Source organism: Acomys minous (genome assembly GCF_964271855.1).
Source record: "Acomys minous genome assembly, chromosome: 3".
In the NCBI taxonomy this organism is placed as follows: Eukaryota; Metazoa; Chordata; class Mammalia; order Rodentia; family Muridae; genus Acomys; species Acomys minous.
In genome coordinates, this window is record NC_140485.1 from 76785066 (window position 1) to 76855422 (window position 70357).

Here is a 70357-nt window from a genome sequence, read left to right on the forward strand (position 1 = left end):
AGGCAACCCACACTTCCCACCTCCTGATCCCAGACAGTGACAACTGTCCTCTGCTGGGGTCAGAATGCTCCTATTCAGTTTTGGCAGCTGTCTCTCAAACCACGCTGAAGGGACCCAGAATCTGATCTCTGACCCTTTCACATCTGCCCCACTACCATCTCACATCTGGATTATGGCAGTAGCCCCTCACTTGCCCATTGGTTTCAAGGCTCCCCTCAGTGCGAGCTTCTCCCTTCTCCCAACGTCAAGAGCAGATTACTTCTCCCAGCTCTCACTTCTTCAATGGCTCCCATCTCAGAACAAGTCAGTATCTTTGGAATGTTCTAGAAAGTCTAAATCGTTCAGACTTCCTTGGCTTCTTACAATACCTTTTAGGAGGTAAGCAAGGGAGCAGGGTGTAATGAATGCTTGTGGTTTTGGTCGCTATGACAAAAGTAATTTAAGGGCAGAAGGGTTTATTTGGCTCACCACAGTTAGAGCGTACAGTCCTTCACAATGGGGGGAACACGGGGACAGGAGCCGGCGGTGGTGTGTCATGGTGCACCCACAGTCAGGAACTGCGAGAGCGAAGTGAGCATCTGCACCCAGGCATTCCAGTGCACGGAGCAGTGCCAACCACACTAAGACTGAGCTTCCCACCTGAGTTAACTCAGTCTAAGATAGGCCTCCTAGGCCATTAAAGTCCCTGCCAGGTTGACACTCAACATGAAATAACCAGCAAGGAAGGGTTACTGCATTTCACTGATGAAAAAACGGAGTCCAGGGTACCATGGAGGTCACATGCCAGCCTCGTCCTACCCACCAATCCTGACACTGGAGCCTGAACGGCATCTTCTGGTGTGTCTAATCAGACAGGGCTGTGCATCTTATTCCCTCCACAAAGTGCTGGCTCTGGGCCCTTTGGTGGCATCTAGCCAGGTGTTGAAATAAGCCTGTGGACGCTGTGCACTTGGCCGGAGTAGGTCGCTGGATTCCACCCCTTTTTAGGCCAGATCTGAGCACTGTGTGGTCCTGCTTGGGGCTGCTGAGTCGCTATCAGAGGAATTAAAACCCCCCAGGGCCCGGAACAGGTCAACCCTAGGGCAGCCTGCTGGGGCCCTGCCTCCACTGACTCACTGAGTGATCCTGGGCAAGTCACTTCTCCATTCAGAGCTGTGCCATTTCCAGATAACCCCCGAGCTTTCTTAGGAACGAGTTGATGGAGCACAGGCTCACGCTGTGAGTTCAACAAATCATCTGTAGACCACTTTAAAATAGAAAGATGGCTCAGGAGAGGCAACATGTCATAGGACATCAGAGACACACTGTTCATAGCCCTGGAGCAGCAGGACGGATCGGCTGAGGATGAGCGGACGGAACACAGGGGGTAATTCCCAACAACCTGTGCTTGGACCCAAACACCAACCAGAGCCGATACTGAGGCAGTATGAGTTTAAGTCAGCTGGTCTCTGGGGGGTGGGGGGTGGAGGAACGGGACATTTAATCATTTATAAGGTTATTTTGGATGTCGCAACAAATTAAGGAATTAAGGGCTGTAGTCATATTTGGAGCCCAAGAAGCAGGGATCCTGGGTCTCCCAAAATGTCCGGAATGGTCCTCCTCCCACAGATTTCACTCCATTTCTGTCACTGCTCTCAAACGCCCACCGCAAATCTAAATAGGTCAGGCTTTTGTCCACAGCAGAGCCAAAGGGCTTTGCAGGAAGTCACAGAAAGACTCTGAGGCTCGGGAACAGGTTGTAACTAACAGGGAAGAAGGACAGTGACTCAGTTTCTGAATCATTTTCTCACTCCACACAGCCTGTCTGGTCAAGAGGCTGAAGCATCTCCAACCGCAGTTATGGGAAAGAGGTCCTGAGTGTGGCTGTATTTACCACACACAGCAAAAACCAACTGCAAGGGTTGAACGCAGAGAGGTTTAGCATCAAGTACAGATGTTCGCCCTTGGCTTGCCCTGGTCGCTAGATAGAAGGTGGATTTTTGTGACTCTTCCCCATTCCTTAATAAGGAATGTGGTCAGATGACGTTGGCTTGACTCTGCAGGCAGGGGGCGTCTGAGCTGGGGGCGCACTCTCTCACTGTGACAGCAAGTTGTCACTGTGCTCTGGGGGCCCCTTGCTGACTCTCTCCAGCTGACAGGCGGCCACACGCGTTCTCCTTTTCCAGCTATAGTTCCTCCTTTTCCTCTTGTCACATACAAATGAGCGCAGGCCGTTATGTCCCTGCCTGACAGCAGGCTTTATTTTCGTTCCCAGCTGAACCGCTCCCCCCCCCACCGGCTGTTTCATCTTCCCGTGCGTCCTGGGTCTTAGGGTCACTACGCTGCTCACATCCTCAGAATCTGAAGTGACTCATTATGGGTGGCCTTGAGTCTGACACTTTTCTTATGCCTTCCTGGGTGGTTGTTCCCAAGACTATATTGAAACACATTATTTTATTATTGGTAACTTCCCTTCTATTCTTTATATGATAGACTAGTCATTGCACTGAGGTGTGTGTGTGTGTGTGTGTGTGTGTGTGTGTGTGTGTGTAATGTGTGTTACTACCCATGAGTTTCTTTTTTTTTTTTAAGATTTATTTATTATTATGTATACAGTGCTCTGCCTGCATGTACAGCTACATGCTAGAAGAAGAGGGCATCAGATTACATTATAGATGGTTATGAGCCACCATGTGGTTGCTGGGAACTGAACTCAGGACCTTTGGAAGAGCAGCCGGTGCTCTTAACCTCTGAGCCATCTCTCCAGCCCCACCCATGAGTTTCATTTCCAAAAATTTAAATGAAGAGTAACACAAAACACTTGATATAAATAAAAGGCTTAGGTAACTACACTTGCTGGTTCAAGCTTGGCACTAGAAACAGGAAGATCATAAATTCAAGGTCATCTTCAGCTACATAGGAAACATGAGGCCATCCTGGGCTACATGAGACCCTATCTCAAACCCAAACAAAAGCAAAAGTAAAGGCTCACCTAGAAACTGTTCACATATGTTTGAGCCATAACAGCCCTGAGTGGGAAACAGTGCCACACCCATCAGGGCTGAAGAGATGTGGTCCCTGAAGTGAGGCACACTGTGGACTCTCTATAGCAAGGAAGATGAGCCAGGCATGCCTGCTCACAGTGACACAGATGGAAGGCTCTCGCTCAAACCTGGAAAGGAGTGGAAGATCTAGACAGGAAGCTATTTCCACCTACACAAAGCCCTAAGCAGCCTGGTTAGTTCTGAACTGTCAAACATTAGGGAGTGCCTGCCTGCCTTTGCGGTCAGTGACCCAGTGAAAGCAAGAGGAGAAGTACCGGAAGGTGCTGGGGGCCCACTTCCTGATCTGATTTGTCAGGGTGTAAACTCACCAGGCTGTTTACTTGTGGCCACTTCCTTGTATGTATGCCAGCATTAAAGCTTTCCAGAGAAGGAGAAAGCAGAATGGGGTGTGTGTGTGTGTGTGTGTGTGTGTGTGTGTGTGTGTTAATGATAGATAGATAGATAGATAGATAGATAGATAGATAGATAGATTTACAGATAGACTATTGATACAGGTTTGCTCCTCAGGGTAGACCAGCAGGCTGGAGTCAAGAAGGAAGTTATGGCTCAGTCAAGTCAGTCTATGAGCAAGGACCTCCTTTCCTCTCAAGTAATTGAATGGAGGCCCATTGGCTATACTCAGAGGCTATTGATTTAAATGTTAGGTGTTTGTCTTGTCTGAAAAAAAAAACCCAGTAACAACAGAAAAAAGACATTTATAGAAAAGTCTAGGAGCATACCCAGTCAAATAACAGGGTATTACGACCTAGTCAATTGAACACTTAAAATGGACTAGCACAATGCTAATCTTTAATGAAACAGTCATTAAGGGGTGGGGAACTTCCTGCTGACAGGTTCGAGAACAGCTAACACGAGCAATGCTTCCAAAAGGCCTTTCTAGAGTGATGGTCACTGCAGAGCAGTGTCCACTGAGTAAGCAGGACTGTGAGAAGTGGACCAGAGGAGACTACATGCCCGTGAGCCCCCATCCTCTGCTCGCCAGTGTAACCTGGAGACATTTGGCTACTTTAGTTTTCAAACTTGGCCATCAGGGCCTGTACCCCAAGCCAGGTTGGACCACTTGTGTTCAACAAGCCAACTCAAATAGCCAAGCTGTGGGCTAGGGAGACGGCTTAGCAGTTACGAGCACTTGTTCTTATAGAGGACCTGGGCTTGATTGCTAGCATCCCTGCGGCAGCTCCCTACCCTCTGTAACTGCAGCCTCGGGGGATCTGACACCCTCTTCTGACCTCCGAGGACACCACGAACGTACATACATACATACATGCAGACAAAACACTCATATATGTAAAATAATAAAATAAATAAATCTAAAAAAGATTTTTTAAAAAAGAGCCAAACAGTAGCGGGAAGCAGAAGAGAGATATACTCAGTGCGCCCACATGAGAAGGGGTCTGGGTCTTCCCAGAGACCTACAGTTTGGGGGTTCTGAAGTGAAGGTAAGAAGGTTATGAGGAGAGGGCCAAGGCTGTGCACGTGTAAAACCATCCAGTCAAGGTGTGGTCCCGCTCGCCTCTGACCATGTCTGGATCCAGTCTCATGTTGTTAGAGCCTTGTGCAATCTCTTTTCAGAGTTAAGCCTCCCTCTGGCTGGTGCTTTTTCTTGTCCCAGCAGAAGAGTCCTGGGGAACCCATCTCTCCAGGGTCCATTGTTTCAACCACCCAATAGTCCACAAGTGTCTGTTTTAGGATATGTTCGTGTCTTCAAAGCCTGTACCATTTCTTTTGTTTTTAAGATTGATTTATTTATTATGTATACAGTGCTCTGCCTCCATGACAGAAGAGGGCATTAGCTCACATTATAGATGGTTGTGAGTCACCATGTGGGTGCTGGGAGTTGAACTCAGGACCTCTGGAAAAGCAGTCCTTGCTCTTAACCTCTGAGCCATCTCTCCAGCCCACTGTACCATTTCTAAAAGGCATATCTTCACAGTGACCTGGGTGAGGGTGGAAGGGGGCACAGTGTGGCACCCCTGGAATTCCAGCACTTGGGAGCCTGAGGCAGGAGGATTGCTAGCTCATAGCCAGCAGGGGCTACACACCCAGTCTCAAAGGGCAAAACTCAAACAAGCATAGCAAAAACATCTCTGTTTGCAGGTGCCGTAAGCTTATATAGGGAAACCGGTAAGGGGTCAGCGGAACATCATTAGAACTAATGAGCCACTTTGATAAGGTTCGGGAGCACAAGATCAATGCACAGAATCAATGCTACTTCTACACACTGGCAGCGAATGGCCTGAAATGAAATTAAGAAAGCAATTTCAGTCCCAATAGCTAGAAGAATAAAACAGTCAGGAACAATTTTGATGAAAGTCCACGGCTTATGTAACAGACACCTTAGAGCCTCACCGAAACCAGGAAGAGCCCTGGAAAGGGAGAGGGGGGTCATAGGTCAGAAGGTTCACTAGCAAGATGGTAGCACTCCCCAAAACCATCACCAGGTGAGGAACACAAATGAGAACAAAGCATAATGGCACATGCATTACTCTGGGTGGTAATTTAAAAAATGAAGATGCAAAACTAGATTTGGGGATATAGAGAAGCCAGGGAAGTACCTACTGTGCAAATATGACGTCCCAAGTTCAACCCCTGAGACCAACATGGAGGCAGGGAAGAACTCATCTTGGAAGGTGTGCTCTGATTGCCACGTGGCTGTCACGGCACACGAGTGTCCCACCTCCCTACACACCATCTAGCTAAATAAATAACTAAATAAATGATATGATATATGCATATATATTTTTTAATTCTGGGTACAGTGGCTTGTACCTTTAATCCTAGCACTGGGAAGAAGATAGGTGAATCCCTGGGGCCAGCCTAGGCTATTCAGCAAGCTCCAAGCCAGCCAACAAAATACTCTGTTCTCAGAAAACCAAAATGGATGGCTCCTGATGATAGCACCCTCAGTTGATCTCTGGCCTCTGTACACACGCATACCTACCCAAACAGTGCACCCCCAAAAGCACCCACCTGCATGCACCCACACATACACATACATATACACAAAGTAATATAATAAAATGTCAAATTTCAAGGCTACACAGAGAAACCCTGTCTCGAAAAACAAAAACAAAAACAAAAATGTCAAATTTAATGCTAAAAAGTTCCAGCTGGAGCCGGGCGGGTGTGGTGGCACATGCCTTTAATCCCAGCACTCAGGAGGCAGAGGCAGGAGGATTGCTGTGAGTTCAATGCCAGCTTGGTCTACAAAAGGGAGTCCAGGACAGCCAAGGCTACACAGAGAAAGCCTGTCTTGAAAATCCAAAACAAACAAAAAAACAAAAAAATTCCGGCTGGCTTCCCCCTACACCCCACCATTTTTTTTTAACCATAAGTGACATGGCCTGAGATTTCATACAGGATTGCAAGGGATCTCATACAGGATAGTGAGAGTGAGCTGTTTTCTTCTGAAATGGGATCAACACGCAAGATGACTTAGTAGGTAAAGACACTCGCTGCCAAGCCTGATGACCCGAGTTTGAGCTCCAAAGACCCTCATGATAGAACTGAGTCTAGTAAGTTGTCTTCTGTCTTCCATATACGTGGCATGACTCATGTGCATGTGTGCGTGCACACACACACGTGCACACATACAAAGAAACGAAGGAAGGAAGGAAGGAAAGAAGGAAGGCAGCTTAGCTGGGCACCACCATGCTGTTGACAACCCAGCAGCTTAGGCACCATGTCTGGGAATGTGTGTGCCTTGGTTTTAATCTAGGGATCAGAAGTGTTGCTGGAACCACAAACCACTTCTCAGCCCAGGAGCTGATGACCTAGCTATGAAAAGCTTCAAGGCCTCCACACCCATGGGCATGAGGGAGTCTCGCTACCTCTCTTTGTCCTTAAACGTCACACAAGATCACCCTGTTCTTTTTCTGTTCATTTTCTGAGACAGGGTCTTAGTACGAGCTTTGATTGGCCTCGAGCTTGGCGCAGTCCTTCAGACTGCCTTGGAAGTGCTGGGATTTGTGTGCCTATTCTACACAAGTGCATTCCAAGATTTAATGTGTGTGTGTGTGTGTGTGTGTGTGTGTGTGTGTGTGTGTGTGTGAGCGTGTGTGTGCTCTCTCTCTGCCTCTGTTTCTCTCAGTGTCTCTCTATCTCTCTCACGCATTCATCCACTCATCCGATTGCTTGTGCACCCTCGCATGACATAGATGAGGACATCAGATTCCCTGGAACTGGAGTCCCAAGCAGTTGGGAGCCATCAGACAAGGTTTCTGGGAACCGAGCCCACGTCCTCTGAAAGAGCGGGAGGTACTCTTAATTGCTGAGCTACCTCTCCCGGCCCTGCCCCGGCCTCCAGGCCCCTGGAGTGCATTTTAATAGGCATTACCTAGTTGATCTCCAACCCTTAGCTGCAAAGGAGTCTGGGAAATGCCATCTTTCTCCTTCCAGACTCTGCATACCAGGAGGAGGTTGAAATGGAGTTTGAATGAGCCACCCTACAATAGAAGCTCACAGTTACAGAGAGGCCCCTATTTGTAGTAATGAAAATTTAAGTGTACAAGGGGATGAACAGAACAACCAGTCTATCTATGGCGGCATGAAATTGAAGACCACCGATACACACACCGCAGAAATGCAAATGGCCTGAAAAGCATTCCAGAGACTAAAAGGAGGCAGGTGGCAACTGCATTTGTGTGGCAACTTCCACAAGAGTAGGCACCATGTCCTTCTCCACCACCCATCACGTACTTGGCACAGGGGAGGCTCTCAAAATATAGATCTTAAATGATGGGAATGCGATGTGTACATAGCTGTGCAAGTTCACAGTTGCCTGGATATAACAGAGCAAAGCTGGAGAGATACAACAGAAGTCAACAGTTGCTCTCTGCTGGTGATTTCCAGAGTGACTTTCACTCTCCTCGCTTGGCTCTGTGAACTTTGTAAATGTCAAACAGTGAGAAGGCAGCAGTATCAATTAGAGAGAGCACAGATGTTCTGGACGGGCCTCAGAGGGAAAGCAACTGAGCTCATTGCTCTAGTTTCTCATAGGGCTGGCCAAACTGGGCCCACAGTGGATGCTGCTCCCTGCGGTATGCGGCTCATTGGGCCTTGGTGTGTGTGCAGTGGGTGGGGGGGGGGGGAGAGAGCGGGAAAGGGGGGGGCAGTTTCCTCAGTCTTTCTCTGAGAGCCTCAGGGCAACTGAGCTTCTCGTGGGATCCAAACTCTTTCACAGTGCTTCTGTCACTCATAAGTTTCGCTGAGTACCAGAGCCTGGGGCCCTTTGAAGGAGCCATCTTAAGTACTGCGAAGGTCGGCTCGGGTCACACTCAGGGTCTGTGAGGACAGGATCTATGACTCAGCCCAGCTGCTCCATGCACCCATCAGGGCCCAGGGCCATTGCTGTGCCAGCTGCCAAACCAGGCCTGATGTCAAATCTCTCAGCTGTACCTAGAAACAGAGGATTTCAGGAGATGGAAGGGTGGGGAAGCCTTCCCATCCTTGGGGCTGCCTTAGATGTTATGAGGAGACCCTCACGGGGGTGTGCTTATGTCACTGTGTTGGGATGGAGAGTCTTATAATCTTCTGTCACCCAGAACACACTAGGTGTGATGAAGCAAGTTATGTGCCTCAGTTTCCCCACCTTTGACAACGGCCAGCTGGTAGGCAAGACTTCTGGTGACAGCTGCCTCTTCCTTCTTGATACCTTTGTAAGTTGGGAGGAAGCCAAGAGTGCCCAACTGTTGTGGCACTATTACACTCATCAGGAAGGCAGGAAGCTGAGGCTTCAGAGAGGTAACATCACTGCCAAGGTCACACACCCGGAAAAGAAATGTATACAAAGAGGATCATTGTCCCCACCAAGGTCTTCTGAGAATCCAGGGCAGGACCAAAGAGACGAGATGGGAAATGGTGTTATCCAAGGCCCAGGCCAGCCTCATCTCAACCTCTGCTCCCTCTCCCGACAGACTAGGTAGGAGCTGCTGCCTTGGGCCCAGGGCAGGTGACATCACAGAATCCAACTCTAAGGGCCCACAGCTAATGATGTCACTGCCATCGTCCCCAAACTCCGGCCCAAACATGCCACTCCTGTTGCTTTGAAATAGTTGGCTCTTTGTACATGAACCCCAAGCCTATGGCCCACTCATCCCTCCATGGGTCCTAAAACTTCCACCATGTGTTTCTCCACGTCTCCTCGCCCCTCTGGCTTGGTTTTGTGTATACACCCATGTTTCTTTGTTGGAAATACTATGCTTTGCCATGTCTGCCCACCTCGTCCTGCAACACTCAGATCATCACCTCCTCCGTGGAGCCTGTCCTGCTCTCCCAGACAGCCCCCTTGGTATCAACATCACCTCTGCCTCTAGGTTTTTAGGGGTCTTGAACAATGGGAGCTATCATTTGCTGCTCTGCGGTGTGGCATGGTAGCAGCGAACTTGTCCGACATCACAGCTCACCCTGAGTTCTAAGGCTAGCACCAGAAAAGAATGCAGAGGAGGGGGAAGAAGAAGGGGAGGAGGGGGAAGAAGAAGGGGAGGAGGGGGAGAGGGTGGGGAGAGAGACGGGAGATTGAACTAACTGCTTCCGAGGTTGTGACCTCATGAGATCTGTCTCCTGTCTGCCTTCCCACAGCTGTGACTGGCCTGCGCCCTCCAAAGCTGTCAGTCAGTTCTACTGAAGAGGACGGCGAAAGTGAGGCTTGCTCTGAGGCCACACAGCACCTCACACATGAGGCCAGATCTCCACTGTGGAGTTCCCGCTCTCTAAGCTTCCCGCAGCCGAGGCACAAAGTTGGGGAAGTGCGTCTGTTTGTCCTGCCCAGACAGAGGGAAGAACCAACATAAAAGCGATGAAAAGCGATTCTGCTGGAGCTGAGGGAGGAGGGACAGGGCTGGGAGGGGGAGTCCAAGAGCAGTGACCAGGTCGTGCAGGTCCTGGAAATATGGGGCAGAGCAAACAGACATCTACGCACCTGAGCCTGGCACCAATAGCAGACCACCGTGTGATGTCACAAAGCCCAAAGTGGTACGACCTTATTAGCTTATTAGCTTTCTTACAGAGCACAGGTTACAAGAATGTGTGTGACCTCCGAGCACTTGCATCACTGCAAAGTCCCACCCCCCCATCATGGATAATGACCTCATACACATTCCTGCTTTTAACTCGCCTTTCACTTCTTATGTACTATGGCATCTCCCAGGGTCCCTTGCTGCTGTGGAAGAAGCGATGGCTGGAATGCCAGGCAAGAGTCTGATGAATCCTCCAGAAAGGTCACTAGCTCCAGCCCCATTACCACAGACCTGGCTACCACTGCGTTGTTCTCTTCTAGTTGCCATGGCTACTGGGCAAAGTCTAAGAATGGCATCTTGCTATGACCAGTGGGAAAAGTGCCATATAACAAGAAGCACATGAGCCCTCAAGCTGAAGTGAAATGCAGAAGAGCCGTTTGCCTGCTCTGGAGCAGGCCACTGGTGCCCTCTGCCTCAGGTTTTAAAGACTTGTTCTAGTTTGCTTTCTGTTGCTGTGATGAAACACTCTGGCCAAAGGCAACATAGGGCAGAAAGGGTTTTGGTGTATCTTACAATTCCAGGTCATAGTCCATCTTTGAGGGAGTCAAGGCGGGAACCTGAAGGCAGAGCTGCTTGCTAAGTTCATGCACGCAGCAATACCTCCAACCGTGGAACTCGCAGCTAAGGAAAGCACGGAGGAGCTCTGGAGGAGGGCTGCCTCACTCAAAGGCTCAGGCTTAACTGGCTTTCTTCTACAACCCAGGACCATCTGCCTAGGGAATGGTGTCACCCACAGTGGGCTGGGCCCTCTAACATCAATACACCGTCATGACAATCATCTGTCGACCTGCCCAAAGCTCAGTATGACCTGAGTAATTCCCCAATTATGACTCCGTTCTCCGGGAACCCAGGCTGTGTCAAGTTGGCGGTTAAATCTAACAGGCTGCAGGTCCTTCTGATGGCTATGTAGAGAGAGCACAGACTAAGGACAGGGAATGGGCTAAGGAAGAAGAGCTCACTCAGGGGAAAAGACACCAGGACTTGCTTGTCCTTTTATAAGAAGGATGAGCGTGGGACCCAGGCGACCCTGGTCCTGATGGTGCCTCTCTATTTTCCCATCTGTAAGAGGGTGGACCATTGGCGGTAACTAAGCCGGTTTTCCTGTGGGCTTTGTGGGGAGAACTGCTGACAGCTAAAACCACAAGGTCCTGCACTTTAAGGAGGCCTGGGGACAGTCTCAGCTGAGCCGGAGAGGTGCCGGCAGCATGGTGGATTGCTGGTGTTGGGTGCTTTGAGGTGACTGAGCAGGGAAGGAAGGTGACACTTGGTGTTCACTTGGAGATGGGGAGGGTGGCACAGCTGATGCCAGGATGTGTGAGATGCCCGGGGATACAGACAGCAGAAGTGTGAGCCTGGCCCACGGATCCAGGACCCATCCCAGCACAGGAAACCCCACCAGGTGAAGGCACAGGCAGGTGCCCTGCTCTCTCCAGCCTCAGTCTCTTCTCTGAACACAGGGTGCTGGAGCTGTTGTGCAGGAGATCGCCCTGAGAATGACAATGTGAGATCAGGTGCAAACAAGGAAGAATTAGTAATGGACTAGAAGGAAGCAGGGAGCCTGTACAGGAGGGCCTCCCCACCCCCACCCCCACCCCCACCCCCCACCCCGCTGCATTAGAATCCCCCACCTCCTCATCCAGCCATTTCTACTGCACAACAAGCCGACCCTGGGAGGTGACAGGGTTAATCGAATCAGAGTTACCAGATTGTGCAGCGACAATTCGTTTTATTTTTAAAAGGTGGAGGAGGAGGGGGGACTTGGGGGTGGGGAAAGGCCTGTCAGGTCTCATTTAGGAACTCGAACATTCTGGAAATATTGGCTAAGAGAGCGGCCTGCTCCCACCCGAAGATTCCTCTAAAGGAGTGATGCTAATCCAAGATGACAGGGGTATCTCTCTCTTTAAACTGAAAAGGCAGACAGTGCAAATTGCTCTTCTGGGATTGATGGCCGGGGATGCAAACTCAGTAGGCACCCAGTGGCTCCAACTCCCTGGAATGAGTAAAGAGGCAGATAATGCCCTCCCCTCTCAGCCCAACCCTGCCCCCTTCCCCCTCCCCCTGCCACTCCACCACCACAACTACCACCACCACCACCACCACCCCACCCCGCCATCACAGCAAATGGCAAACAAAGCAGGAAGTAGAAACATCAGAAATGCATTGTTTGACCCCATTTAATCTTTTCACAAATGGGAAACTGAGGCCCGGGGAAAGGATATACAGAATTTCTTCAGCCAGTGGGAAGTCCCAGAACACTCCCCGCCAACCCCTCTGGTGGGATACCTACACCTCCAAGGCCGGGGAGCCCAGACAGGGACTATGGTTCCCTGACACTGTACCTTGCAAGGAAATCTCCAAAGCCAGTGTGTGTGTCTACAGGCATGCTGTTTGGAGGTCCTGAGTCCTGGTGTTCTGGGCAGAGTAATGACAGGCATCATTGAGGTAGAGAGGGGCACACAGTCATCACTACCAACCCTAGATGAGGACACATGTGAGAGTGTCCACACAGTTTCTGGCTGGGTGACATCCCCCAAATCAACTGGAGAGACATAGCAGACATTTACCCATGGGACATTTACCCTGGAGGCGTCATCACCCAGGACAATTGGAAACCAGTCACAGGGTTAGCACTGAAATGAATTGTGGGCTGCTCATGACATGGAATACTACTTGGTAATGAAAAGGAATTGATGAGGTCTGCAGCAACAAGGAAGACTCTATCATGCTAGTCTAAGCGAGGGAAGCAGGGTAGCGGAAGCCGTATTTACACAGGACTCCATTTATATGACATTCTGGAAACAGAGAAACAAGAGACCTAACAGCCAAGTTGGGCTTGGTGCCTCAGACCTGTAACACCATGTACTCAGGAGGAGCTGAGGCAGGAGGATTGCAAGTTCAAGGCCTCTCTTGGATATAAGGTGGGCTCAAGGGCAGCTTGGGCTCCTTAGTGAGACCCTATCTTAAAACAAAAAGTTAAGGGAAAAAAATGAGGATTAGGGTTGTAGCTCAAAGATAGCCCTGGCCTAGCATGCCAGAGGCCCTGGGCTCCCTGTAGACTGATCACAAGCCGCCCAGCACAGAGAGGGAGGAGCTGTGCTTGCAAGATCCTGGGGAGCAACAGGAATGTTCTAGAATCTAGATCGTGACTATGAATTAGCATCATGACAGTCATATATGACCTAAGTGAACTGCACTGTATAGAATCCGGCATGGGAGGACTGCATGCAAATTATAACCATAATCTTCTTAGACTTCTTAGAAATATCAAAGCTAGAATGGCCCAGCTTGACAAAAGGCCTGAACTGAAGGTGACCACGAATGGACCAGCAAACGTTACTGAAAAGTAGAGTTCATGTCGTAAAGAGCCAAAGTCTCAAGACAGTGTGTCCGATTGGCTGAGTTTGGCCTTCAGGCCCGCTCTTACCTAGAATTGAATAAGACCACTTGATTGACAGTCCTACGAGCTTGTAGAAAGGGACAGTTGCCTAGCTGCACAGTACTGGGGCAGCTGCGTCTGTAGAGGGCGCTATCAATTTCGAAGCTCACTTGCGCTGGGGCGCTCTGATCCAAACAGGCTCCAGTGGTGCCCTTCCAGGTAGGTGTGAACCAAACCTCCCGACCCCAAGAATGACATTGGGATCTAGCCTCGGTGTATCGCACTGATTGCTGCTACAAGCCCTCCGGAGGCTCGGGAAAAGGCGGTAGACAGCATGGCGAAGGCGTTTGAATTAGTCCGACAACCTCAGCGTGGGGCCCTTAGACGCTCGTTTGTTTCCATGAAAGCTTGGCTCTGAATGACTGAACTGGGTGTGTCTTGCAGACACAGCCCTGAGTCAGAGGGAGGGATGAGGAGTGGAGCAACCCTGCAGAATCCGGGGCGGAGGACCCCTAGCATCGCAGGCAGCCCCCACTGAGCCTTGGAAGCTTGGACGGTCATCTATGCCCACTCAGGTGACTTCTGCTATAGCCTAGCAGCGTTGAAGGTGGTCCTCCGTCTCTCCTGTGCTCTCTGACCTTGGACCAGTCGCTTCACATCTCTGAACCTTGCTTTACAGAAAATGACCGTTTGGGTTTGCTTTGTTTTTTGTTGTTGTTGTTGTTTGTTGTTTGTTTTTTTTGTTTTTTGTTTTTTGTTTTTTCCAAATGCTTTCGGGGACTTGAGTGGTCCAGCTGCAGGCGTCATTATTGCCAGCTCTCTGGAGGCAGAGGAAGGCAGATCTCTGAGAGCTCAGGTCCGCCTTGGTCTACATAATGAGTTCTAGGCCAACACCGTGAGACTGTGACTGATTTTTCTTTCTAAAGACACAGGAAGCAGAGCTGGGAAGTGTACAGAAGCTCAGTGTGAAATCGGAAACCACAGGCTTCAGATGTGGGGGCCCCTGACTCTTCTCTTTCTTCTTTTGTGGCTTTGGCAGGGAGACGGTGCCAGTATTCACGGAAGTCTTTTCAGGGTTGACGTTCCCCCTCGGCACTCTGGAGGATCCCGGCGTTTTGTGAAAACTCCATTCTGAGAGCGCAAAACAGGCCACTCATTCCTAAATTAACCTTCACCTAAGGGAGGCGGAAGATCATTCCTCCACTTTAAAATGCTGTCTCCTCCCAGGGAACACTGAAACCTTTAAGGGCAGCAACCCACCCCCAGCTGGGGCCAGGGCCCCTCCCAGTAATGCGGGCAGCGCGGCTGGATTTTTCCAAACCCTCCCCCTGCATGTTTACATTTACACAGTGAGCACATGTTTACTGTCTGTCCCCACAGCACAGGGCTGGTCTGTAGAGCCCCCGCCTCCCGCCCTGGAAATTGCTCTTTGCTCAACCTTGAGACTCAGAATTCTTTTTGGCCAACACAGGGGACAATCTACTCTTGCCTTTTTTTTTTTTTAAGACTGAGGCGGATTCAATTCAGGGCCAAGCTAGAAGGAGCGCTCTGCCACTGAGCCACACTCCTAGCCCTATGTTTTCTTTAAAAACAAAACTTCTTTTTAAAAAAAAGTGTGTGTGTGTGTGTGTGTGTGTGTGTGTGTGTGTACACGTGTTAGTCTGAATATGTGCAAATGCAAGTAGAGACAAGGTCCATATGAAGTTTCTTTTCTTGCTTGTTACCTTTATCTTTATTTTTTGGTTTGAGGCTGGAGAGATGGCTCAGCAGTTAAGAGCACTGGCTGCTCTTGCAGAGAGAGGGTCTGGATTTGATCCCAGCACCCCACATGGCAGCTCACAACGGTTTATAACTCCAGTTCCACAGGATGCAAAGCCCTCTTGTGACCTCCAAAGGCTTTCACGGGGTACATATATAGACGCAGGCAAAACACCTGTAAACGGAAGTAAAAATAAATACATCTTTTAAAAAATATCTAACTCAAAAAAATAATAAATAAATAAATAAATAATAAAAATATCTAACTCTTTGAACATTTCCTACAAACTCATCCTGGGTTTTCATCCTCTTCCTCACCCTCTCTTGTCCCCTCCTTCTCCTTCTTAGCAAGCCCCTCCCTCAGTTCTTTCCCCCTTGATCCACTTAGTTGATTTGGGGTTCCTCTGTGAATATGAGTGGGAGGCTGGAATGTGGGCAACTTGGGAAAATGACACCCCACTCCCTGGTTGGGCAGTGGTGGCTGGTTCCTCCATCTCACATGCAATCCTGAAGCTTCTGGGGGGGTCGGTATTCTTCCCCCCCCCCCACACACACACCAACAAACAACCTCCTTCTGTGAGTGCTCAAGGGACCAAGTGTGATGTTTTAGATTCATAGAGCCTGTGAGTGTGGTCCTGTTGTCACTGCCCACTTGACAGAGGAGAAAACCGAGGCTTGGAGCAGTGTGGCTGAGGCCAGATAGAAAACAGGAAAAGCTATGAGGCCACACAAGGAGGGATGTGGACATGATTTCAGTCTGTCACTGGCTGAAATCAGTATTTCTTCTTCAAAACTAGTAGTTGTGGAGGTGGGCTGCATAGAGGCAGAAAGGAAGTGCCCCTTTCTGGTGATACTTTAAATGTGATTGTTAGAGCAGCTAATGAGCCAGCCAAATGCACTGTTACCGTATCACAATGCTTTCTGCAAATCTGTGTGCTTCTGTGATGCTCACAGGCATGGTAATGGCTGTCTCTGTAATTTTTAAATGTCTCCCCCCCCCCCCCCCCCCCCCCGTCTTTGCTCTTATTTTTTGCTTGTTTGTTTTTGTTTTTGTGAGACAGGCTTTTATATAGCCCAGACTGGCCTTTGGTTTTTTCCATATAGCTATATCTAAGACAGTCCGATACATACAAGTGCTTCTTTTTGTTTGCTTGTTGTTGTTGTTTTTTTCTTTTTCTTTTTTAAAGATTTATTTATTTATTATTATGTACATAGTGCTCTGTCGGCATGTACACCTGTAGGCCAGAAGAGGGCATCAACTCACATTATAGATGGTTGTGAGCCACCATGTCGTTGCTGGGAATTGAACTCAGGACCTGTGGAAGAGCTGTCAGTGCTCTTAATCGCTGAGCCATCTCTCCAGCCCTGTTGCTGTTTTTCAAGACAGTTTCTCTGTGTAACAGACCTCACTGTCCTGGACTTGCTTTGTAGAGCAGGCTGGCCTCGAACTCACAGAGATCCACCTGCCTCTGCCTCCCGAGGGCTGGGATTAAAAGTGTGTGCCACCCCCCCCCACCACCACCACCACCCCCCCCCCCCGACCCCCGCGCTAATGCTTCTCTTTTTAAAAAGATACTTTTATTTTGTTTGCTTGGGTATTTAACCTGCATGTGTGTATACCACATGTATGCAGTACCTGTGTATACCAGAAGAGGGCGTTGGAACCCTAGAAGTGGAATTACGGATGATGAGCTGTCTTGTGGGTGCTGGGAATTGAACTCAGGACCTTTGAAAGAGCAGTAAGCTCCATTCCTTGCTGAGCCAGCTCCCCAGTCCTTTACCTAATAAGCTCCAATTTGGCTTCATTCTGGTTGGCCCTGTAATCCTTTGCTGTCTAAGCCAAGATCCCAGCTGCACCAGAGTGGACATCCCTGTGAGAAAAATCCTGCTGGCAATGTTGACGTTCTTCCTGTGACACACCCAAGGTAACAACAGAAAGTAGCTTGCAGGGCCGAATCTGAACCTAGGTCTGTCACCTGTGTCCTGTTGGTGGGCTGTGACACTGTGTTAGTTAGTGGTGTACATAAAGGGATCTGCAGGTGGTTATTGCTAACTGTCCCTTAGAATCTGAGCTTTCCTGGGAGACGGACCTCTGGGCACGGCTGTCGGGGATTACCTTGACTGGCACGGTCAGCTGCTGCGGGAGGTCTTCCCACTCTGGGTGGCCCCATTCCTTGGTTGGGACTCTGGACTGTGTGGAGAACAGCTTGAACAGCAGCATGTGTTCACCTCGCCTTCTTTCTTCCCGGCTGTAGTAGATGCAATGTTGTTAGCTGCTTCGAGTTGTTGATCCAAAGTGAGCTAAGTAAAGTAAACCCTTCTCTCTTAAGTTGCTTCTGTCAAGGCGATTTCATCACAGGAGCAGAAGAATAGCTAAGACAGGAGGGCAGGAAAGATGTCGCTGTTGGCACAATATCTGCCATGCAAGCATGAGGAGCTGATGAAATAGAGCTGGGTACCGCGGCACACACGCATGCGCAGACTCTGGCTGGAGTGCTGGTGGCCCTTCACCGTTCTCCACCCTGCAGCCTGGATGTGCAATCCTCTCCGAAGGCTTACACAGGGTCTAGCCTACCCCTTGACGGTTCCACACCTCCCCTGTGCTAATGGCCCCACTGCAGCCGTCATCTCAACTGAGGGGCGTGGCCCAGCTCCTTTGGGTTCCTCACGCCAGATACTGCTCATCCCTGTTAGTCACAGTGGGTAGAAGAGGAAAGGCCTCCTTGTACCCCATCCCTGTCCCACCCTTGGTTACTCTCCCCTCCCTTTCATGCAACTCAGAGTCAGCTCTGGCCTGGGAACCTTTGCCCTTTGGGGATGGACAATGTCTGGGAGCCCCGTCATGCTGTGTGACCTCAAGTTTCCTCAATCTCCGAGTCTAATTTTCCTCTTCTTCCTTTCTTTTCTTGTTATTTTTCCCTTCAGCTTTTTCTTACTCCCCCTCCCCCCCCCAGCCTCGCCTTTTTTTTCCCCCTGTAACGTCACAGACATTTTGGGTGCTCACAGTCTATGACAGACCACAGGTCATATAGATTCATGAGGCACAGCCCTGAGGGCTTTGCTTGCTGAGGACTGCAGACTGGCCTGACGCAGGCCCCTGAGGGCTCCCCTACGGCTGGCGGAGACAGAGCTGACCTGAGCGCTAGAAGAGTCAGAATAGACCTTTTAGCTGATACACTGGACTGTGACGTTAGTCATGTCTCTTCATCCCTTTGGGCCTGAATTACCTCATTTGACAAACGACAAACATCATGTAGTGAGGCTCCCACAGGATTCATGGCCATAAATGGAGTGGTCAAGTATCCAAAAGCTCACCTTTGTCACTTCTGTGAGACCCAAGCGTCCTTCCAGATGAGAGGCCAAGTACTGCGGACTCAGAACTCAGACTCAGGCACACAGAGTCCATGGGGGAGAGGGAGCCCTCAGGAGCAGCCCCAGCAAACAGTGTTCAGCATTTGTGACCTGCTTCCCGTCCGTGGGAAGCCCCACTTCGTGAGAAGGCACCAGATCCTTGCAGACATCTTCATAAGGAAGTTTTGGGTGATGATAACTGATTTTTTATTATGGATCGACACCAGCTAAACAATATCTAGTTCCTCCTACACCCCCTCCCCCCTGCCCCGTCCAGCTAGAGACACATCCATTTCACAGAGGGAGGAGCCAGAGCTCAGAGAGGTCTATCGGCTTGCCAGTGCTCACACAAGCCACAGTGACCTCCAACACACTTCCTGCTCTAACCATTGCACAGCCCGTTGCCTGCATAGCATAGCAAAGGGCTCTTCACAATGCTGTCCAGGGACCCGCAACCCCTGACCACCTTCTTCGCATCACCAGAGCACTTCTGAGTCTTATCTCCCCGTGTGAGGTATGACACAGGCTTTCTCAACAGACGGACGTCAGAACGGGACAAGGGACCCTGGTCACAAGACTGGGAAACCAAGTCTCTGATCTGCCCCGGTCCCTGCCTGCTACCTTCTCTGAAGTCAAGTGACCCAGGACGGAATGGCTCAAGGGCCTGAGGCATTCAGGTGGTGACAGTTCTTGAGAAAGAGACAGAGAGAGAGAGAGAGAGAGAGAGAGAGAGAGAGAATGTGGGGCCGGCCATGGGTGAGGGGCAAGCCCGAAGTTTCATGCAGAGTCCCTCGTAGGCACCAGGAGTAAGTGATGGAACATCCTCCCGCTCAGTGAGTCACAGCTTGCTAACTCCTGCACCAGCCCCGTCTGTGTCTGGCCCCGCACGGACCTCCCAAAGCATGCATGGTGACAACAATGCGTGCCTCCACCGTACAGGTGGGAAATTGAGATACTACTGTGGGGGAACCCAGACAGGACTTCAGGAGGAGGGGGTGACACCATAATAATAGGGACGCTGTGGTGGCAAGAGTGACAGGTCTCCACGTCAGCCAGAGAGGGGCTGACCGTGGGCCCTAAGGTAGTAGTAGTAGTAAGGGGCTGGGCCACTTCATAGCATTCCTCTCCTTTGAGGCATTCGGGGTGGTGACAAAGGGGGGTGGAACGTGCCCTCCTGGAACGGGAAAGGTCAGCAGAGGCATCCCTGCCCCTCTATGTCAGGGACGAGCCTGGGCTCAAGACTCCCCAGGTGTTGGCCATGTTGACTACACTGTATTCAAACTCGTGAGGGATGAATTCTCGTCCTTGCTCTGTGTAGCATGGAATGTAGGCCCCCCAGGGCTGAGACGCCATCTTGAGCCCCTAGCTGCCAGAGGCAGGATGGGTACTCAGAGTAGTTTTTTGGCTAATGGTCACTCACCAGTTCTTCCCTCGGGCCCCAGGGTCCCCACGGACTGTGTGGGCTTTTCCTAGCACCCGAGTTCACTCTCAAATAGAGTCTCATGGTGTTCCTTCAGGCCAACGTGGCCAGTCACGCAAAGCGTTCCAGAAAAGGGGGCTAGGGAGCCCCACAGGCCCGTGACTCTTCAGGAAGCCTCCCCCTCCCCAAACTCAGGCTTCATAGTGATAAAGGAGCCAAGCACGCTGTCATCTGAGGGGCCAGGGTGAGAGTTGGTCCCTGGGAAGGGTCGGAGGTGCAGTCTCTGGAAGGGGGCTCTTCCTCGTTTAGTTAATAGTGGGCTAGCTACAAAGAAAGGGAGCACAGGGAGGGAGACATGGAAGAAGGAAATAGGTGAGCGGAGGAGAGAGCAATGGGGGGTGGGTGGGGCTAACAGAATGAATGACTGGGTGGGCCGGGAAGGAGATGCGTGTCTGTGGGTGTCCACAGGCCAGTACCTGTGTGCCTGTCTGCCAAAAGTCTATAAGCTCCCACGTCCAATACCTACTACTCATGTGGTGGTTATACGTGGCTTAGTGGGAACCCAGCCCCATGTCTGGCTGTGTCTATCCTGGCTGATCTCTAGGCTTTCGATGTGATTTAAATGTCAGATGTGATTTAATCACTGTGTGTCCAAAATTGCTAATGGATTCTGTGGGACTATGTGCGAACCTCTGTCTGTTGGCTTGGTTATGTGTGTGTCTGCTCTGTGTGCATATAATTGCATGTGTGTATGGAATGGTCTGGCCTGTGAATCATCTGTATGTCTCATGTATCAGTGGCCCTGGTCTGATCTGGCCGTACATCGCGATCCAGGTGTCTGTTCCGAGGTCGTCCTGTATCCGGCAGGGGGCGCTCCCTGCAGCCTTGGTCCCCCGCCTGACAGGCGAGGGTGTGGGCCCCGCCCCGCCCGGGCCGGCCCGGGCCCGCCCGGCCGCCCTGGGCTATAAGTTCGCGCCGCGCGGCTGGCCGGCAGCACCGCACCGGTGGTCTGCGCCCGAGTGTCCCGCCGAGCCTGAGCTGTCGCCACTAGCCTGGTCATGGCCGAGGGTGAGTGCCTGGGCCGCCGGGGAGGGAGGGTCGGGAGCCGGCCAGGCTGTCTCCAAGTCCCCAGAGGAGAGCAACAGGTGGGCCAATGCGAGGGACCTTGCTGGCCCTAAATTGTCGGCCTCAGTTTCCCCCACCCCAGGGCACAGCCGTTAGCCTTGCCCCCTGGAAGAGGTGAAAATGCTTCCAGAAGGTGTACTGGGAAGGCTAAGTCACCTCTCCCCGACTGCTTAGAATGGGGTCTCTGCTGTGTGCCAGGGGCAGAGAAGCGACTCAGGGATGCTGGCGGGCATGGAGCCGTTGGCTTTCCTCTGTGCCTGGAAAGGGGTGCAGCTTTCCCGGCTGATTCCTGGCTTCAAGTCGAAGGGGCATTCCAGCAACTGGTAGAGCACTGCTGAAGCCAGGCCTGCCTGTCCTCTGAGGTTCCCTTGAGCCTTCGTGTTCTCCAAGCTCAGACCGTGACCACCTGTTGAAGCTCAGAGTCCCCTGTTGTACGTTAGGGACAGCCTTGCCAGCCTCGGGACAGCAGCGAGGGCTGAGGAGGGTGGAAGGGGTCCAGGGCCCTGTTCATTTCCTGCCTGCCTCCTACATGTGGCATGTGCTCACACATGCACACACGCACATGGGAAGCACACGGGGAACACAGAGGTCAGGATTTGTATAATGGAGGATGTTCCTAACACTGTCGGACCAGAATCCCAGCTGCCTGTGAGTCAAGTCCACTCAGGGACAGCATCTGCTTGCACTGTGACCTCAAGAAAGGGACCTGGGTCAAGGGGAAGGAAGAGGGACCTGAAGCAAGCAGACAGGGAAATTCCAGAGGACTGGCCCTGCTATGCGGCTCTGGTCACTCCCTTTTCTGAAACCTCAACAGGCTGTGATATGTCACCTAAGGGACTGCTCGTCTCCAAGGCAGTTTCCCATCCCTATTTCCAGAAGCTGGGGGACCTGGGAGATGGCCCAGGCCTTCTGCCTTGGGATTCCCTCCATCAGCGCCCCACTGGCCTAGAAGGCCATGAGTTCTGTGGTTCTGAACCCTTCCTGCTGCACCCTTCAGCCTGTGGGTGGGGCACTGCTCCCTGTCTCCACGCGGCCAGGGGTCTCTAGAGAAATGGCCTCTTTCCTGCTAGAGCCTTCCAAGGTTGAGGATTTTGTGGGTCTGCCGGCCTCAATGGCAGTGGCATTAACTTCTTTGCTGCGGTGCAGCCGCGGCTCCAAACTGAAGGGACACCTCACCTATTGTGGGACCAGGAGCACAGGCGTTTCCTTTGAGGTGGTTCTGGGAGAAGCCCTGTGCACTTCCAGGACATTTTCCCTCCCTTTGGAATTCCTGCACAACAGGAGGCCCAGCACCTAAGCTGCATGGCTTTGGGCCAATCCCCGGTCCAGCCCGGCCCGGCCCCCAGTTGCATCACACCTTCCCTCATTGGCCGGACAACTCTGAGAATGCTATGTTCACTCCTGACCTGAAGGACATCGGTCCTGACTGTGAGCCTGCTCAGACTCCCCCACCTTTTCCCACCCGCCTGTCACCTTGTACCCACTCAGGTCTTCAGCTCCCACTGGGACTGAAAATAGAGCTTACACATGACAAACCTTTCTCCTGGGCTGGGGCCTCCCTACTTCATAGCACCCTTAAGGTTTGGGAGGTAGGAACATTTGTCTAGGATCCCAAAGCAACACAGTAGAATAAAAACATAGGTCCTTAATATCCCCAAACTGTCATTTTAAGACCTCTTATTTTGGAGGATACTGAACATCTATAAAGTAGAGAGGATGGCGTAATGTCGTCCTCTGCTGTCACCGATTCAACCTTCTCCTGCCTCCCGGCCCCTCTGCTGGTCTTGAGAAGAAAATCTCATATCGGCTGTGAGTGTATCAACACATGCATCAAAAAACAAGGGCCCTCCTCACAGACAAGTCAGCAGAACTCCTCGAGGGCTGTCAGTAATTCAATTCCTAGCCGTCTCCTGCTCAAAGCAAATGTTGTAAAAATCAGTCTTAATAAGAGACACACACTGATTGCAATGGGCGGAAGCACCCTGTTTCTCATTAGAGGGTCCGTCTCCCCTCAAGCTTTCAGGTGTTCTCTCTCTCTCTCTCTCTCTCTCTCTCTCTCTCTCTCTCTCTCTCTCTCTCTCTCTGTTAAGGAAACCAGATCCTTTGCTGATGGTCTCCAGGTGTCTGAATTTTGTTGGCTGTGCCCTGGTTCTGTCCTTTAGCCTAATCCTTAGACTATGGGATTTCCTGTACATTGAGAGTTGGGTCTGAGCCAGTCAGAATGGCACAGGCTATCTTCAGGCGGGAGGAACAGGAGTTTAAGGCTAGGCTGGGCTACAGAGTGAGACCCTGTGTACAAAAGGAGAAGAGGAGGGAAGGAAAGGAAGGGAAGAGAGGGGAGGGAAGGGAAGGGGAAGGAAGAGAAAGTTATTTGGTCTGACAGCAAGTGCTGAATAAATTTCAGCAGATCCCACCCCTGTGTAAATCATAGACCAAGGACCCCTTGAAGGTGTGACATGTGGCAGGCTGTGTGGACCAAGTGTATGTGCATTAAGTACTGTGCTGAGCTTCACACACACACCAGTTTATGTAATGCTTGTCAGGGCCCTACGAGGTGGGTCCTGGAAACTGAGGCCCAGGAAATTTGAATTGCTGGTGATCACATGACTAGGGCATGGCAAAGGCATGGAGATATTTAGCCTTGCCAGACCCCTGTGACTTTGGGAAGCTGTGGGTTGAAAGGGTCAGGGCTGTGCCATACAGAGGCGGGAGCATGCCACCAGGGTCTAGAGAAGGTCACAGGGGGTGCAGAACCCCCAACATGCAGCAAGTAGGATTGTAACACCAGAGACCACAGCCCACTGAGAGATGCCATAGTGGCTCATGCCTGTCCCTGTCCACAGCCTGCTGAGCGATGCCACAGCAGCTCACGCCCGTCCCCTGTCTCTGCCTCTGTAGAGCTGATCCTGGAGAGATGTGATTTGGAGATACAGGCCAATGGCCGTGACCACCACACGGCCGACCTGTGCCGCGAGAAACTGGTGCTGAGGCGTGGCCAGCGCTTCCGAGTGACGCTGCACTTCGAGGGCCGTGGCTATGAGGCCAGTGTGGACAGGCTTACATTCGGTGTTGTGACTGGTAGGTACCCGTGTCTTGCTCCTGACGGATACAGGACGGATGGATATCCCCATCTCTTTGCACAGCCTCCCCCAAAACGGTGGGGATCTCACCTGCCATTAGCCCCATTTCAGACGAGAAACTGAGGTTCAGAACAAGAGAGGGAGAGAGGGGCCACCTCAGGCCCCACAAGACTATGTACTGGTTTGTTGCTTTCCACAGCTTTCTGCCTTGGAGGTTCATCAAGATCCTCCATAATGTTTCTCCTACCAAATAACTTCCCCAATCTCTTCTCACCTAGAAACCACCAGGCCTCTGGGATCTGGCTTAAACCAGCTCTGGATGGTAGGGAAAGAGTCCAGTTGACTAGAGGTAGGGTGGACTGCTGACCTGCTATATGACACTGAGTAACTCGCTTAGCTTCTCTGAGCCTGTGTTTTGTCAGCAATTCACACTGGAGGGTTCAGTAAGAAGGCCCTGCAGAGTCCTGTGGAGATTGGTGGCCGTTTGTTTGTTTGTATAACCCGTGGGACTCCAGGGATGGTCAGAGGGAATGCTGGACCCTGTCCACCCTGTTCCTAATCTCTCTGGCTGACCGTTCTAAGAAAGTGGCCTTGAGTGTCAAATCAGTTGTCTGGCTTCTGGTAGGAACCGCTCCCTCAGGGTCAACGAGGGGCCACCTGGCTGGGATTCTGGCCCAAGGGTGTGAAAGGCTAGCTTTCTTTGGTCTTTGTGGGTAGAAAGTGTGGTAGGCTGCCTACCCAGCCCAGCTGAGGCCCTTTCTATCCGAGGGCCCTTGATAAGCTTATCTCGGGGCTTGCAGGCTGCCAGGATATCCCTTCCATCCCTCCTCCCTCCTCATCCAGAGATGCAGCCATTACCTAGGAACGCCCCCACATCAGCACCTGTAGGTCCCTTTCTATCAACCAATGGGTCCTAGCCAGCGGCTGGCCTTCCGGCCTCTGTGGAGGGGAAGGTAGTATTCCATTGCGCAGGGCTGGGGCCATGCTTGGAAAGCTGACCCCATAAAGTGGAGTGGTCCACACGCCCACCCTGGTGTCCCCAGTGTAGACGCATCATAAGGGCCTCCCATTTTGCGGACAGGAAGCCTGAGGTAAGACTCAGATGGTTAAGGCACTCACTCAGTGGGTCACACAGTGCTTAGGGGTACTGCAGCCTTCAGTCCCTGACACTTGAGGCTCTCTGTCACTTAACCCCCCCCCCACTCCCCCCACCCCCGCCGTGTCCATCTGAGTGCCTGCCTAGCCTCAGTGTACGGCTCTGTGATGTGTGCTCTGTGACATGTGAGCTGTCAGCCTGAGCAAACTGTGAGCACCCACGTTCTCGCTCCTCTCTGACGCACCCTCTTCCTTCTTCGTCTAAGCAGTCTGGGCAGTTATAGCGGGGGGTACCTAGCACCCCAAGTTCAGTGCTGGGAGGGACAATGACCTCTTGAACTCTACAGCTAATCTCCGCTCACCAGTCTCCAGGGGTCACTTCCATCTGTAAGCAGTCAGGGTTTCCCTGTCCGCTATCCAAGACCCTCCCGGGTGCCAGGCAAACCTGAGGGACAATACCAGGAAACCAGGCTCCCACCAGGCCAGGCTTGAGTCAGTGCCCAGCCCAAGCCTGCCTGGGGACCTCTCCCTCCATTAGAGTTCTCTAGCTGATGCTCAGCCTGTCCTACCACTTCAGGGAAACTGAGGCCCAGAGAACGGACAGAGTTAGTCAAGCCACCCAGTGAAGGGGTTTGTGGCCCCACCCCAGCTGTTTATTTTTCCCTAGGCAATCCGGGGTCGGGTGGGCTCTGCAGCAGGCTCAGGCCACAGTGGACAAACAGCCCTTGTTAAAGAATGAAGCTCCTCTCCCCTTTTGAAGGGCGGAAAGGCATGGGATGAAGCCAGCCCAAGGGGGTGAAGGAAGCCGTGGTGAGGCTAATTGAGGGTGTTACCCTGAAAGCCTCGCTTACCCCAGCCCAATCCTGTCACCATGGTCGGGGCAGTGCCAAGATCCCTTGGGCTTCTAGAGTTACGTGGGTCTAAAGTGGCCATCCTGGCATCCTTGGTTTCACCAAGACTAGCTTGTAGACCCGCAGCCAGGAACTCTGCCAAGCCAGCTATACGCAGTGATAGACGAAATATGTACTCACCTATCCCCCAGGAAACCCTCTCGGAAGAAAGGTGTGTGTGTGTGTGTGTGTGTGTGTGTGTGTGTGTGTGTGTGTGTGTGTGTGTGTGTACGTGCACGTGCGCATACACGAGTACATGTGTGACTGTTCCCGGATAGAGAGACGGGATGTGTGTTTCCTGACCTGTCCTAGACACAGTATATGTCAACAGAGACAGTGGTAGAGGGGACCTGGCCCAGGCAGGTTACCAGAGTGACCAGATAGTTGATCATCCAAACAGGGACATTTCTGGGAAAGGACGGACAATGGTCAGGGCTATGCTGGGCTTGCAGTCTGACTGACGTGCCCCACCCACCCCTCACCAGCCTTACTCCCTTCACCTCAGTTTCCATGGATCTGTGAAGTTATTTTATTGTGCTAAAAGTGTCTGTCTTGTGTCTTGGCCCTCAAAGCCTGCTATCTGGCCTGGGAACTCAGATGTCATATGTTTCCTTTGGAGGGGGAGCACACCTGAGGACGGTCCCTGTGCTACATGCTTTCCATGGGCCCTCACTGAACCTGCACCCCCTTGCTGTGCCGAGAGTCACTGGTGAGACTAACAGGCCATGGTAACTAATTATTGAGCACTTACTGTGTGCCAGGCCTGCCTTCCTAAAGCTTCTTGGCAGCCTTAGAATAAATGACTTCATTCCACACATAGCGAAAGGTCCCATTTCACAGAGAGTGTAACTCTGGCTTAGAGAAACAAAGTTCCTTGTTACAAGGTTACAAACCAGCTACAAACTTGGGACCGGACCTTCTGGGGCATGTGGCCCAAGCCTGTTTCTTTCTTTCTTTCTTTCTCTTTTATTTATTTTATTTTATTTATTTATTTATTTATTTATTTATTTATTTTTGGTTTTTCAAGACACGGTCTCTCTGTGTAGCCTTGGCTGTCCTGGACTTGCTTTGTAACCCAGGCTGGCCTCGAACTCACAGCGATCTGCCTGCCTCTGCCTCCTGAGTGCTGGGATTAAAGGCGTGCGCCACCATGCCCGGCTTCCAAGCCCGTTTCTTTGACAGAGATTCTGTGCATACTCTGGGGCCTGGGGTCTTGGATTAGATTGCACAGTGCTGGGTTTCGGTTAGAGGCAGGAACTAAACCCAGAGCGCCTCTCTTGAGTTCCAGAGCTGGCTGGCTCCTTTCCAAATGGCAGCTATGGAAGTCAGGGAGGGCTTGAATGCCTCCAACTCAGCCCCTGGCACCCAGACAGGCTCTTGAGGCCTGTGCCATGCCTATTAGCTCACAGTTATATTTGGGCCCGGGGACAGACAGGGAGGAGGGGGTGGAGGCTGGGAGGGAGCCCCTCAGTCAGCAGGCCCAATATTGTTAGCAGCGGATGGCAGAGCCACAGGGAGCGGATGGAGAAATAAAAATAAACTGCCAGGCTTCTCCCAGCTAGCCAGAATAATCCTCTGTTTCTTCACTCCTCTACCCAAGGCCAAAGTGACCAGCCCTGCCCTCCTGTGACTCAGGCCTGCCTGCGTGGGCCAGGCCACCCCTTACCTGGAAGAGGTCTGTGAAGAACATGACACAGGACCTTTCTCACCCACCAGGAAGCAGCGTTTTCCAAAACGGAGCAGTGTAGAGGCACCTGAGCCTTAAGAGGCACCAGAGCCCCAGGGTCTCCTAATAGCCTTCCTCTCCAGGCCTCATCATAGACTCATAGACTTCTGTAAGGTGTAAAAGGATGTAGGGAAGCGATGACCTTCATGTTGGACCCATGGGATTAGAACCCATAGCCAGAGGGTCCGCAGTAGGCCAATGCCCACCACCAGCCTATAGCCAGGATCTCAGATGTCCAAATCCTTCCTAGAGTGTGCAGCTTTCTGGACAACAGTGATATGCAGGAGAGGAAGTCAGACAGAGCTGAGGGTCCTGAGCAATGTCTGCCTTCATTCCTGCTAGTGTCATATACGGGCAAGCTGAGCCTGTCCAAGGTGACATCACCTCAGATCTGAGGTGGACAGCCAACTCTCTCCATTTTGAGCTTATGGCTTTTCAAATGGGCTCGCCACGCCGACTTCACCAGTGAGGAAACAGGCGGAGGGAGCCGGAGCCCCTTGGCAGAGGTCCTCCTGTGGCTGGAGGTGGAACCAAGCCTTGACCCCAGTCTTGGGAACCTGGACAGTGTCCTGCCGGTCCTTCATTCACAGCTGCGCCGTCTCCCCTCTGCAGGCCCAGCTCCCAGTGAAGAGGCAGGGACGAAGGCCCGCTTCTCGCTGTCTGATGATGTGGAGGAGGGATCCTGGTCAGCTTCAGTACTGGACCAAGAGGACAATGTCCTCTCGCTGCAGTTCTGCACCCCGGCCAACGCTCCTGTCGGCCAGTACCGCCTCAGCCTGGAGGCCTCGACTGGCTACCAAGGCTCCAGCTTCGTGCTGGGCCATTTCATCCTGCTTTTCAATGCCTGGTGCCCAGGTGAGCTACTGTCTACGAGTGGGGGCTGGGAGTGGCAGGAACCAATAGAGGAAGTGTCGAAGAGAATTGGGGAGGGGGGGCTGCGGACCAACTTCTGCTCCAGCCTCAAAATAAGGATTCTTTGGGCATCCCGGTTTACGGACAAGGAAGCCAGGTAGCTCATCTGATAGCAAAGGATGCACTCCAGGTCCGGGGCCCGTGAGTTCCTGCAGCATAAGGAGCCGAGCCAGGTGTCTGGATCCATTTGGCTGCTATCGTAGACTCCTGTAGACTGTTCATAAACATGGGTGACAATCAGAGGGGTCGCATGCAGTGAGGGCCTTCTTACTGTGGCCCAGCATGGCGAAAAGCGTCATGTGGTGAGAAAGGGAGAGAGGGCTAAACTCTTCTGAAGTCACCCCAACCTCGAGGTAACTAGCCCAAACCATTACCTTGGGGTAATGCAAGAACCTCGGGGCACAGGGTAGTGCTGTGGTTCGGGAGTCCACATTAGGGGGAAGATACCCAGCTTACAGCCAGGGCCAGACACTGTGCTCATGGCATTCTGCTCATGAGGCCCTGGTTTAAACTCATCCAGGTTGGCTGAAGGCTGGAAAAGTGAGCAGGACACAGAAGCAGCCCAGGGGCTGACTCATAACTGCCTCCTTCCACAGCTGCCCCGGGAGACGGCAGTGTTCTTGCTGCTGAGACAGGAAATAGAGACTCAGAGAGGTTAAGAGGCTCTTGGACACTCACCTAGGGGATGGTGGCAAAGGAAAAAGGGGAGGGCTGCGAAAAGCCCAGGCCTCTAGGAAGTACCTCCCAGACTCAGTTTCCCCATCTCGTCAGGGAGCTTTGGTCTGACTTGACTGTCTTGTTTCCTTTTTGCTCTGATGTGGTGAGGCAGGAGGGAACCCCCAGGCCATCCACCTTGGGACTTCAGTGGCCTTCCAGGCTAGGCCAGAGTCTGACCTCTCTGCCGGTTAGGCAACCTTTCCTCTGGATCATTGCTTGTTTTCTTCTCTTGTCTATTTTGGGGCATTTTATGGCAGGCTTGATAAGGAGGCTTTAAATTTTCTTCTGCTGTGCCTACTTTGGCTTTTATTTCTAATTCTAACAGATGCCAGAACACCCCTTTTTTATTTTTTATTTTATTTTATTTTACTTTATTTATTTTTGAGTCGGGGTCTCTTAGAATTCAGGTTGACTTCTAGCTCACTGTGCAGCTGAGCATGACCTTGAACTTCTGATCCCCCACACGGCATCCACACACTCAATTTAAAATACCTCCTATCCTGTTTTGTGGGGTTGGAGAGATGGCTCAGTGGTTAAATACACTGACTACTAGTCCCAAAGGGCCAGAGTTTGATTCCCTTCGTCCATGCAGCAGATAACAACCTGTAGCTCAATTTCAATGAGATCTGATGCCCTCTTCCGACTTCCTTGGTGGTGCACTTACAATACATGCCAGCAAAACACACACACACACACACACACACACACACACACACACACATACACACACACACACTCCTTTTTATCAGGACATGGATACTTTGGGACCTCTGTTATCTACTGTCTTGGGTTACTTTTAGCTCTATCCATATGCCACCGGAGAAATTGGTACATTGCACTTGGAAATTGCTATTTCCAAGGTGGCCTCTATCAAACGTGAAAGGTGAAGCCTGGTTTCGCAGGCCTATAATCCTAATACCTGAAGGCTGAGGCAGGAGGATTGTGAGTGCGAGGCCAGACAGGGCAACTGGGTGACCCTGTCTCAAAATAAAAAGTCAAGAGACGGCTGGGGATGGAGCTCAGTGGCTGAATTCTTGTGGAGCGTGCTTGAAAGTCTGGGTTCTGTCGCCAGCACCAAAACCAAACCAAGCCACAGAAGGACCATACATAGTTTAGTCGGCTAAAATCTGTTTTTCCCCACAGTCTTCTTCAGATCTGTGCACAGCGCTCTGAACGCAGCTGCCCAGTCTTTCTGACAGTCCAAATGCCTTGTACTTTGCACATGTGGACTGCATCTGCCCAGTGCCCCGTTAACTGGCCTGAGGTCATCCCCCAGTGACCTGTGGGGTGTCTTTTAGGGCACATGATGCAGGGATTGTTTAGAACAGAGGTGCCTTTGCTGAGACAAACTACGGTTTGTTTGGGTGAAGCAAGAATCCTTGCCAACCCACAGAGTTTTAGAGCTCAGGGCAGGGAGAGGGCAGCTCCCGGGGATGTCCCCTTTCCTCTGGCTCAGCCTTGCCCTGCCCTGAGGGTTGGAGTGGGTCCCAGCCAACCAGTACAACGAATGACTAAGGTGACCCACATGGCAGAGCCTGGGGGAGGCAGGAAGTTGGGCTCTGAAGGGGAAGAAATCTCTAGGATAGATGGGAAAGGGCTGGGTCTGCCTGAAAATGGGAGTCCCTTCCCTGGATCCAAGGCCACCGTGTAGGACCAGCAAGTATGGATCCATGTCCCCAGTGCTTTCTATTTCCTTAGAAGTCAGAGCCATGGTCCTAACACCTCGTGTGCTAACCGCACTCCGTGTGGCAACCCTCAGCTATGCTCTATCTTTTACTTGCCTTTCTTTAGTATTCACAGAGCTCAGTACTGTAAAGCTAATGTCCCCACCCCAGCCCCTGTTCCTACCCCAATTCTGGAGCCAGAAAGCATTGTGCCCAGGGTGCCCACACACTCACCTTCCTCCCTGCGATGCAGAGATGCTGGGCACTGCACAGATCTCTGGAGGTCTAGTATAGCCTTGCCTTGTAGCATCCCCCTAGGATTCTTTCTCCAGCAGGTCCAGCACGGACTAGCGTTTGCCATTCTTTTAGACATCCTGAAAATATTTTAGTTTCTTTTAAAGAAAAAAAAAAAGAGCTCTGGATGTGCCTAAATTGGTGAGGTACTAACTTAGCATACTCCAACTCCTGGGTTGATCCTTAGCCCTCAAAAACAAGGCAAGGAAGGTAGCATACACTTGTAGTCCCAGCATTCAAGAGGTAGAGGCAGGAGGATCAGAAATACAAGGTCACCTTTAGCTGCATACGGCGGTGGAAGTCAGCCTGGGATCCATGAGACTTGGCCTTTTAAAAACGTTTTTGGTTTTTTGTTTTCTGGTTTTTTGGTTTGGTTGGTTGGTTGGTTGGGTTGGTTTTTTTGGTTTTTGGTTAAGACAGGGTTTCTCTGTGTAGCCTTGGCTGTCCTGGACTCACTTTATAGACCAAAATGGCCTCCAGCTCACAGTGATTCCGCCTGTCTCTGCCTCCCGAGTGCTGGGATTAAAGGATTGCGCCACCACGCCCAGCTTAAAAAGTTTTTTTGTAAGCTTGTGTAATGTTAAGACATAAACCATGGTTGAATTTTCTCTCTGGTGGAGGGAAGGATTCTTAGAGAATAGACCCCCTGCCAGGCCCTTAAGGGCTCTCCAGAGTCATCACGAGGCTCTAGGTTTCCCCTCCCAGCCTCAGTTTCCCTGTCTCTGAAGCAGACATCATTAAGGCAGCCTGACCATCAAGCCTCAGCCTCTTCGGCCCTCCTTCCTCCCCACTAGTCACAGGGAAGACCATAACCCACATCGTCTCTGGGACAAAGCTCTGGCACCTGTGTCCTCATCTCATGCTGCCAGCCTCCAGCCTCCTCAGCCATGACTCAGGGAGCCTCCCAGACCCCAAAGCTGGCCAGACTCCACCTCCTTAGGACTATGGAGAGCCTTCCTTGGTGTCTTCCTGGCACCTTCCTAGGCTGGGTTAGGCTTCTGTTCCCAGCACCTTGCATCTGCCACACCTTTCAGGCAAACCCAAGAGGTGCTGAGGTGGGCTCAGATGTCCAGGTCACATTGAAAATAAGCGTCAGGCCGGTCGTGGTGGCACACGCCTTTAATCCCAGCACTCAGGAGGCAGAAGCAGGTGGATCCTTGTGAGTTTGAGGCCAGCTTAGTCTACAAAGGAAGTCTAGGACACCCAAGACTACAGAGAAACCCTGTCTCAAAAAACAAAAAGCAAACAAAACAAAAACAAAAAAAGAAAGCAAAAAGAAAATAAGCATTAGAGCTGGGCATTGGTGACACACACTTTTAATCCCTGTACTCAGGAAGCAGAGGCAGGTGGATCTCTGTGAGTTCAAGGCCAGTCTACAGGGTGAATTCCAGAACAGCCAGGGCTGCATAGAGAAACCCTGCCTCGAAAAACAAAAACAAAACAAAACAAAAAAAATTTTTAATTAAGTTTAAAAAAATGATCATTGGGACCAAGGACCAAGGACTTCCTAGCCCAGCTCTCCCCATTGCTTATTTGGATGTCAGCTTTCTCAGCTGCCTCAGTTTCCCCGTGTTTACTCACGGGAGTACATGGCTTCATGCGTATTCTGCTTTCAGCACAGCTCTGGGCACGTTGGGAAGGTGGATCTCTGACAGCCTTGTCTCTAAATGATGTGTCCTGATGAGAGGGCCTTGGGACCAGGGACTCAGCTCCCAGCTGCCGCGTTGCAGGGCCCCTGGCTTGCGAGCTCAAGCCGAGGCCCCTTCCTTCTGTCCACAGCGGATGCTGTTTACCTGGAGTCTGAGGTGGAGCGGCGGGAATACGTCCTTACCCAACAGGGCTTCATCTACCAGGGCTCCGCCAAGTTCATCAAGAGTGTGCCCTGGAACTTTGGGCAGGTAGGACGGTGCCTGCCCCTCACGGGGACCGCGGGCCAGCCTGTGTCTGGGGAGCCCAAGGTCTCAAGATGCCAGTGGGTTGCCGAGTAACCCGTTCCATCCTGTTAAGAATGCAGGGTGCCCCAGAGAGCTGCAGGCCCAGAGAGGTCTAAGGCTTGCCTAAGGTCACACAGCAGAGGCCGAACCCCTGGGACGAGGGTGGGAAAAGGAGGGGGAGAGTCTGTGAGGCAATGAAGCCTGCTGGGGTTCTCAAAGGAGGGGGCAGTGAAGAGCCCCAAAAGACAGCTCAGTGGGAGCTCAGCAGGTGTCAGGAAATGGGTGAGGACCATAGTTCCTAAGGAGAGCCTCCAGGAGATACCTGAAAGCCCAGGAGGCCAAGCCACGCCCCTAGCTTTTGATAGGCAGTTCTGGGTAGGGGTGGAGTGTACCTTCTCAAGGCATTGCCAGGGATGCCGATATTGCTGTCCTGTGAACATCTGTTTGAGTCAGCCGCTGCTCAGTAACAAACAAGCCTAACACATAAATGACTGAAATTAATAACCGGCATCAGGTCATGGCTCCTCACAAATCGAGACCAGCCAGTGCAAGGCTGTGGGGGCTGGGCTGGGCTGGGCACAGACAGCTGGCGACTATCTGTCCTGTCGTTTCCGGTTCCCAGGCAGGGCTGGTTCTGCAAACCTCAGGTCTCATTTTCTCCATTACCCTGCCTCCCAGAAAACCTCTTGACTCTGTAGAGAAAATATACAAAGCACAACCACAGCACCCGGTATTTGGGGTGTTGGGGGGGCGGTCTCCTGGGGTGGAGCTCATCTTGAGCTGTCTCCCTGCAGTCTTTAGGTCAGAGTCTGATGTTCAGACCCAGAAAACCTTCCTTGAGTGTAGGGAAGTCCTTCTGTATGCTTTAGAGCCATGCTGACCACAGCTTCCTCATGAGAGATCATAGCAGCAACGATCCCAACCGGGCACGGGCGGCCTGGCTGTGGCAGTGAGTGAGCCATGCCCCTGTGACACACAAATCCCACCACAAGCCAACCTTGGCTCCCACGGCTTTGCATTCTCTTCTGAGAAACAGGGTCACATCTTTGCCTTGGGACCTTCAGGGTTCTACTTTGCCAAGACTTAAGGGAAAGGAGGCCTCATTGTCCCTAGTGGTCGGGGAGGCCTTCTAGAAGCATTCGAGCTGGGCTTTGAAGAACAAGTACAAGTTTGCCGTACAGGAGGGCAAACTCTGTGGGACAAACTCAGAGGTGGGGAAAAGTGTACATCCTGCCCGAGAAGGGATTTGTGGGTAAAGGAGCCCTAAGGGGTGAGATGAGGGAAACCCTGGTGGACAATATCTCTGAGCATCGGGCTGATGGCAATAGGGAGCCACAGCAAGCCCTAGAGGGCTGTTTGGTAGCCTGGAAGGGCAAACTGGGACAAGGCTTGGCCCAGAGCAGCACCACAAGATGGAGCAGAGAGGCAGGCCAGAGAATCATTAGGTTCCAGATGTGCATGCCCCTCCCCCTCTTCCTACTCACGGGGCCCCCAGATGTCACACTGTTCCCTCCCAGGCCTTCAGCAGCTGGCATCCTGGAGTTGCCCAGAATCAGCTGGACTCCCATTTGCTAGCGAGATGGAGTGGGGCTCCTGCAGGTGTAGGGGTGCAGGACAGCTTCCTGGAGAGAGTCTTGCAGCTGTGGGGGGGTGCAGGACAGCTTCCTGGAGAGACTGGCACTCCCAGCTCCCTGGTCTGTTGTTTGCTTGGACACAGTTTGAGGATGGGATCCTGGATGCCTGCCTGATGCTCTTGGATGTGAACCCCAAGTTCCTGAAGGACTGTGGCCGGGACTGCTCACGCCGCAACAGTCCCATCTACGTGGGCCGCGTGGTGAGCGGCATGGTGAGTGTGTCAACAGGGGTGGGTGGGGGTGGGTGGGGCAGGGGGGAGGTTCTGGGATGATGAGGTTCCCAATATAATTCATTCACCCAGCAAATATTGATCAATGACCTCTAATGTCCTTGGGGCTAGGGTAAAGTTTGGTCTAAACCATATGTGATCCCAAACCCCATAAAACTCTATTCTAGTGAGTGGATGAAAGGGGACAGACACTAGCGAAAAGAAACATGAGGAATGAGTGCACAGCCTTAAGTCAAGAGGCTTGTGCTGAGGAGACAGGGTGTGTGAGTGTCTGAGCACAGGGTCCCACCACAGGGAGCGGCTTGAGGGTCCTCCCTCAGGTGTGGTCCCACAGCTGACTGAGAAGAACAGGCAGCCCAGCCTGTGCCCAGACCCTGAGGTAGAGTAAGGAAGGGAAGTGGGTGGGTTCAGAAGGAGCAGGTGGACAGGGCCAGAGCCCCCAGGGCCTTGTGAGTTATAGACCAGAATTTGGATTCTATTCTGGAAGCAGTGGGCATTTCAGAGATATGTGGGGGCCAGCGTGGGTGCTTGTGAACTTCAAATCACACTGTGCCACTTAGGGGTGACCCCTGGATTCACAGGGCAGGTTCAGACCCTGAATTGGATTCTTGGCCATGGCTTTGCTAGGATTCTGTCTCCTGAGCCCTTGACGGCACCCCCCCCCCCCAGTTACCCCTGACACCACATCTGTTGCACTGTGGCACAGTCCGTCGTCCTGGCATGGCCTGACTTTGACCCCGGCCCAGGCTTTGTCTGCCATGATGCTCTATTGACCCCAGGTCAACTGCAATGATGACCAAGGAGTGCTTCTGGGCCGCTGGGACAACAACTACGCAGATGGTATCAGTCCCATGGCCTGGATCGGCAGCGTGGACATCCTGCGGCGCTGGAAGGACCACGGCTGCCAGCACGTGAAATATGGGCAGTGCTGGGTGTTTGCGGCTGTGGCCTGCACAGGTGAGCCGCCGCTGGGCAGCCCAGGACTAGTTTAGGAGGCCCGTGGGGGACACAGGCAGACCCAATTTCAGTACCGTTTCTACTGTTAAGATACCGTGTGACCAGCCAGGCAATGGTGGCGCACACCTTTAATCCCAGCACTCAGGAGACAGAGGCAGGTGGATGGCTGTGAGTTTGAGGCCAGCCTGGTCTACAAAGGGTGTCCAAGACAGCCAAGGGCTACACAGAGAAACCCTGTCTCAAAAAACTAAAACAAAACAAAACAAAAGATACCGCGTGACCTGGAGAACATAGCAGCTTGTTAGCCCATTTCCTGCCTCGCTTCTTCCCATGGAGCCCATACCCTGACCCTTTTCTCTAGGGCCTAAGACACCTCTCTCTATTGGACCTCCTGAAGGGATTCTGTACCCCAGGCTCCGACCTAGGTACCTTTGTCTTTGCCTGTGGCCGCCTTCCAGGCTAGTATGTAAAGAGACAAGGGGACTTCAATCAACTCCACGGCTCAGAGACGCAGGGAGCAATGCTTGGCTTAACTGTTTTCAGTCTCTAGGTAGACTTAAGCCATAGAATCCGTGTCTCCAAGCTCAGTTTCTCCATCTGAGAAACAGAGACAACAGTGATAAACTGATCACAGGGAGCCCTAAGGCCTGGGACAGTGCCACTGAGCACAGACTCAGGCCAAGAATGGGTTAGGCCACAGTGCCAGGGGGGCATCAAGGGTTCCAGGGCATCTTGGTGGCTCCCTAGGCATTTTCTCAGCAGCATCCATCACACTGATGTTTGCCTTGGAGAGCACGTGACATGCTGGCTGCCCCACAGTACCTCCCAGTGCTGCTCTGGGCACTGGGCAGATAGATGAGACTGCCCCACCCATGCTTCTCTCTGAATCACCACATCCTACCAAGTTACTATTGTTAGCTCCTCTTCCCCAGTGGGAAATGGAAGCTCAAGCGGGGGGGGGGGGGGGGGGGAGGTGGGGGTTGGTGGGGGCAGGGAGGGTGGCTTGCCCAAGGTCACACAGCTGGTTCTGGGCACAGTCTGGCCCTGGACCAGGTATGTATGGCTCAGGGGGAATCCCCATGTCCTTAGACCGGTAGTGATGACATCTCTCAGGACGTTCTAGAGACAGCAAACAGGCAACCCAGCCTCTCCTGTCTGGACCCAGAGGCGCATTGTATGTGGAAGAAGGCCTAGGGCTCACGCCAGCTTCAGCTGAAGCTACAGGAACCAGGCAAAAGGTAGCAAGTCACTGCTGCCCTTCCCCACTCCAACCACCCCCCCCCCATGTCTCCTGGCTAGAAGCCAGGGCCGTCTGGGGAAGCTCTTTCAAGGGCCAATGTAGAGCAAAGGCCGCATCCCCCCCGCCCCCACCCCTTCAAAGATTCAAAGTCAGTCAAAAGGAAAAGTGAAACAGGAGCCCCGTGGCTGGTGTTCACTGTGGACTTTTAGTCTAGTTTCTTCTCTTAGCCATTTACTTTCTTTTTCCCACTCTGAGAATCTATCCCTTTTACAGTAAGGGCTGAGTGTGTCTCAGGGACACCCTGCTTGCTTAGTGGGCTTAAGGCTCTTGCCAAGAAACAAAGAAAGCAAAGAGCTGGGCCTGCAGCTCGAGTGTAGATTACCTTACCTAGTATAGATAGATAAGGCTCTGGGTTTGAGCATAAATGGCTGTTACAGTGCCTGCCTGCAATCTCAGAACACAGGAAATGGAGGGGGGGAGGTTGCCAAGAAAGGAAGTTCAAAGGTCAAGAGTTCAAGGTCATGATTGACTACATAGCTGGCCAGGGTTACATAAGACCCTGTCTCAAAACCAAATTTAAAGCAGAGCAGAGGCAGGGTCACTCGGGACTCTGGCCCTGGTCCTTATGTTGTGCTTGCCGAATTGAGCTTAGCCTACACAAAGCACTTAGCACCTTGCTCCACCTTCCCTGGTTCCTGACCCTTTCTGACCTCTCTCAGCATCTGCCCTTTGCTCCTGAGGTTTGCAGGCTAGAGGGGTGCTGGAGTGAAGTGTACAAAAAGGTGATCAAGAGTCAGAGGCCAGAGGGAGGTGAGTTTGAGTCCAGCCTGGTCTCCAGTGTGATTCCAGGACAGCCAGGGCTCTTGCTACACAGTGAAACCCTGTCTCAAAAACCAAACTAACAACAACAACAACAATAATAATGTAAAATACCTTTTAAAAGAATCAGTGGCCACAACAGAGTTCTGGTTTTGATGTCCAGTGCTACGGAGGCCACCGAAGATTTTATTTGTATTTTAAAGTGATGAGAGAGGGACACAGTGGGCACAGAGTGACCAGTCAGGTTGGCACCATTGCTGGACAGGAGTAGCAGACACATAACTTCACCACCTGGTCAGTAATGTACGCCCCTGGGGTACAGGCCTATGGAGGCCTGGGCAGAGCAGCTTTGCCCCAGAGCCTCAGCAACAATGTGGACCCTTCTTCATTCCCCCTAACCACCCCCCCACCCCCGTCCAACCCCCAGTGCTGCGTTGCCTCGGTATCCCCACCAGAGTGGTGACCAACTACTATTCGGCCCACGACCAGAACAGCAACCTGCTCATCGAGTATTTCCGCAACGAGTTCGGGGAGCTGGAGAACAACAAGAGCGAAATGATCTGGTGAGAGGGGAAGGCTGGGAGGGGACGCCATGACTGAACTGGGTCCTCGCCTGCCGAGCAGGAACGGGCAGGCGAACCACAGACAGGCCTGGAAGGGACGGCAGGAGGAACCGGGAGCGGGTAGAAGTCTGGGGTGTGAGCTGGGCATCCTGGCTGGGCTTCCGAGTGAGAGCGGACTGAACCAACCCCATACACCAGGGCTGGATCAGGAAGCGAGGGCTGGTGTGTTCAGGTGGGGTGGAGAGGGGGCCCGGACCAGGCAGGGACTGAGGGCAGGAAAGGAGCTAGAACCAAGGAATGGAGAGGTTGGTCAGTGTGACCTGGAGCGGCTGAAAGGGCTCAGAGATAGTGGAAGGTCAGAGGACAAGAGTGAGTGCCCACTAAGGAGGTTTCTACTGAGGCAGCTCCAAGGGAGGCCAGAGAGGCAGGTTCAGAATTTTCCTGGTCTCCTATAGGCCATGGTGAGTAGGATTTATGCGGAGTGACAGAAAAACTGCCCATCTTCTGCCTCTGTCCCCCACTAGGAACTTCCACTGCTGGGTGGAGTCCTGGATGACCAGGCCGGACTTACAGCCGGGCTATGAGGGGTGGCAGGCCATTGACCCCACACCGCAGGAGAAGAGCGAAGGTGGGTAGGGACAGCGCTCCCTGTGGGAGAAGCTGGCATAGAGAAGCTGGCATGGAGAAGCTGCAGTTTGCTGGGGCTGAGATGCTAACCCAAGGCCAGCAATGCGGTGGCAGCCTCTCATCGGTGTGTTTGTAGTGTGTGCTTCTTTAGGGAAGGTGCGAACAAGCACAAAGAAAAGGCAACATCTTTACCCTCTCCCAAAATAGCGTTTTCACTCCCCCACGCTTCCAGCAATTCCGAATGCGATGTTTGTATATGTCAGACAGACAGACAGACAGACAGACAGACAGACAGAAGGCACCAAAGAAAGGTCTAAGAAAGCACATGGACATCCTTTCAGAATATATATATATATATTTTTAGGCTGGGCATGGTGGTGCATGCCTTTAATCCCAGCACTTGGGAGGCAAAGGCAGGATGATCATTGTGAGTTCGAGGCCAGCCTGGTCTACACAGAGTCCAGAATAGTCACAGCTGAACAGAGAAATCCTTGTCTCAAAAAACAACAACAAAAACAAAAACAAAGAATATTTTTTAAATGTACAGAATCCAAGCCATAGAGATTCAAAAAGCATCAAAGTTATACAAAGTTCTAGAAACTAACAAACAAACAAACAAAAAAACCCACCAGGTGTGGTGGTGGACACCTTTAATCCCAGCACTCGGGAGGCAAAGGCAGGCAGATCACTGTGAGTTTGAGGCCAGCCTGCTCTACAAAAGCGAGCCCAGGATTGCCAGGACAGTTACACAGAGAAACCCTGTCTCAAAAAAAAAAAAAAAAAAAAAAAAAAAACCACAACAACAACAAAAAACCAACCACCACCACCAACAACAACAAAAAACCCACTTTATTGCATGGTAACGCTTGTTTTTTTGTGGAGCAAGTTTTGGTGATGGGGCCAGTGTAGGTGACAGCTCCTGCTATCCGGGACTGCAGGTCTCTGGTTCTTGCTGGTGGCAGTTGTAAGTGCTCCTATGCTTTGTCACAGTGTTATCAGAGAACAAACTGCCAGAGCTCAGTAAGTTAAAGATAGCATCTTTGTACATCTACAGTCACCTTAGGTTCTGTTGGAAGCTGGACAGGGTCTGTGTAATGGGTGGTGACTGTCCGCAGTAGGCGGCCTCTTTGTAGCCTTGTCCATATCCCAGAGTGATATTCCTGTGACTTCAGTTTTCATTTGCTGTGACCATGTCCCATGAATATCTCCACCCATCCCTAGCCCCCAACACTAGGGATGGACAGTGTCAGGAGGGGTCGTCTCTGTAAACCCACTCCGTCAACACTCAGCATCAGCTGGTGCCAAGCTGTGGCAAGGCATTGATTTCCACTCAACACGCCCAGTTGGTGGAAGTGGACCTGGCCTTCTGGTGTCCTTAAGATGCCTGCTTGATTTATCAAAGATGGTGAAGCTTTATACAGACAACTTTACCTCTGTGGTTCATGAGCCTTCACTGAGTGGATGCAGATATAACGCCCCATTAAAACGCAGCTTGGGGAAGTGACTGACTGGCCCACAGTCATACATCTAATGAGAGGCTGAGCTCAGATTTGAATGCCATTATCTGGTTCTTGAGTCTGTATCCCAAATCTACATCCCAGGTGCCTTCTGGAAACGGCTCCTCTGGTCAGAGTTGTCCGGTCCTGAGAGCTTCTGCTGCCTGGGGTCCAATCATGCAGGGGTCTGATGTCACCCTCTGTGTATCTCTGACATCCCACCCTCTTACCCCAAACAGGGACATACTGCTGTGGCCCAGTCTCCGTGCGAGCCATCAAGGAGGGTGACCTGAGCGTCAAGTACGATGCGCCCTTCGTCTTCGCTGAGGTCAATGCTGATGTGGTGGACTGGATCCGGCAGGAAGATGGGTCTTTGCTCAAATCCATCAACAATTCCTTGGTTGTGGGGCAGAAGATCAGCACTAAGAGTGTGGGCCGTGATGACCGGGAAGACATCACCCACACATACAAGTACCCAGAGGGTAGGTGCCTGCATCCTCAGAGCCTTCAGCTTAGCCTTGCAGATAAGCACTTAGTTTTACCAGCCCATCAGGCTTGTGCATACGCCTGGGTTACATTTAGCAACCTATGTATGTCAGAGACCCATGGATTACGTTCTAGTCTAAGAAACTCCTCAAGAACAGGTGCAGACATTGGGGTATAGTAGTAAAGGGTGATTTGTTTAGAAAAACTGTTGAACAAAAAGAATCTGGCCCCGTGTGGTGGCGCAGGCCTTTAATCCCAGCACTCGGGAGGCAGAGGCAGGTGGATCTCTGTGAGTTCAAAGCCACCCTGGTCTACAAAGTGAGTCCAGGACAGCCAAGGCTAACACAGAGAGACCCTGTCTCAAAAAACAACAAACAAACAAACGAAAAGAAAAAAGAAAAGAAAAGAAAAAGAAAAAAAATCTGTCTGAGCTGGAAGCTAAGACAGGGGAAGCATCAGTTCAAGACTAACACGGTGAGGTCATTTATCTTTAAAAAAAAAAAAGAAAGAAAGAAAAAGAATTTGACCTGGAGAGAGAAAGAGCAATAAATAGATGTGGTGTATGTGTGTCTGGGTGGATATGTGCACATGCGCATGTATTTGGAGGCCGGAGGTGATCTCCATTCTTAAAAAATATGTATTTTTATTTTTTATCCATGTGCATGTGCATGTGTGTGTGCATGTTTGTGTGCATGTGCGTGTGCGTGTGCGTGTGTGTGTGTGTGTGTGTGTGTGTGTGTGTGTGTGTGCCCAAGGAGTCCAGAAGAGAGTGCCAGAGTCCCTGAAGCTGGAGTTACAGACAGTTGTGGGTTGACTGATGTGGGCGTTGGGAACTGCACTAAAGTCTCCTGGAAGAACAGGAAGTTCTCTTAACCTCTGAGCATCCCTCCAACCGCACCTTCTTCTTTGAGTCAGAGTCTCTCACTGAGCCCAAAGCTCACCAGTTGGCTAGCCTGGCTGGTTAGTGAACTACCGGGCGCCTCCTACGCGTGGCTCCCCAGCACGGGGCTACAGCCATGCACTACCTCACCTGGCTTTTACATGGGTGCTAGGGATAGAAAGTTGGGTTCTCATACTTGCACAACAAGCACTGACTGCGCCATGGCCTGGTCCCTGTCACTCTGGTTTGTAAGCCTCACTTTTTAATTGATTCGACTCTTAGTAAAACTGGAGAGTATAGCTGCTCTATAGGAGAGATGTGCATCCCAAGAGGAAAATTGATCATGTCCATTTTGCGTGCTATGTTATTAATGGGGAGTGTCAGAGGCGGGGTCTTTGGCGATACACAGACCGTTGTTAGATTACATCTATGCTAGAAAATCTTACAGTCCAGAGAGGCCATGAAGAACATTCCTGGAAACCAGTAACAGGTTCAGTCCCACCCAGAAGGCAGCATCTTTCTCTCGCTAATGGCGAATAAGTAAGGGAAAGAAGGCTTTGCAAGACTGACTGGGCGCTTGAACACGCTCTAGCTGGAGAGGATAAGCCATGCTCTGGCCTCCAAACAGTTCAGGGTTAGCCAGGTGCAGCGGCACACACCTGTAATCCCAGCACTTAGGAGGCAGAGGCAGGCGGATCTCTGTGAGTTCGAGGCCAGCCTGGTCTACAGAGTGAGCCAGAACAGCCAAGGCTACACAGAGAAACCCTGTCTCGAAAAACCAAAAGCCAAACCAAACAAACAAAAATAAAATTCACGGCTGATGAACTGACAGGAAAACAGACTGGTGCTGAAGGGAGGGCTCGGCCGCTAAGAGTGCATGCTGCTCCTACTAGTGGCTCACAACCATTAGAAATTCCGATTTCATCCAATCTGACTCCCTCTTCTGGCCGCCTTGGCACCAGACATCCATATAGTGTACGTACATATATGCAGATAAACATTCATGCACATAAAATAAATGCAGCTTCTAAAAAAAAATGAAAAACAGGTATGTACCGACTAACACTGGAAGGAAAAAATAAAAGGTACACGGGACAGAGGTGGATGGAACCCAGGAAGAAATGGTCATTTCCACTGGAGACCTCAACATTAGGATGCTGAGGGAAGGGCAGCTGGGCAGTGTAGTCCCTGTACAAACAAATCACTGTGTCCCTGTTTCATAAGCGCCAGTGGTTCAGCTCTGAGTGTGGCATGGAGATAAATAAAACGTCACCCTGACTCTTGTGCTTCCGGGGTGGGAGGTAAATACATAAACAGAAAATAACAGAAGGAGTGGTAGGAAAAGCTTTCTTAGCAGAAAGGTCTTTTAAGGCTGGGCCTTGAGGGGTGTATAGGAGTTCAGCTGTAGAGAGCAGCATACACCTTCCTCCTCCTAGCATAGAGGTGTGGAGAAGGGGGCTGCTCTGAGTCACCAGGCCCCTGAAAGCCAGCTTGCCCCATCCCAACACTCTCCCATTGACCCTCGTTGCAGCTACAATCAAGAGTCCTCTTCTCTGTTGTCTAGGGTCGCCCGAAGAGAGGGAAGCCTTCACCAAGGCCAACCACCTGAACAAACTGGCAGAAAAGGAGGAGACGGGGGTGGCCATGCGGATCCGCGTCGGGGAAAGCATGAGCATGGGCAGCGACTTTGACGTGTTCGCCCACATCGGCAACAACACCTCTGAGAGCCGCGATTGCCGCCTCCTGCTGTGCGCCCGAACTGTCAGCTACAACGGGGTGCTGGGACCCGAGTGTGGCACTGAGGACCTCAACCTGACCCTGGATCCATACTCTGGTAAGGCTCTGCCTGTCTGGAGCACCCAGTACTTCTCTGCATGGGCATCTCACCTCCCAGACCCTTACCTGAGGTCACCAGGGCCAAGCCCTGTTCTAAGCACGTTCTTAGAATCATGGCGTGTGTGTGTGTGTGTGTGTGTGTGTGTGTGTGTGTGTGTGTGTGTGTGTGTATGTACCATCCACCTTTTTGTATGTGACAGGGTCTTCCACTGGCCTGGAACTCTCTAGATGGCCTGGACAGCTAGTCCCAGGGGTCTGCCTGTCCCCACCTCCCATTACTGCCATTACAAACTGACTTTTTTTTTTCCACTTGTGGTCCAGGAATGGAACTTGGGTTCTTATGCTTGTAAGTGCTTTGCTGACTGAGGGGTCTTCCCAGCTTAATTCTTATAGCTAAGAGAAGTGGAGCACGCCTGTGATCCCAGTTCTTGGGGTGTGAGGGGGCTGAGGCAGAGAGATTGAGAGTTTGAGGCCAGCCTAGGCTACATAGTGAGACTCCGTCTCAAAGAGAAAGATGGTGTTGTGTTCCGGGGGGGGGTTGTGGTTGCCATCACTGCACCCACTTTCTAGATGAGGAGACAGAGGCACAGGGTAGTCGAGTCACTGTCCCAGGGTTGTGTAGCTAGGAAAGGAAAGGACTGAGCTTTGAGCCTGCCTCGTTTTACCGCATCTTCCCATGAGCCCTGATGGTTAGTTTCCTTGGTGTTCTCCTAAAATGGTTCTGGGCCCTGAGGTCACACACTGAGCTAGCCACAGCCAGAACACAGTCCAGCTCCTTAGTCCATCCCTGTCAACCCCTTTGGGGAAGGCAAAGATGGGGCCAGTCCCACTCATCCCTGCCACTCCATCAGACTCACAAGGGTCATCATCGGCCAGTGCGACCCGCTTGGAGTAGGGGGAGGCCCAAGCTGTTACTCTCTCTTCTTCCACTCCTGCCTACTCAGAGCCCCTCTTCTCCCCCTCTCCCCCGACCCTCCACCCAGCTCTGGCACAGCCTAGCTTTCCTAGGCAGGCAGGCCTGTCTTCCAGCTGGCTCTTGACTCATCTTTCCAAGGCCTGGCCAATCCCCTTAGCCCCAGGCCCGAGTCCCAGCAGTAACACCATCTCGAGACACACTCTGAAGCCAGCTGAACACACATGGCTTTTGCCTCTGCCACCTTCCCAGCGCACAGTGCACAGACTGGCAAGGTGACCATCCCCAACCCATTGAGGCAGCACCATGCTCCCCTGATGGACAGCCTTGGGGACTCAGAGCAGATGTGGGTGTGGAATCACTGCAGCCGGGACCTGGGGCTGGGCTTCTGCTTCAGCGTGAGACCCAGGGAGACTGAGAGGCCACGCCAGGCCTTACCACTGTGGTAACACAAGGTAGAGTCAACTCAGGGCATCTCCACCACCTTGGTGGATGGCGTGGGAAGGATCCAACTGATGCCTCCGGATCTAGATCCCAGGAATGTGGGGCAGAGGTTAATCACCGGGCTACACGGGCTAGCCAGCCTGGATACCTATACTCTCCTTGCCACCAGCTGCTGCTATGGCTCTGGACAAAATAGCCTACAGAGGCCACAGACCCTTCATTTGCACAAAGGCCAGCCCATCTTTTAAGGCCCTCCAGCCAATACCGTGAGCTACCCCTGAGGGAGGCAGAGTGTACGAGATGAACCTAGGCCAAGCCCTACACACCAGGTGCCTTACTCCCAGCTGTGAACTCATCCTGGCCTCACAGAAACCATCAGAGTACCTGCGTTGTGTTGCAGGAGCTCCAGCCAGGCCCGCAGTTTGGATGAGGGTGTCCTGTCTGCCAGGAACCCATGAGGGAACAGCACAGGGAACAGGGGAGGCAGGCCAGGGGCTCTGTGTGCTGGGCTCTGGCTAGAAGGCACAGCTAGTCCCCCCATGGCCCGTGGGGGGCTTCCAAAGCCAAGGTCAACCCGAGGCTCATTCTCCTTCCTCTTTGGCAGCACTGTTGTTGCTTATTGCTCTTTGAAGATACGATCTGGGGACTTCCTTGTGCTAATGGACAGGAAGCCAGGCCCGGGACAGCTGGATGGAGTCCAGATGCTCCCTCTTCCTCCACCTGCTCTCTCTCTCTCTCTCTCTCTCCTCCCTCAGCACCAGTGGGTCAGGAAAGCAGTCAGTGTGGTTCAGTGACCATCCCCAAGGGGAATCTTCTAGAACAGGGCATAACGTCCAACCAAGGCCTGGTTACTGATCTGTGAACAGTGGCTCTCCAGGATTTGCCCTGGTTTAGCCTGGCCTTCTGGCAAAGCCAACGGTCTTGGCTACATCCTCCTAATGTTCATTGTTTCCTCTTTCTAGCTCGCCTCCAAGGTGGGGCTTGTCATTTCAGCCTTTAGTCCTCCTGAGCCCAGGACTCTGCTCCCCAGTCATCAACTGGAGCAAGTCCTGGGGGTGGGGGGGCGCGGTGATGATGCAGCTGGAAGGCCCCCCACTGGCTAGCTTTCTAAACCCTACACCACCTGCTGATTGACCAACAATGAGCAGGCCACTGCCCTGCTCAGCTTTGTCAACCCTCCTGCTGACCTGAGCCGCAGTTGGGGTGAGGGGGCAGAGTAGTGCTAATTAGCCTTAGCCCTTTCGAGACCACTCACTTATCAGTTAGCTCTGGTCCCTGTGACTTGAGTGCTCCACCAGAGTGTAGCAAGCAGAACTTTGTGGATTTGTGCTTATATTTATGGTGGTGTCAGCTTGCTGCAAATAATGGTGAAAATCTTCCCTTAGCAAAAGATGGTGGTAATGACGGTGATGGTGGAGGTGGTGATGATGATGATGATGATGATGATGGAGGTGGTGGTGGTGATGCTGCTGATAGTGATAATGATGGCAGTGAGATGCTGATGACAAGGTTAAAAATATAAAGCAAGTTATAGAAAAATTACATTGTAAAATATGAGGATCATACTGGTGTGTGAAAATCATTCCAGGCAGGATATGTAAATGCTGGTCTAGCAAGGCGAGGGGATGCCTCTGCTGTCAGAGTGCTAGTTGCTTGCCAGATGGTGTGAGGTTGGCTTGATGCCAAGGAGCTCAGAGACCATTTCTGCGGAACTCTTGTTTCCCAGGGAACCTGGGAGGAAAAGGGACTTCCCCAGGGTCTCAGTGAATAAGGAGACAGGATGGATGGGTTGGGCAAGCCAGTAAGTAGATCCTAGCTCCTGGCTCCTTCTTCAAACCATCCTGCTTCCCCATCGATTCCTGCTGCCCTCTACCCTCCATTTTCTTGCCAGAAAAAAATGAGGCTGAGCCCACCCTGAGCGCCTCGGTTGTCTGCCATTGCTCTGCAATCATCTCTGGTCAGAGCTCTGCCCTGCATATGCTGGGTGACCCCAGGACCAGAGGGATCACACAGCCAGTTGATGAGGGCTTCCTAGCAGAGGCACAGTCTTCGGCTGTAAAAATGGGTCAAGGCTGTGTGGGCCCGCTGGGGAATGAGTTCACCCTGAGAGGGCAGGTGATGCAGGCGATACGATTCAGGTGCCTGGGTGGCATGCTCAGCTGCGTGATGGTGCAGGGCAATTCCATTTTACTTGCCCAGGCCTCGGGTTTCTTGCCTGTAAGCTAGGTGATAATCAAAGCCTAGCCACCATGCTTGGGTTGTCAAGAAAGCTAAAATGGGAGGCGTTGGGAGAGGCATGGCGTGTGGCAGTCAGCTGCTAGCAGCCAGGTGCCTCCCTGTCCCATTCAGGAAACTCTCCCCAGCCTCCCATCTATCCAGGGACTATCAGTAGGTCCTAGAAGATGGAGACATGCCAAGTCACCAGCTGGAAGGAACAGAGGCAAACTGGGAAAACAACAACAACTCAATGAGAGAGCCCTTGCTTGGCAGGCATGAGCCTCTGGGTTCTATCCAGCCATGGTGGTGCATGTCGGGCATCTCAGCAGTTTGGTTGAGAACTCACACGTCACACTGCCCTCCCTCTCCCTCGTCACAGAGAACAGCATCCCCCTTCGCATCCTCTACGAGAAGTACAGTGAGTGCCTGACCGAGTCAAACCTCATCAAGGTGCGGGGGCTCCTCATTGAGCCAGCTGCCAACAGCTACGTGTTGGCTGAGAGAGATCTCTACCTGGAGAATCCAGAAATCAAGATCCGGGTAAGGAGCGGATGGGGCCCCAGGACAGCCCTCTCATGCACACATTTCCTTCCCTGCGGCCCAGAACATTCCTGCACCTCTGGGCCCTGGTGGAAGGAGGGTATTATAAAGCTAAGAGAACGAAGGACTTACAGCCTCTGGGAAAGGCTCCTAGAGCCTGGGGTGGGGGTGTGGTTGTTGGGATCTGGGACCCGGGTATCGTTAAAAGGCCAGTGTGCCCATCTTGGTGATGCTGCCGGGGTCAAAGAAGGTTGGCAAGCGTGGTGGTCCAGGCTTGCGCCTGGGTGCCACTGAAGATGCTAACTGACCCTCCTGATCCCCTGTTCACACCTTTATGGGACCGGCTCAGTGCTGGCACTTGGGGTCGCTGTGAAAATCCAAGTATGTCCACAGGAAGCACCTAGGGTCCTGCCCTGCATGGTTGGAGGCTTTGGTGAAAGCTGACTGGACCATTGTCACCATCCTTCCTTCCAGCCCTCTTCTGAGGGGCCCCTGAGCCCCAGATGCAGTTGCTTTAGAGTACCTCGTAGCTATGGACCAGAGTCTGCTGATGCTTGCACACCTTAGCTTTTCCATCCTGAAGAACTGGCAGGTTTTTCTTATCAGAAAACCAGGGCTCAGAGAGGAGCAGCGTTCCCCAGTATCACACAGTAGAGAAGGGCAGAGTGAGCTTAGTTCCAGTCCTGACCCGCCATCTTTGGACCCAGAGACTCTTCGTACACCCCGAGGGCCACGTGGAGCCTCAATGAAGCTCCATGAAAGAGACCTGAGGACTGACCATCACCTGTGTTTTGCAGATAGGAAACTGAGGCACCAAGATGCATCCTAGGCATGGCAGGGCTGGCAGCGGCTTCTTTTAGCAAACACTGGGAGAAATTGCGTAGGTGTCCAGCCTGGCTCCTTGCCTTAACCTTCATTTGCACCCCTTCCAGGTCCTGGGGGAACCCAAGCAGAGCCGCAAACTGGTGGCTGAGGTGTCCCTGAGGAACCCACTCTCTGAGCCCCTGTATGGCTGCATCTTCACCGTGGAGGGGGCTGGCCTGACCAAGGAGCAGAAGTCTGTGGAAGTGTAAGTGCTGGGCGTCCAGGTCTCACGGGAAAGAAAGCTACATTCAGGAGGCAAGGCCCTTGAGCCCAGCCCCGCCTGTAGCCCACTCTACTCATTTGCTCACCTGGACCCCACCCACCCTAAACTCCAAGCCACCGCGCCTGCAGGTGCCCTTTCAGCTCTCACAACATGCTAACTGTAGGTCATTCCCACACCGACACCTGAGACACATCAGTCATTACATTACGTGTTGCCTCCACACAGTCCTCACAGGACTCAGATGTCCACATGTGTGTCTATGTGAACATGCACACACACACATACTGGCATGGGTGTTGTCTTCGGACCCATTCACATCTACACACGCACATGTAGGAACACATGCTGTTTTTCTTTCCGTTGCGTGTAATTCACACAATCAGAACAAACCAAGTGCATGCATAATCCACAGGATGTGTTGTCTTTCCTGTAGCCACTGGGCATGCCCATGTTATTCCCAGCCTATGGCCAGCACGCATGGGCACACCTGCTCACCACATACGCTTGCCCACCCACAAGCAGCATGCTTGCTCACACCTAATACATACTTTTGCACACATAAACATATATACATACTGTCTCATACACACCCAAACTTGTGTACTGCTCAAATGCACGCATGTGTTTTCACATACACATACACACACACACACACACACACACACACATACACACACACACACACACACACACACACACACACACACACACACACACTACTTTAGGAAGCCCAACCCTGCAGACATGGTGAGCTGAGCCCATTATTAATACTGGCCTTAGTCTACCTTCGCCAAGGCCCTGGCCTAAGGCCTAAGGCCTAGTGATGCCAGGCTTCACATGGCAGCCAGGCCTCTCACCTCACCTTCTTTCTTTCTGCAGCCCAGACCCCGTGCCAGCAGGAGACATGGCCAAGGTGCGGGTTGACCTGTTCCCAACTGATGTCGGCCTCCACAAGCTGGTGGTGAACTTCCAGTGTGACAAGCTGAAGGCTGTAAAGGGCTACCGCAACGTCATCATCGGCCCTGCCTAAGCGACCCCTTCAGCCAGCCCCACCTGACCTGCTGCTCACCCTCAACTCAACCTGGTCTTTACCCCGAGATAATGAGCAACTTTACTCCCCCAGGCTGACATGGCTGCCTGGGGGTGGGGGGGGGGGGCTCTTGGGAAGGGACTGTACCTCTGGCCCATCATGTTCCTCTGGATCTTCTTCCCCATCTGTCCCCTTAGCTGTGAGGAATGTTCTGTACCAATACAGTGGGAACCCTGGCCTTGGAAGACGAGAGCTAGGGGAGGAGGAGAACCATTGTCAGCACTCTGTATTGTTTCAACTGTTTCTAGAGCCTCAGAGAAAGCACCCAGGGACGGTGAGCCCAGTGGCTCAAAGAAGGAACCGGATGTTCCAACCATCGGTCACCCACCCACCTCCCCCCACCCCACCCCACTGGACACCTTAAGTTCTCACAGGGCCGTTAGCCTGTTCAATGTCCATGAGAAGCTTCAGGGTGGAAACTGAGGCTGCCCGTGCTGTGCTGTGCCAGTGAGCAGGCCGTTACTTGCAGGGCCCGTAGGTGAGCCCTTAAACAGGGCCTGTGCCATCTGGCTTGGAAGCTAGCACTCCATCTGTGACAGCAGCCCTGACCTGAGAGTGTCAGGGAGGCCAAATGTGGACCAATCTGGAAGGACACAGTTGGGGTGAGGAGGTGAGGAAAGAGCAGGGAGGCTGGGGAGCTGGGGCTCACAGCCTGGGCTGAAGCCCCAAGGAGGGTCACACTCTGCCCCCCCCACCCCCGCCACCCCGTCTTCTGGGCTTGGCCCTCCTTCACCAGAGTAGTGATAGACAAGGCCACCTCCAGAGTCTCTTGGCCCTGTGCTTCTAAAGCCTGACACCCAGGCCCAGAGCACCTCTGGGAAGGAGGCAGCAGCACCAGGCCTGTACCCGGGCCGTCCTGCTTTTTCACCTATGCTGGGGTTCCTCAGATGTAGTCCCAGGACTGCCCTCAAGCTGCCTGCCCAGTGCCTAGACTAGATTTCACAGGAGGAGGCTTAATCTCCATACCGGTCACTGCCCACCAGGGTCACACCTCCACCGGCCCTTCCTCCTCGGCCTGCACCCCCAGGCACAGCACTTGTCTCCAGAAACACATGGGGGCTGAAGGGTCATCATCCTGAGTTGTCCCACCTACTACCTCTCCGTGGCTGGGCCTGCAAGCTGGAAGCGGTGGCGGGGGGGGGGGGGGGGGGGGGGGGGGGAAGGGCAGGGGGGGAGTGTCTCTGGGTGATGAGGTCAGAGGCTCTGGGAACCCCTAAAATCCCAGAGAAAAGTTTGGGAAGAATGACACTGATGCCTTTAACACGTTCTGCTTTACACAGAGAATTGCACCACACGCCGTGCCTCTGCCCCGTTCCCTCACAGCTTCTGTTGGTTTGTGCAAGCGTCAGGTCCCAAGCAGGCAAGCAGGCTTTCAAAGCACATGTGAGCACTAAAATAAAGGTCTATTTTTCACAGTCAAACAAGGTCTGCCTTATCCTTTGGGAGTTTCTAAGGGTGTGTGGGTGTCCAGGCTCTGTCCACAAACCCCTCTCACTAGCAGAGCCAGGAACTTCTTTGTTCCCAGTGTCCTTCCCTCTTAGGCACCTCTGAGCTATTGTCATTTCCTGTGCCTGAAATACTCTTCCTCATCTTTCCTCATCTGCTTGGCTTAACACCAAGCTTGGTTGTGTTTTGTGGTAACATGCCATGGTGTGTGGTGGTGCCTAACTACAATCCCAGCTCTACTGTTATAATCCCAGTATATCAGCCAAACAGGTTAGCTTACTTGGTGAGCTCCAGGCCAATAGAAACTCTGTCTCTGTCTCAAAAACCGAGATGGACAATGCCTGAGAAATGACACCTGAGGGCTGGCATTTAGTAGACACAGATGTGCGCATGCACGCACCCGACATTTCTATTATTAAAATGCCTCTTTTATTATTATTTTTAATAACTTATTACTGCAGAGGCAGGCTGGTCTGGCCAATCCTTCATGCCGCCTGCTGGCAGATCCTTACCAGAGACCAGCTGGCAAACTCCCCTGGAAAGCAGAGGTGGTCAGGCAAAGGAAAGGATGGGTTGGGTGGGACATTGACGAACTCTTCCTTAGCTTCCGAAACCCAGCTCCAAGGAGGCCACCTCTCTGAGGCTTTCCTCAGCTGTTGCCAGATGCTTTGGCCTCTGCGTATCTTAGGGAGATGTTTATGCAGGTGGTGGCCAGGGCTGTGAACAGCCATTTCTGCACCTGCCTGTGTGCTGGGTGCTCTGGGGCAGGAGCAGACTCACAGCAAGAGGCTTCTGGGAAAACTCAGGGCTCTGGCTCCCTGCCTGACAGCTCACTAACATGGAAGGACGAAGCTACCCCAGCCAGCTCTGTTGTTCATAGCTCAGTTGACTTGCAGCTTTTCTCTTGCTTACTCCCACCCGCAAATACATACTTCTATTCAGCGCTTGTTTCATATGATTAAAAAAAAAAAAAAGTACCACCATAGCATCAGGGCAATAGCTCAGATAGAGGAATGTCTGCCGCACAAGCGTGAGGACCTGAGTTTGAATCCTTACACACGCATAGAAGCTGGGCACACAGCACCCAAGTTCACAGTCCCAGGACTGGAGGAGGAAGCCGAGTGGGTAAGACAAAAGGATCTTGGGGCCAGCCAGTCTAGCTAAATCAGTGATACCTGGGTGTAATGAGAGACCCGTCTCAAAAAAATAAGCTGGAAAGCTGCCGAGGAAGGCACCTGACATTGACCTCTGACCTCCATGTGTACATGGACATACATGCACATCATATGCACATGTGAGTGCACACACACACACACACACACACACACACACACACACACACACAGAGCAGTCCATTGCCTATTTAGAATACAAAAGTTTTAGGAAAAGCCTTTGGGAAGTAGAGCTGTTTGCACAGGACAGACATGTGTTGGCTCCTGTCGTGGGTTTTCAATGGCAAGACAGAACGTCTCAAACGTGTTTACGTAGTATGCTTCCATATCTTCTTCTGGAATTTTAGAAACCCTGGAGGCAGTGCCATTTCACCTATTTGTAGACACGGAAACGGAGGGACAGAGAGGTTAAGCAATTTGCCCCAAGTCACACAGCTGGCCGATTGCAAAAGTGAGCCTTGATCTATACAGGCAGCTATGGCCTGCACAGAGCCCTGTTCCTCCAAGAGCTCTTCCTGCTTACCAGGAGCAGAGACTTCTGGGATGGAGGCCTTCGTACATGCCTGGCAGCCCTCATGGAATAGGGGGTCGGTTCATCTTCCCACCCGAAAGGCCTCTTTCCTTTCCAGCTGCTCTTGTTTGCCTAGGCTGTCTGCCAGCTCACCCCTCAGCCTCCAGCCAAGCCTTGAATGACAGAACACTGATGGAGTCCAAGAGGGAGGTTGGGATGGGGCCAGGCCAGTGCCTCCTCCAAACACACTCACCATGGGGCTGGCACAACTGGTGCAACCCAGTCAAAAAAAAAAAAAGCCAGCGGCTAAAGGACATGTGCCTGGGACAAAGAAAACATTTCAGAAAGCCAGCAAACCAAAGAAGATGGAGGTGTCTCCACACAAAGCTGCTGTGCCTGGGCTGCAGACCTGAACAGACAGAGGGCGGGTCTCGGCTAGGGGTGTGGTCAACATGTCTCCTAAGCTGCTCTTATCTGCAGGCCACTGGGTACTCTAGGTTCGTCGGGTCTAAAGAAAAGTTACTGATTAGAGAAACGTGTGACTTGCGTCTTTTTTGGTTCCTTTCCTGGCAAAAGTTTACTCTTCAGTTAATTATTAGGCTCCAAAAAGTATGTTGTTGTTGTTTTTTTTTCCAGAGGACAAAGAAAGGAAAAGCCACTTTAGAAGCCACCGGGGGAAGAAAAGACAAGTTGTGTAAGCTTCTGTTATGGACAGCCAGGCCAGGTGGTGTTATTTAGCATCTCTCTGCTTCCTCCAAGGACACACCTGAACAGGCACACAGGGACCAGGAGCCCCACCCAGCCTGTGAGGAAGAGAAAGAGCCCGAGAAACTGTGCCCAAAGGATAAATGGCATGTGTAGCCGGGAAGGACAGGGCAGACTCTCAGTGAGTGCTGAGAAAAATTGCAGACACAAAACACTGCTCAGGGACTCTGTTCACCTGAGCCCACAGCCACCAGCAAGAGCCTTGGAGTCACAGATCACAGGCTCACCCAAACCACGGCAAGCAGAGAGGAGCTGGGATCTGGCTGTCCCAAAGCTCTCGAAAGATGGCCTAAAGAGGGGGAGGGGGAGGGCAGGGAAGGGGCGGGCTTCTTTCTAAGACCCTAGATATTGGAAGTGCTGAGTTTATCCACTGGTTTCCCAATCAGTAGCCTCAGAGTCTGAGAAAGTCGGGCTCAGAAGAGCAGACTGATGAGTATGGGAGCTACTCTATGACCTTGAAATTCTACTGTTGGTATTTATCCAAGAGAGATGAGGGTGTGCGTGAACACAGAAAGTTGTCCACAGTGCCGTCACCCATAGTAGAGAAAAAGTGGAAGCAACGCAACTGTCCATTAAAAAATAGATGGGGGGGGGGGGAGTAAAAAAAAAAAAGACAGATAAGAGCCAGGCATGGTGGTGCCTGCCTTTAATCCCAGCACTCAGGAGGCAGAGGCAGGTAGATCGCTGTGAGTTCGAGGCCAGCCTGGTCTACATAGCGAGTCCAGGACAGCCAAGGCTACACAAAGAGACCCTGTCGTAAAAAACAAACAAACAATAAGACAAATAAAATATGACATATATATATCACGGAATATTACTTGGCAATAGAAAGGAATGAAGTCTGATATACGCTAAAGTAAGGATGAAAACATGCTAAGTGAAGGAAAACAGAAACAAAATCTATCAGAATGTATGATCCCACTCAGAGAGAGGAAGTACCTGGGATTATAACAAAAACATGTTTACATATCATAACTAAAGGTTGGTTTTGGTTTTGGTTCCCCCCCCGCCCCCCGCCCCCCAGAGACAGGTTTTCTCTGTGTAGCCTTGGCTGTCCTGGACTCGATTTGTAGAAAGGGCTGGCTGAGTGCTGGGATTAAAGGTGTGTGCCACCACGCCCAGCAAGATTATTCTTTTCATGGAAGGGAAACTGAGGCATGGGTGGGAGCAGGTTGTACTTACAGCAATGAAAAAGGACAAAAACTGAGCCCACCCTGTCTTCACTCTTCTTGGAAGAGCTGAGTGACCTCACCTAGTTGGCTGGCAGAGTTCCCCAGAAGGGATGACAGTGGCCCTGAGACCTCGGGTGAAATGTCCCATCTCCCAGAATGAGTGACTATGAGGAAATAACTTGCCGTCTTTGGGCCTCTGTTATAATGAGGCACCTGGACCCTGCCTTTTACCCTACCTTGGACTCCGATTACCAGGAGGGAGGGGCCTTAGAAGCCACCGCAGGCCCAGGACCCAGAGGCCAGCAGGAACTCTGGCTGCAGGAACCACAATGGCAGGATCAGAGCAGGTAGCAGGGGCAAGGCTCATTTACTTAATCAGCGCCCACACTGCGGAATGTAGAAGTGGCTTCTGAGCCCAGCAAAGAGGCAGCAGTGGCCTAGAGCAGCTTGGGAGCTATAGCTTGACCCATCCCTGGGTGGATCACAGTTAATATGGACCAGGTGCTGTACTAGGTTTTAGGCACACAAGATCACCATGTCAAGACTGTCATATAGACCGTATGGGCGAACTCCAAGGAGAAACAAAATGAGCCAAGAAGGCGAGACTTGGGCTGAGAATAACTCTAGGATCCAACTTGAGGCTGGGAAAGTGGCTCAGTAGGTAAGAGCTTTCACTCTGTAGGCATGAAGACCCGAGTTTGAGTCCCCAGGACCTAGGTAACCCCAACATTGGGTGTGGAGGCACATGGATCCCAAACAACCACTGGCCAGTTGGTCTAAGAACCAAGCTTCCTTCAAGTGCCTTGAGTACGCTAGGGTCCTGGGTCCGGACATCTGCAGTCTGCAGTAGAGCAGATCAGAGAGGCCTGAGAGCTTACTGCGCAGGCCCAGGGTCACATTGTCGGGAAATAGCTGGTAGAGGCAGAACACCAACCAGACAAGACGGCCCACAGTCACTGTTCCCAACTTCCCACGCTGTCACCACCTGTCACACTGTTTTATATGATTCTGAAAATAATCTACAATAGTCACATTTTTTTGTTTTGAATGAGTGAGTTTATTACATATATAGCAAGCCAAAGTGAGAGAGAGAGAGTTCAAAACATCATCAAATTGGATGTTCAAAACACCCAGCAGAGCTGGGCAGGGTGCCACACCTTTAATCCCAACACTGGGGAGGCCATGGCAGGTGGATCTCTGAGTTCAAGGCCAACCTGATCTTAAAAAAAAAAAAAGAGAGAAAGAGAGATTTATTTATTCAGGGCGATAGTAGCACACGCCTTTAATCCCAGCCCTTGGGAGGCAGAAACTGGCTGATCTCTGTGAGTTCGAGGCCAGCCTGGTCTACAAAGCAAGTCCAGGACAGTCAAGGCTACACAGAGAAACCTTGTCTTGAAAACAAACAAACAAAAAAAAGTGCTTTTGCTGGGGCAGCAGCTGCGGGTTGGGGCAGTGGCACACAGGGCTGGGGCTAATGGCTGTGAAGGTGAGAGCTGTGGTACTGAGGCATTGCTGCTGGAACATTCATTTGAGATTGGTGATGAAGGCAACTTCCAGAAGCATCAGCAGGATGGCACCTTGTCGGGCGACGCAGCGGCAGCTCAGCGAGGAGGAGCCGGGCCGGCACTGGGATATGGCTGCTATCAATGGCCTCTACAGGGTCCATGTCCCAAGGAGGCCTGAGGCTGGCAGCTACATGTCTTCCTTTGTCCCAGCTCCCTGCTGGAGTGGCACCTCCCTGACCAGCTCACCTTGCATGTGGATGTGGTGGGCCTGTCAGTGGTAGTGTACCCTGGGGGCTGCCGGGGCTCTGAGGTGGAAGTTGAGGACTTGAAGCTGTTCAACACATGTGTGCAGCTGTGGCCTCCAGGCACCACCCTAGGTCCTGAGACTGCAGCCTTCATTGAGTGCCTGGAGATGGAACAGGCCCAGAAGGCCAAGACTCCTCAGGAGCAGAAGTCCTTCTTTGCCAAATACTGACTGTGCCAGGGGCGGGGCTGGGGGCGGGGCCGGGGGCAATGGCCTGTGAGGTGAGCAGCTGCCTCTCCTAGAGGCCCTCAGAGCCTCTTGTCCTTGGCCACCCTAGAGGACTTCCTGCCCGCCCCCCCCCCCCATCTCCCAATTGCATAAACATGAAAGGCTGTCCCTTCCCATGATCCCTCTGGCCTTCTTGCAGGTCTCTCTTTCTCTCCCTGAGCCTCTCTTTGTTCCTGTTGTCTGAGAGCCAGGATGTACCTCCCTATAGCCATCTCAGGCCCACTGGCTTCCCTGGGCGTTGTGCAACTGTGTCCCACCCTGTGGTGCTGTGTCCCTCTCTCCACTAAGCACCCACCATACAGTTTGGGAACATGGCAAGCTCTCTCCAGCCTCTGTGCCTTTTGCCCCGCAGGCTCCCATGCACCCCTGACGATCACACTTAGGTTCTCTGCCAAGGAGCAAAGTGGCCAGGAGGCCTCTGCCGCTAGTGGCTGGGTCTGCCTCCAGCCCACTCTCCATGCAGCGTGCTGTGCTCTCTGCACCCCCCCCCCCTGGTGCCCCAGAGCATCACTGGTGATTTTCACCACTATTCTGTCTCTGGATGTCCCACCCTGGATACATCACCAGGAGAGGATCGTGGGTTTCCTTGTTAGTCTGTCTTTTGTTGAGTGCACACTCTAGTGATTTGCGTGCACATTTTGAAAGCCAGTTTTGAACAGCTCCTGGCATGGCAGTGCTCTTGCACAAGTGTGGACGTGGGGCTTACCTGTGCAGCCTCAGCTGTGTTGTGTGGCTGTTGACTAAACCATTCCCTAAACAGCCAACAACAACAACAACAAACAAACAAACACCCCACAACACTGATGGTTACAGCATCCATCAGAAACCAACCTAGAATGGGCTATAATTAAGCTTTCCATCGTGGGAGGAACATAGCAGTCTGCTCAGAATGGATACTTTCTAGCTGTTTTAAGGACACAATGTTTTTACTCGTCAGCTAATTTGTTGTTTCCTTTCACTCCCTATCCTAGAGTTGCGTGGCCATCCCACCCCCAGACAAAGAGGCCTAAGAGGACATTCTGAGACACACATGTTTGGGTCTGAAATGGGGGTTGGGGTGAATCTCCCCTCCAGAGGCAATTTCTCATGAGCTCAAACAGCGCATGCCAGTTAACCAGTATAGTGTACCTTACACACACAGGGTGGACTCCGGCAAAGAAAGGGAAGCCGCTGTGGGGACCAGAGCCTGAGGAGGATCAGCCAGGGACAGGCAGAGAGTACAGTAACTGTGTTTCAGGAGGTGGGGCAGCCTGTGAACTGGGGGAGGAGGGGGGAGGAGGGGGGGAGGGGGAAGAGGTCAGGAAGGAAGGTGGAAGAGGCCATTTTCTAGGAAGCAAAGGCTATGTCAGCTGGGACACACATCTGTGAGGGCCCAGCAGCTGAGAGCTGCACTGTGTTCCAGGAAGGGCCCAGTTACCTCAGGAAGCATGTGAGAGAAAGTGATTTCTGGGAAACGGCCTCAGAGACTTCAGAAGAAAGGAATCTGCAGCTTAGAAGTCTCCAACAATTTGCTGTGGTTTCCTTTCACAGTCTCACTAAATATTTACTTTTGTGTCCAAATCGAGGTTCATCATTTTCCTTTTGTATTCTCCGTAAATCCGATCTGTCAAAATAAAAAACATAATGCTACAGTTGCCTTGCCAGAGGAAATAAAATTAAGAAGTTAGAAAAATATGCACTTGTCCACTTACAAAGAGTCATAACATAGGTTTAAAACTTTATAGTAAAACTGCGTGTATGGGCCGGAGAGAGGGCTCAGTAGGTAAAGGGCTTTGCTGCTCAGGGGTCAGGACCTGGGTTTGGATCCCAGAACCCATGGCAGAGAGAAAGACAGAGGCAGAGACAGAAACACAGAGAGTGAAGCGTGGCAGCACATGCTTATAACCCCAGCACTGGGGGTGCAGAGACAGGAGGATTCCCAAAGCTCCCTAGACTGGCGTCCCTGGCCAGCTGTCTAGATGAAACATAAAGCTCCATTAGTCCCCTGTGTCAAAAAATAAAATAAAATAAGATGGAGAAATGATTGAGAAAGGAACCTGGACATACGCTCTGCCCTCCACTTGAGCACCCTCCTCCCACTGTGAGTGCCCCACAAACTCCTCAGGGCCTTCCACATACTGTATTTACTACACAACCAACCAGACACCCATGTGCAGCCTAGCCTCCCTCAGTCGCCTATGGCTGGGCCAAACCCCACTTTACAAGAAAGGCTTGACTAGCTCACATGAGCTTGCTTTGGGATGGAGGTTTTTGGTTTGTTTGTTTGTTTATTCATTCATTTGTTTGTTTTGACACGTGGCCTCCTGTAGCCCCGGCTGGTCTTGAACTCACTATGTAGCCCAAGGATGACGCTGGACCCTTGATTCTCTTACCTCCGCCTCCTACGTGCTAAAGTTACGCCTGCTCTTCTGTGGTTTGTTTGTTTATTTGTTTGTTTATATTTCTTGGATTTTCAAGATAGAATTTCTCTGTGTAGGCCTGGCTGTCCTGGGACTCCCTCTGTAGACCAGGCTAGCCTCCAACTCAGAGATCTGCCTGCCTCTGCCTTCTGAGTGCCGGGATTAAAGTCGTGCGCCACCACTGCCTGTCATTATTAATTTTTTAAAATGTGGCTTAGCAAATGGAAAACAGTCGTGTGAGAATATTGTCACACCACAGTGAAGTCCAAATAGCAGTGCGTCAGTAAGTTGTAACTCATGTTCACACACACACACACACACACACACACACACACACACACACACACACACAGTGTCAGTGAAGATGTGGAGCAGGCTAGGGGAAGAGAGAGCTGGCACATCCCCAGAAGGCAGAAGGGTGGCTAGAGGCATGCTCTTCTCTCCGTGAGGGCCAGCAAGCCTTGCTGGCCATAGAGTGGACAGATGGGAACCCACATGCCTGCCAAAAGCTACAAGTGAGAATTCACGGGGCATCTTTCTCCACGGATAGTCCAGAACTGACAACACAGTAGGGTCCAATGCTCACAGCAAAGCTATGGAATTGGTGGCCAGTCATGCATGTAATGCCATAGGGAGGAGAAATGACCAACATGCTACTGTGGGACATCAGGCAGCATCTTACCTGCCAGTGAGCACCGATGGAACAGTTTTGCTCACTGTGACATTCCTTCGCAGGCATAGCTGATCCAAGTTGATGGAAGTCAGCATGGCGGTGACCTTTAAGGACCTATAAGTTCAGAAGAGGAACTTGGGACAGGAGGCTTCTGGGGGCCCCCCCCCCGCAGTGTTCTGAGTCTGGATGCTGTTAGTGTGGCTGGGATGTTCACCAAAAGACGCTGGTAACTGCGCAGTTTACATTTGCGTCTCCTCTTCCTCCTTCCTCCCCTACCCCACCCCCACCTGGGGAGGGGGTTGATATAAAATGTCCTACATAGACCCACATGTTTGAACACTTGGTTCCAGCTGGAGGAGCTGGTGGGGAACCATTAGGAGGTAGAACCTCAGTGGCGGTGACATCTGAGGCTATAGCCTAGCCCGCTGCCAATTCACTCACTCGTGCGGCCTGCACCCTGGTCCCATCGTCACATCTTCCCCTCCATAGTGGACCATATCCCTCTGGGACTGGAATAAAGCCTTTCCTCCTAAGCTGCTTTTGCCATTGTATCTTTCTCACAATAACAGAGCTGTCTTAATTAAGGCGGGGTCTCCTGTAGGTCACACCAGACTCAGACTGCTCTGAGTAGAGGACGGAGCCCAAACTTTTCATCCTCCTGCCTCCAACTCCTGAGTATGCATGCAGTGCTGGGGATGCAATCCAGGGCTTTGGGCATGTTGGGCATGCTCTCTTCTAAGTAAGCTGCATCCCTATGCCCGTCTTTATGTGTACGCTTGCGTGTGTGGTAGTACATGCACATGCATATACACCCATGGGGGGTGCAACCTCCATCTAATGTGTTGTGGCCAGGGCACTCCTTGAGCCTGGAGCTCACCAATTCCTGCTAGTTTAACTGGCCAGCTTGCTCTGGGCATCCCTTGTCCCTGCCTCCCCAGGGCTGGGATTCTAGGTGGCCACCTTTTATATGAGAGGATACGACATACTCCACTCTCACAATTCCCAAGCAAGCATTTTACCCTCTAAACCATTTCTCCACGACTCCCCCTTTTTTTCTTTTGAGATGTAGCCCAGGCCTCAAACTCTTAGTAATTCTCCTGCCTCACCCCGCAAGTACTGGGATTACAGACATGAGCCCCCCACCCTCACCCCACCCCCACACAGCTGATTCGTGACTTTTCTATATACATGTCACCCTTGACTCGGAATGCTGTCTGGCCTGCAGCGGCAGTTAAGCCTACCCTCAGGGCAGGAGAGAGTTGGGGTGTCAAGGTTGGTGCCCTTTGGAGGGTTGTGCGTTGACGGCAGCAGCCGTAGACAATATTGTTGCTCTAGGAAGCTGTGTCCAGTGAGGGGGTGTCAGGCTGCAGCAGAAGTGGGGAGACCTGAAATGGGCAACTGCGAAGTGACCTACGGAGAGACGGCAGAGAAGCCTTCCATAGGGGACATAGCAGGGGAGAGGCAGACAGGACGCAGGCTGGGAGGTTTGGGGCAAAGATAGAAAGAGGGGATCGTGCAGGGGCCACGATGGGGACTGAGGAGAAGGGAGGCTGGTCTCTGATGCTTTCCTGAGCTACAGTGGTCCTGCCCTACACGGCTGGCTGAAGCTGAGCACTGGCAGCCCAAGCCCTACCAGGCACCACCAGGCCCCGTGCCCCCTAAAGGGTTTTCTCTGCCAACTCCCCCTCCATTCTTTCCAGCTCCTGGCCAACCTTGCTCATGGCTGACAAGTGGCCCACACCCAATGCTTGGCAGTGCCAGGTCTTAGCAATTTGTCTCTCATCCATCACAAGAGACCTCCTCCCCCTTCTTTCTCTTCCCTGTTTCATTGGCCCACTCCTTCTGTGGGGGTGGGGGGTGGGGGGCGAGGAGAGCATCTTGAACTTACTGCTGCTGCAGTCTGTGTTACTGAGGCCCCTAGTGGCCCTGAGGAAAATGAAGCCCAGCAAAGTGACTCACCATCAAATTGTGGTCAGAACTGGGTTATTTTTTCAATACAACTTTTTGGTTTTTTAAAAAGATGTATTTATTTTAGTTTAAGTGTCTATGCGTGTGCTTACGTGTATACATGCCTGCAGGTAGGGACCAGAAGATGTCAGATCCCCTAGAACCAGAGTTACAAGTGATTTTGAACCACCTGATGGGGTGGTTGAGAACTGAATTCAGGTCCCCTGTGGAAGCAGAAAGTGCTCTTAACCACTGAGCCATCTTCCCAGCCCCAGAACGAGATCTTAACAATAATCCCAGTAACCACGGGCTGGCCCTAAGTGGGGTGGGATCCAGATGGAAGCACTGTGCAGGCGTTTCCCATCAGCCCTTCATGGGGACCCAGAGGCGGAATCTATTGTTCTTTTTTGTTTTGTTTTTAGTTTTATAAAATGTATTATAATTTATACAGATTACATCCCGATTGTTATCCCCTTACTTGTATCTGCCCACTCCCTCTGGGAATCCTTTTGTTTTTGAGACAGGATTTCTCTGTACACTAGGCTAGCCTTGAACTCAGAGATTCCCCTGTCTCTGGGATTAAAGGTGTGCGCCACTATGCCTGGCAGGAATCAATTGTTCTTACCAGTCTCTTCAAATGCTTTTGAAGTCTTTTTCCTTCTTTCTTTCTTTCTTTCTTTCTTTCTTTGTTTCTTTCTTTCTTTCTATATTTCTTTTCTTTTCTTTCTTTCTTTTTTTGTTTCTTTCTTTCTTTCTTTCTTTCTTTCTTTCTTTCTTTCTTTCTTTCTTTCGAGACAGGGTTTCTCTGTGTAGCCTTGGCTGTCCTAGACTCACTTTGTAGACCAGGCTGGCCTCAGACTCACAGAGATCCTCCTGCCTCTGCCTCCCGAGTGCTTGGATTAAAAGTGTGCACCACCGGGCTGGAGAGATGGCTCAGAGGTTAAGAGCACTGCCTGCTCTTCCAGAGGTCCTGAGTTCAATTCCCAGCAACCACACGGTGGCTCAAAACTATCTATAATGTGATCTGCAGATAAAGCACCCATAAACAATTAAGTAAAATAAACAAATCTTAAAAAAAAAAAACCTTAAAAAAAAGGTGTACACCACCGTGCTTGGCTTGCTTTTGAAGTCTTACAAATTGCAGAAAATGTACACATGTGCACACACATATATACATCCACATACACACAGGCACATATGTATATACACACACACAAGAAGTCAGAGGAGAGGGAGTGAAGAGCTCTATATAAAGAGCTTTACACATACACACACATGTACATGCACACACACACACATGTACATGCACACACACACACAACAAGAAGTTGGAGAAGAGGGAGGGAGGAGCTCTGAGCACACACACATACACACACACACATACACACACACACACACACACACACACACACACACACACACACACACACGAAGCTGGAGGAAAGGGAGGGAGGCGCTCTATATAAAGGCTTACTGAGCACATGGAAAGATACTTAGAACCACTGAGAAATTTTCACTCCAAAACCACAAGGAGATGAGACAGCACCCCCACATAGAGGCTGTGACCCCAAGGCAGATAATGGCAGGCAAATGTGGAATGTGGAAAGCCTGGGACATTCTCACAGCTCTGCTGTGACACTCTGTGGTACAGCTATTTGAGGAAACAATTCTATATTACAGAAGGTTAAGCAAAAGAGCAAACATCTGACCCACTGCTTCCTCCTAGGGTGAAACCAGAACGAGAAAAAACCCACATCCACACAAAAGTTGTACATGAGCATTCACAGCAGCTCAAGAGTGGGCACAATCTACCCTTGCATGCCATGACAAGGGGGCAGATGGGGGCTATCTTCACAGCGGAGTATTATCCTGCAATGAAAAGGAAGGAAGCGGTGATGTGTGTACAAGGGTGTGGTTTGAAAACATGTTCCTATCTGGAAGAAGATGCTCATAACAGACCACACATTGTATACGAAACATCCCCAAATCTGTCAGACCAATAGACAGAAGTAGATTAGCCATGGGGGCGTGGGGATGGGGGGCCGAGAGAGACCGCTAATGAGTGTTTTCTTTGGGGATGATGAAAACCCTGTAATCTTCAAGATGCTGATGATGATGGTTATGCAAGTCCTAACCAGACTTGAACACACGTGACTCCACAATCTCGGGGGTGGGGTGGGGGGTGAGTGCTGTGGTTCGTAAGCTGTGCCATTTTAAAATAGGAAGACATGGGGATGAAGAACTGCCTCGGCAGCTAAGGGGACAGACTGCTCTTGCAGAAGGCCCGAGTTCCATTCCTAGCCGCCACATCAGGGGGCTCACAAGCACTGGAAAGTCTAGCTCCAGAGGGATCTGATGCCTCTGGCTCCCGTGAATACTGCACTCATACACACCCATGTGCAGCCACACAAATACACACATGAGTAAAAAAATAAAATCTTAAACTAAGAAGGCACTCAAGTTTTTGTTCAGGCTGTTGTCTTACCTAAGCCAATGCTACCTTCTTCTGTTTCTCCGAGTGACAAAAAGTCGTTGACTTCCAAGAACCCAGCTCAAAGGCCATTACAAGGACTTCCTCAATAGACTCCAGTCAGAAGCACATGTGTGTCTGTCCTCTGAACTTCTTGCTCAGCACTCACTAAGCAATGATTAAAGGGCGCCCCTTGGGTTGATGACATTTATTAGAGTCTGCGTGATTTAAGGACTCGCTTGGCTTCTGCTACTTTGTTATGAACTTTTGGAGACAGAAGACCACATCCTCCTGCCTTCTGAGAACCTGGAGACCAGCACTGGGACCGACGTGCAACAGGCATCCGTATTAACTACTGTCCTCAGCTCTGTGCTGTCCTCAGCTGTTTAAAGAGGAAGCACCTATTTTGGCCTACGGTTTGAGAGAGTACGGTGGCAGGGAAGTCACAGTCGCCCATTGAAGTGGGGTCCATGGCAGCAAGAGCTGGAGACTGTTCACTCAAACCTTAGTGGATCACTAACAGCGTGGGGAGCAGACGTGTGCTCAGGCTAAAATCAGGTAAGGAGATAACCCATGAGCCTCCGCTAAAGGTCTGCAGCCTCCTGACAAGACAGTACCATAAGCAGAGAACAAATGTTCAAGTTCATGAGCTTGCAGGGGGCATTTCACATTTAAATAATAACAACAATGGCATCTTTATTTTTTTAATTTGTTTTTGTTTTTTGGGTGGTTGGGGTTTTTTTGTTTTTGTTTGTTTTGTTTTTGTTTTTGATTTTCAAGACAGGGTTTCTCTATGTAGCCTTGGCTGTCCTGGACTCACTTTGTACACCAGGCTGGCCTTGAACTCTCGGTGATCCACCTGCCTCTACCTCTTGAGTGCTGGGATTAAAGGCGTGTGCTACCACACTTGGCTGGTTTTTTTTTTTTAATTTAAAATTAAAAAAAATTTTTTTTTAATTTTTGTTTTTTGAGACAGGGTTTTTCTGTGTAGTCCTGGCTGTCCTGGAACTCTCTCTAGACCAGGCTGGCCTCAAACTCAGAGATCCAGCCTGCCTTTGCCTCCCAAGTGCTGGGATTGAAGGTGTATGCCACCACTGCCTGGCTATCAGTGGTATCTTTTTAAAATATGTGTAGGATTCACTGTAAATGTCCATCTTCTCACATCAACCTCTCTTCAAGAAATGAGCTCGTAGTGGAACATGCCAGACCTGACTCACCAATTCGTTCACTGTGGAAATACCACTTTAAAAAAAAAAAAGTAAACACAAAGTGATCAAACGAGGAAGACCGATGAGTTCCAGTGTGGTTAGCCAGATAGACGTTGTTTTAAGGACATGGGGCTTGCCTCCAGGGAGGGTTACAGGTGGGCAGAGGGAGGCAAGAATTTCTAACTCAGACAGGGGAGACCTACATCTTACAGCTAATAAGATAGCTATTTAAAATGCTATGTTAGCCAAACATTTCATTGCTGTGAGGAATTATCTGACTGGAACAACATTAAGGAAAAGGGCTCGTGTTGGCTCATGGCATCAGAGGCTTGGGGTTCATTTTGACCGGGAGGGCACAGTGAGCAGAGGACTTTCCTCACGGTGCCCAGGAAACAGAGAGAGAGAGCAACATGTCTGTCTCTTTGGGCCTTTTGCTTGCCCACGTTTTACAGCTCTCTGTAAACTAACCCTTTAGCTAACGCTCTGTGGAGATGCCCTCACGGGCACACAACAGGTGTTCTTCACTATCTACACCCCTCTTTTACAAACAGCAGGACGTACATTACGTGCCCCATCACTCTCCACCTGATTTTGTGGAACCATGTCTCTCACTGGGCCTAGACCTTGGCATTCCAGCTAGAATGCTGGCCAGAAAGTCCCTGGGCTCCTTCTGCTTGGCTTTTACATGAGCATATGGGGTTTGAACTCCGATCTTCAGACTTGTGCGGTGAACACTTTACTCTCAGAGCCATCTCCCTGGCTCTATAAACTGCTGTAAATACAGCACAAGTTCAGCCTCTGTGCATGCTTAACGGAAGAGACATGGGCCAGCCTTTTATCTTGGAGGTGAAAGAAATCATGTCAAATGGCTTTCCTAAGTTCGACCTAATGTTATTCTCACTGGGGTGCATCCTGGCCACAGCACTTGACTGGCCATATCCTTTTTTGAAATCGTTCCCTCCTTTGGGCTGCCAGGGCTCAGCACCCTCCTGGTTCTCTTTGGAGCTCACTGGCTACTTCTTCCTGGTCTCCTCCACCCTGCCTGCTCTTCTTCCTGTTGACCCCAGATGACGGGACACTCGAGAGTTCACTGCCACACTTCATCTGACACCACTGGCTCAACTCGGCTACCTTCACTTGTGTGTTAGCCAGCCACCTCGCCTCTGAACACTAGGATGACACAAGCACCGTCCGCTCACATCCCCGTGAGGCTGCTGCTGAGGGTCCGGGGCTTCCTAAGGATCCAGAAAGAATCCTCCTTTCTAACCTGCTCCCTCTTAGTAAAGGACATCACTGGCCATTTAGTTGCTCAAAACCGAAACCTACAAATTGTCCTCAGCCTTTGCCCATCAAAACCTGATGATTTTCACTCCCAAGCCAACTGAGTCTGACTTCCCCGCCTCAGGTGCCCAGGATCACCCTGAGCATGAGCCCACTGGCACCCCAGGGTCCTGGGTCCTTCTGCTTCTCACTCTCCTCTCAGACACCAGAAGGGTTTTAAAAGACAGACTCCATCATCATTTGCCCTTGACCAAACTTTTCAACAGTCCCCCGAGTCTGACCCACGCTCCCTTCCCCACCTCTAGCTGCCTTTAACCTCCATTCAACCCTGAGTGGTTGTTGTTTTTGTTTGTTTGTTTGTTTGTTTGTTTGTTTTGTTTTGTTTTGTTTTAAAGCTACCCAAAGCCAGCTCCTGCCAGCACCTGGTTCCAAGACAATGTAACCTAAAAACAAACTCTTTTTGTTTGTTTGTCAGTTTGTTTTTTGAGACAGGGTTTCCCTGTGCAGCCTTGGCTGTCCTGGACTTGCTTTGTAGACAAGGCTGGCTTCAAACTCACAGCAATCCATCAGCCTCTGCCTCCAGAGTGCTGGGATTAAACCACCACTGCCCAGCGCTAAAAACAAACTCTTAAGAATACAAGGGCAACACGAGCCTGAACAGAAGAATCCAGAAATGACTCGGAATCACTGCTACCACAGTCCTTGTGTGTGTGTGTGTGTGTGTGTGTGTGTGTGTGTGTGTGTGTGTGTGCATGTATTGTGTACAAATAGTCATGTGTGGGCATGCAGTCACTATATGTCTTCCTTAACTGCCCTTCAATCCTACTTTTTGAGACATGGTCTCTCACTGAAGCGGGAATTCACTGCTTCAGCTAGACTGTCTTGCCAGCAAGCCTCGGGGATGCTCCTGACTCTGCCTGGCTTTTTTCATGGATGCTGAGGACTGAACTCAGGCCCCTGCACTTAGTCCATCTCTGCATCACATCTACAGTCCTCGCCATTCTAATTTTCCTCCCACTTATTGCCTGCTGTGGCCGGCAATGTATGACAGTATTGCAGCCAGATTAAGCCACTGAAGGTGGAAATGTTTTAAGCAAGATGCTCCAAATACCCCTGTGGTGGTTTCAAGGAGAATGCTCCCCATCAGCTCATACCTTCGAATGCCTGGGTCCCCAGTGGGTGGAACTGTTTCGGGAAGGATTAGGAGGCGTGTGGAGACTGGCTTTTCTAGTTAGCTCTGCCTCCTGCTTGTAGATCAGGATGTGATCCCTCAGCTGCTTCTCCAGCAGTCCCGCCTGACTGCTGCCGTGCTCCCCGCCATGCTGGGCATGGACGCTAACTCTCTGGAATGGCCGTATAAAGTAACTAAGACAATCCTTAACCCGCGGAGGCTTAGTGGGGTCCACTGCCTTTTTTTGTGACGGTGAGGTTGGTTTGGAGCTGGGACCCCTCGTCTCTGCCCGGTAGTATCTCAGGAGACAATTTTGCTTCAAATCGCCAGCCCACAAAATAACACATTTCAAATCAAAGTCCAAAGTACAGTCTACTGAATGTGTTTCTGTTTTCACACCAATCCCGATCCTGGATACTTCCGACCTCCAGACCTCATCATCGGCAGGAGACTGAGTGAATGTGCCTCACCACCTGAGAGTAGAGACCCATTCCTGCGCAGTGACCAGCACTTCCCTTCTCATACCACTGGCATGTGGTAGGGACTCGAGGAAGCTGCCAGTGAAACATTTGTGTGGAATAGGCAAGAAACTCTTGTGAACGTTTAGGGATGGAAACCGATGCCTCTATGTGCAAACAAGCAACTATTACTGGAAGAGTTCAGTAGCAGCTGCCTTCAGCGCTGGTGGATATGGATTTGGGAACTAAGTTAGAAGTTGGTCCTTTCCCAAGCAGGCGCTCAGCTCTTCTTCAGAGGCCCTGGGAGGCAGCCTCTGGTTCCTCTGAGTCCAATTAATCTCCCTGAATCTGCCAGGACAGTGAGCCAAGATTTACGGCTCCGGGAATGGTGGCAGCAATCCCTCATCTCATCTTGCCTCTGTCTAATCGGCTTTTGTTTGCGGTGGGGGGTGGGGGGCTAGGGGGTGGGGGGTAAGGGGGCTGCATCAGATCATTTCTCCTCCTCCCTTAACCCCCACCATATCAGACTGGCTTCCTATCTTGAGTGTGTGTGCCACTGGAGGTGGGTGTTGGGCCAGAGCCCTCTCATAAGTGTCAACTAAGAGGAGGTCTCTGTCACAGCCGCTACAGCCCAAAGTAAAGCTCTCCAAAATGCACCCCCTCAGGCACCCCTTCACGAAGCTTTACAAACAGCAGCGCCAGTCCAAGCATCTACCCTGCTCATTGCTCTGTGCTTGCAGCTTTTCATGTCTGATTTCCCTGAGTCCCCACCATGATAAATGCCCAGGAGCTGGAAACCGCTCTTAGCTCCCAGACACACAGTACATGGAGACCTGAGACTTGGACCATGCTCAGAGCAGACCACACATTCTCAGGCAGGCCATGCTGCCTGGTTTGGTTCTCTAGCTGTTTCAGATGGAACTTTCCATGACATGCCACGGCCCGGTTGATTTCATAAGAACAGGTGTGGATGGGGATTGCTGCCTCTGCAGCTCTTCCATCTTATCCCAAAGTAGCTCCCCTTAACGGCTAAAGCACTAATCTTCCCTACAGAGGGGGCTGGGGAGGCTGAACAACTTTGGGGCCAGACTAACAAGACAGTCCTGAACTGTACAGTCCCAAGACCCATGCCCATCTTCTCCTGTGCAAAATGGGTTTATGCCTGTGCCTGCTTCACCAAGGTTAT

At 51.5% G+C, this 70357-nt stretch overlaps 1 protein-coding gene, 2 long non-coding RNA genes and 1 pseudogene across 4 annotated transcripts in view; 3 read left to right on the top strand and 1 right to left on the bottom strand.

Moving 5' to 3' along the window:
• Nucleotides 1–11820: 11820 nt before the first annotated feature.
• LOC311594633 lies at nucleotides 11821–13799 on the bottom strand. Its single transcript, XR_014778158.1, has 3 exons — nucleotides 13485–13799; nucleotides 12400–12472; nucleotides 11821–12050 (listed from the first exon to the last, which is right to left on the bottom strand). It is a non-coding gene; the product is annotated as an uncharacterized lncRNA (long non-coding RNA).
• Nucleotides 13800–20887: 7088 nt separating this feature from the next.
• Nucleotides 20888–51885, top strand: TGM2 (transglutaminase 2). Its single transcript, XM_084776408.1, has 13 exons — nucleotides 20888–21033; nucleotides 23989–24168; nucleotides 28494–28736; nucleotides 33248–33366; nucleotides 35120–35248; nucleotides 36046–36223; nucleotides 38710–38845; nucleotides 39370–39473; nucleotides 41208–41450; nucleotides 43899–44168; nucleotides 48124–48284; nucleotides 49217–49353; nucleotides 50251–51885. The coding sequence occupies exons 1-13, from the start codon at nucleotides 21024–21026 to the stop codon at nucleotides 50399–50401; spliced, it is 2061 nt and encodes a 686-aa protein (XP_084632534.1). The 5' UTR covers nucleotides 20888–21023; the 3' UTR covers nucleotides 50402–51885.
• Nucleotides 51886–55856: 3971 nt separating this feature from the next.
• Nucleotides 55857–58044, top strand: LOC311593798 (ER membrane protein complex subunit 10-like; annotated as a pseudogene). Its single transcript has 2 exons — nucleotides 55857–55874; nucleotides 56962–58044. The product of its transcript is annotated as an ER membrane protein complex subunit 10-like (transcript).
• Nucleotides 58045–65264: 7220 nt separating this feature from the next.
• The window catches only part of LOC311594769, a 7035-nt gene continuing 1942 nt past the window's right edge, over nucleotides 65265–70357 (top strand). Inside the window, exons 1-2 of the long non-coding RNA XR_014778208.1 lie at nucleotides 65265–65611; nucleotides 69145–69250. This is a non-coding gene — a long non-coding RNA (uncharacterized lncRNA). The remainder of the gene's footprint in view (nucleotides 65612–69144; nucleotides 69251–70357) is intronic.

Bases quoted from the DNA above. Each gene is read 5' to 3' on its own strand.
- TGM2 (XM_084776408.1), top strand. The intron at 33,367-35,119 runs GTAGGACGGTGC...GCTTGGACACAG, and splicing joins TGCCCTGGAACTTTGGGCAG to TTTGAGGATGGGATCCTGGA. The intron at 49,354-50,250 runs GTAAGTGCTGGG...TTCTTTCTGCAG, and splicing joins GAGCAGAAGTCTGTGGAAGT to CCCAGACCCCGTGCCAGCAG.